Genomic DNA, 72,089 nt, shown 5'->3' on the forward strand with positions numbered 1-72,089 from the left:
GTTATTACTCCACCAGATTAGAGACAATGTCTTCAGTAGTGGAACATGTTATTACTCCAAACTAGATTAGAGACAATGTCTTCAGTAGTGGAACATCTTATTACTCCACTAGATTAGAGACAATGTCTTCAGTAGTGGAACATGTTATTACTCCAAACTAGATTAGAGACAATGTCTTCAGTGATGGAACATGTTATTACTCCACTAGATTAGAGACAATGACTTCAGTAGTGGAACATGTTATTACTCCACCAGAATAGAGACAATGTCTTCAGTATTAGAACATGTTATTACTCCACTAGATTAGAGACAATGTCTTCAGTAGTGGAACATGTTTATAGTCTACTAGATTAGAGACAATGTCTTCAGTAGTGGAACATGTTATTACTCCACTAGATTAGATACAATGTCTTCAGTAGTGGAACATGTTATTACTTCGGTAGATTAGAGACAATGTCTTCAGTAGTGGAACATGTTATTACTTCACTAGATTAGAGACCATGTCTTCAGTAGTGGAACATGTTGTTACTCCACTAGATTTGAGACAATGTCTTCAGTAGCGGGAAATCTTATTACTCCAACCTGGATTAGAGACAATGTCTTCAGTAGTGGAACATGTTATTGCTCCACTAGATTAGATACACTGTCTTCAGTGATGGAACATGTTATTACTCCACTAGATTAGAGACAATGACTTCAGTGGTGGAACATGTTTATAGTCTACTAGATTAGAGACAATGTCTTCAGTAGTGGAACATGTTATTACTCCACAAGATTAGATACAATGTCTTCAGTAGTGGAATATGTTATTAATCCAACCTAGATTAGAGACAATGTCTTCAGTAGAGGAACATGTTATTACTCCACTAGGTTAGAGAAAATGTCTACAATAGTGTAACATGCTATTTCTCCACTAGATTAGAGACAATATTGATATTATATATAATAGATAATAACATTGGATATTTTAATGATATATTGATATTATATATAATAGATAATAACAGTGGATATTTTAATGATATATTGATATATATAATAGATAATAACATTGGATATTGTAATGATATATTGAACTCCGAACTGGAAATGTCCCCGGTTTTAATTTCAGAAATCTGGTCACCTTAACTTTAAATCCCATGACTAATGTACTGATGTAGCTCCATGGGAGGAGAGAAACCCGCAGACACTTGGCTCACCGTGGAATGAGTTGGACACATGCTAGTGAATGTTTACATTTACTTTGTTTACAAACATTGGAGTAGAACAAAAACATATATTTTGGGATCTGACGGGGTACGGCAGTTGAACTATACTCATGAGGCATTTATAAATGATATTCTTCAAGCATCCATAAGTGGATGTATCAACTGCAGATTGGCCATTTAAAGGGGTCGGACCTGGTCATGTGACCTGGTCATGTGATCGGGCAAAAGCAGTAACAGACGAGCGCCCTTCTCAAATCTGTACCATGTGATCACATTGTCAACAAGGAAGAAACATAAACCTTTAGTTTCCATAAAATGTTCAAACTATTTTTCCTTAGGAAGGCAGATAAAGCACATCTACAAAACAAATGGAATCACTTTCCACCCAATGCAAACTGCACGCACCCAAACGAACACCGTCAGTCTGGGACAGATTCCTCGTCATCAGAGCTGTAGTGGATGCTGTCATCTAGGTCCTCTTCCAGGAGGTCATCTATGAAGTTATCTTCTAGGAGGGAGGTGTCTTGGCCCATAGCTTTGCTGTATATCAGTTTGACAGAGTCCTGGTGTCTTCTGAGGCTGCTGACTCTCCTCTGAAGCATGGAGAAGAGACCTCTGCTCCCAGCTTCCGACTGATTAAATTGTCAGCCTAACACCAACAATCGTAATGTGTCGGGTAAATACAATGAAGTATTCCTTAAATACAATATCAATTACAGGGTGCCAACATAAAATGTACATATCAATGAACGTTCCCTACTTTGCCTGCTTAGGTTAAGTGTCACATGTGAAGCAAGGTCTTGCACATTCTCCGATTCCCTCTTTAGGCTTTCCCAGTGCTACTGGACTTCCTTTAGGACAATTAACTCTTCCTCCTTCAGCCGTCTCAGGAGCATCACCCGGTCAAAGGGTATTGTCTTTGTGAGTAGGTCAGCTGTAAATTCATAATAATGCAATGTGGATTTGTAACTTTAATGGCAGTGCGGTCTGTGTTTGAGCAACTGAACAAACACAAATAACAAAACAGAAACATAGTTATTGTGACACACAAACATACTACTTACTTTGTCCGTGCAGCTCCCGAGGCCGCGCAGCTCCCGAGGCCACTCAGCTCCCGAGGCCACTCAGCTCCCGAGGCCGTGCAGCTCCCGAGGCCACTCAGCTCCCGAGGCCACTCAGCTCCCGAGGCCACTCAGCTCCCGAGGCCACTCAGCTCCCGAGGCCACTCAGCTCCCGAGGCCACTCAGCTCCCGAGGCCACTCAGCTCCCAAGGACACTCAGCTCCCAAGGCCATACAGCTCCCGAGACCGTGCAGCTCCCGAGGGGTCATTGGAGTACACCCTCTAAGGGGTAGCGCTCAGGGTCATTGGAGTACACCCTCTCAGGGTCATTGGAGTACACCCTCTAAGGGTTAGCGCTCAGGGTCATTGGAGTACACCCTCTCAGGGTCATTGGAGTACGCCCTCTAAGGGTTAGAGCTCAGGGTCATTAGACTACCCAAGCCTCTCCACTGCGTCAAGGTGACAGTCCAGGAGAGTTACATTCAGGATTATTTATTTTATGTATTCATTTACCTGTATTAGCCCATTGCTGAACTTCCGTTGTCCAGTTGTACAGAGTCTCATCTCCTTCACCCAAATCACTCTTAAACTTTTCGAGAGTCTGGGTCTCCTCCTTGATTTTTGCTGTTGTCTGAGTTTTATGACAAAAACAAAAACAGAATAATTAATTGTTTTAAAATAAATTAAATGCATAGATATAATACTTATAAAATAAATGTATTGATCCTCACAATACACCTTCAAATATCTTCTGGACAAAACTCTGTTCCCCCCCTACGGCTTGGATGGTTAACATGTCTGTTCCCCCCCTACGGCTTGGATGGTTAACATGTCTGATCCCCCCCTACGGCCTGGATGCTAGAACAGCCAAATAGAACTCCTTATTCCAGATAAGTACTAACATAGCTGAATAGAACTCCTTATTCCAGATAAGTACTAACATAGCTGAATATAACTCCTTATTCCAGATAAGTATGAACATAGCTGAATAGAACTCCTTATTCCAGATAAGTATAAACAGCTGAATAGAACAAACAAATTGTTTTCCTCCTTTGGACATTTGCTTGGAACAGATTGCAGCCCTCGACAAGAAGCTGTTCCACTTCCTCCCCCAGAGTTGTGCCAGCTCCTTCCTGATCCCGTCCTCCCCACTTAATCTTAATTTACATTAAAAAACAGACTTAATATTGTAATTCTGTGAATAACAAACATCTAAATGGGAAGCCTGGTAAAGAACTGAAGCTGGAAATTCTCTTTGACCAGTTTAATAAAGAACAACTTACCTGGCATTTCAAACGATGTGCCTTCGCATGCATGACGGAAAGCAGTGGCTTCATGTCTAGAAGAGTGGTGAGCTCTGGACAATGAAGGGCAACTTTGGTCAGGTGTGGCCAGAATGTGCAGATCACATCCGTACACATGAATTGTGTGTTCCTGCTGCCAGACAATTCCTTCTGCAAGAACAGTGTTGTACGCAAAATCTCTCCAGCATCATTTTGAGGGGTGGGTATAATTTGAGGAACGTAAATATCTCTCCAGCATCATGTTGAGGGGTGGGTATAATTTGAGGAACGTAAATATCTCTCCAGCATCATGTTGAGGGGTGGGTATAATTTGAGGAACGTAAATATCTCTCCAGCATCATGTTGAGGGGTGGGTATAATTTGAGGAAGGTAAATATCTCTCCAGCATCATGTTGAGGGGTGGGTATAATTTGAGGAACGTAAATATCTCTCCAGCATCATGTTGAGGGGTGGGTATAATTTGAGGAACGTAAATATCTCTCCAGCATCATGTTGATGGATGGGTATAATTTGAGGAACGTAAATATCTCTCCAGCATCATGTTGAGGGGTGGGTATAATTTGAGGAACGTAAATATCTCTCCAGCATCATGTTGAGGGGTGGGTATAATTTGAGGAACGTAAATACCTCTCCAGCATCATGTTGAGGGGTGGGTATAATTTGAGGAACGTAAATATCTCTCCAGGCATCATGTTGAGGGGTGGGTATAATTTGAGGAACGTAAATATCTCTCCAGCATCATGTTGAGGGGTGGGTATAATTTGAGGAACGTAAATATCTCTCCAGCATCATGTTGAGGGGTGGGTATAATTTAGGAACGTAAATATCTCTCCAGCATCATGTTGAGGGGTGGGTATAATTTGAGGAACGTAAATATCTCTCCAGCATCATGTTGAGGGGTGGGTATAATTTGAGGAACGTAAATATCTCTCCAGGCATCATGTTGAGGGGTGGGTATAATTTGAGGAACGTAAATATCTCTCCAGCATCATGTTGAGGGGTGGGTATAATTTGAGGAACGTAAATATCTCTCCAGCATCATGTTGAGGGGTGGGTATAATTTAGGAACGTAAATATCTCTCCAGCATCATGTTGAGGGGTGGGTATAATTTGAGGAACGTAAATATCTCTCCAGCATCATGTTGAGGGGTGGGTATAATTTGAGGAACGTAAATATCTCTCCAGCATCATGTTGAGGGGTGGGTATAATTTGAGGAACGTAAATATCTCTCCAGCATCATGTTGAGGGGTGGGTATAATTTGAGGAACGTAAATATCTCTCCAGCATCATGTTGAGGGGTGGGTATAATTTGAGGAACGTAAATATCTCTCCAGCATCATGTTGAGGGGTGGGTATAATTTGAGGAACGTAAATATCTCTCCAGCATCATGTTGAGGGGTGGGTATAATTTGAGGAACGTAAATATCTCTCCAGCATCATGTTGAGGGGTGGGTATAATTTGAGGAACGTAAATATCTCTCCAGCATCATGTTGAGGGGTGGGTATAATTTGAGGAACGTAAATATCTCTCCAGCATCATGTTGAGGGGTGGGTTTAAGTTGAGGAACGTTCCAACAGGAATCCAGTCTCCAAATTGACTCTGTACCGGTACCCCCTGTATATAGCCTCCACATTGACTCTGTACTGGTACCCCCTGTATATAGCCTCCACATTGACTCTGTACCGGTACCCCCTGTATATAGCCTCCACATTGACTCTGTACTGGTACCCCCTGTATATAACCTCCACATTGACTCTGTACCAGTACCCCCTGTATATAGCCTCCACATTGACTCTATACCGGTACCCCCTGTATATAGCCTCCACATTGACTCTGTACCGTAATAACCTGTATATAGTCTCCAAATTGACTCTGTACCGGTACCCCCTGTATATAGCCTCCACATTGACTCTGTACCGGTACCCCCTGTATATAGCCTCCACATTGACTCTGTACTGGTACCCCCTGTATATAGCCTCCACATTGACTCTGTACCGGTACCCCCTGTATATAGCCTCCACATTGACTCTGTACTGGTACCCCCTGTATATAACCTCCACATTGACTCTGTACCAGTACCCCCTGTATATAGCCTCCACATTGACTCTATACCGGTACCCCCTGTATATAGCCTCCACATTGACTCTGTACCGGTATCCCCTGTATATAGCCTCCACATTGACTCTGTACCGGTACCCCCTGTATATAGCCTCCACATTGACTCTGTACCAGTACCCCCTGTATATAGCCTCCACATTGACTCTGTACCGGTATCCCCTGTATATAGCCTCCACATTGACTTTGTACCGTAACACCCTGTATATAGCCTCCACATTGACTCTGTACCGGTACCCCCTGTATATAGCCTCCACATTGACTGTACCGTAATAACCTGTATATAGCCTCCACATTGTCTCTGTACTGGTACCCCCTGTATATAGCCTCCACATTGACTCTGTACCGTAATAACCTGTATATAGCCTCCACATTGACTCTGTACCGGTACCCCCTGTATATAGCCTCCACATTGACTCTGTACCGTAATAACCTGTATATAGCCTCCACATTGACTCTGTACCGTAATAACCTGTATATAGCCTCCACATTGACTTTATACCGTAATAACCTGTATATAGCCTCCACATTGACTCTGTACTGGTACCCCCTGTATATAGCCTCCACATTGACTTTGTACCGTAATAACCTGTATATAGCCTCCACATTGACTCTGTACTGGTACCCCCTGTATATAGCCTCCACATTGACTCTGTACCGTAATAACCTATATATAGCCTCCACATTGACTCTGTACCGTAATACCCTGTATATAGTCTCCACATTGACTCTGTACCGGTACCCCCTGTATATAGCCTCCACATTGACTCTGTACCGTAATACCCTGTATATAGCCTCCACATTGACTTTGTACCGTAATACCCTGTATATAGCCTCCACATTGACTCTGTACCGTAATAACCTGTATATAGCCTCCACATTGACTTTGTACCGTAATACCCTGTATATAGTCTTTTATTTCTTATTATTTTTAGTAATTTATTTAAATGCAGTGAGGTCTCCACCTGTTGGTTAAGGGCTGGTCAATCAGCATTTCACTGTGAGGTCTCCACCTGTTGGTTAAGGGCTGGTCAGTCAGCATTTCACTGTGAGGTCTACACCTGTTGGTTAAGGGCTGGTCAGTCAGCGTTTCACTGTGAGGTCTACACCTGTTGGTTAAGGGCTGGTCAGTCAGCATTTCCCTGTGAGGTCTACACCTGTTGGTTAAGGGATGACAACACTACATAAAGATAGACCTAAGACAACAACATAGCAAGGCAGCATCACATTACAACACAGCATGGTAGCAACACAACATGACAACATCTCTGATAAAAATTAGTGTATTTTCTGCCATATTGCTCACACCAGCTAGACTAGAACTGACAGTGAAAGTCACATTTTAATGATCAACGTTCATGGGAAAATTTCACATCGTAAGTTGTTACTAATTTAAATATGCTCTACAGCCTACTTGTTGTCACATTTATTTCACCATTCCTATTTGTGCACATATCTGTTTTTAGGACATTTGACAAAGTTAATGTCCGTATCAGGGCTCCCTATTAGTCACTATTGTTCCAATATGATGTTCCAATATGTCCCGAGAGGCGCAGCGGTCTAAGGCAGTGCTTGAGGCGTCACTATAGACACAGCCTGGAATCAAACCAGGGTATCACAGCCTGCCGTGATTGGGAGTCCCATAGGGCTGCCTACAATTGGCGTCGTCCGGGTTTGGCCGGAGTAGGTCATCTTAATTGTTATTAACTGACTTGCCTAGTTGAAATAAAGGTTACATTAAAAAAAAAATCTGAACAGAAGACGGAGATGGATATCGCGAGATGACATGAAGTTAATGTCCATATCAGAACACTAGATGGAGCTAGATATCGCGAGATGATATTCAACTAGAAGTACTTCATGTGAAAGTAAAGTGTGAAACTCCACCAACCTTTTCCTCCGTTATTTCTGGAACAGACGCAGTGTTACATTATGTTCGTTGACAAATTAGCCTTTCAACTGTTTTGGTTTATTTTTCTAAACTCCTAATAGTTTTATTGACCAGTTACAAAGAGCTTTACCTTGGAGTCAGACTGGTTTTGTTAGTGAAATGAAGACCTTTCCGACCTCGGCGGTCTGGTGTTTTGGGATTCTGTTCATCAGTGTTTCATTGATAACGACAGGTAGGACACAACATTATTCCTTCATTATTTAGCCTGTAGGCTATTTTATTATCTGAACATAATATTAACAAGAAAGAAACGGGGAGAATTCAAGTGCAAGATCAAAACCGAGTGCAGGAATTGTAGATGTCTTTTCGTCTGATCAGACAGGACAGTTTGGGTGTGGTGGTGGTGCTGTAGGGTAGAAACACTTTTCACGATACTTCGATACAACAGTGACTTTTTCGTGCAGGTTAGGCGAATTTACGATGTAGGTTAGGAGAATTAGTTAAGTTTAGGTAAAGTGTTCGTTACGAAAATCGTAACTTTATATCGAAGTGGCTCATGAAGTAGAGGGTGTTAAATTGTTATACTAAAGGAAGTGTAGCCATGTTTATGACTAAAAAGAGGAGACGTTTTACACCGAAGATGGAGAGAACACATTACACCGGTTTTAACGTCTCTACCGGTTGCCAACAGAAGTAAAGACGGATTCAGTTTGGATATTCGCCTGTAGTTTTCCTTCCTCCACCAACAGCAGTTAGGGACCGTCAACATAGTGACAAATCACATTTTTCTAATTTCAACAGCTCTTTAACCATTACTCCTAAAACTTTCAATACTGGTTCTAGCTAACGCGATGGCATAGACACACAATGCAAACACTTTTTGTCGATTTACATATCGCACATTTAAGTTATTTACATTTTTGAATTTCAATAGTTCCTTGTTTGTGACCTACTGACTTCAAACAAGGTTCAGAATGTCTACTGACTACCCTTCTATATTGCACACCCTATATTGCCACCCAGGAGGCCCATAATCACCCCTTTCAATCATTTGCTTGCCCTTGTTTGAAGTCAGTAGGTCACATGACCAAGGAGCTATTGAAATGTCAAAGTATGTCAAAAGTGTGTAAAATCGTGTGAGATGAAAATCTGCATTGCAGTGCTAGCTGTGCCACCAGAGATTCTGGGTTCGAGCCCAGGCTCTGTCGCAGCCGGCCGTGACCGCGAGGCTCATCGGGCCAGTGTCGTCCATGTTAGGATTTTGTCCAATGGGACAAATGAAATTGGGGAGAAAAAAAGGGGTAAAAAAAGAAAGGGGTTATTATTTTCTGTTGTTGTTCCGACACCCGGTTGATACTACGATTTTTGGTTCTCAAGCCTATAAATATTGTGCACTTGATGGTGTAAAAACCAGTTAAAGTCCACTAAAGGTTAGCAGTCTGTAAGACAGAAAAGCCTCTGATGCCACCGGGCGTGACTCAGGGTTGGGGGCAGCACTCAGGCTGTGGAGGGTTGGGGACTTAGTCTCTGAGTGGATAAAAGCGGGCGGGTCACCAGGTGCACAAGGAGGCCTCCATCAGGCGCCCACTAAGTGCACATTGTTTGAGGTCAGTAGGTCACATGAACAAGGAGCTATTGAAATTAAAATGTAAAAAAAAAAAAGTTTGTAATTTGTTTTACGCTCCCTAACTAATTCAACCATGAATACAAAATGCTGCTCACATTTCCACATGTTTATTAGCTTTGCAAAGTGAATGTCCAAAGCGTGAAAATAAGACCTGTCCAATGTTGTGTGCAATTTTTCCAACAGCATGACACTTATTTTGGAGTCTGTGGCTCAAGTGATTTAAAAGCGCGAATATCCATCGAAAATCCAACCTGAAACTGATTTTTACCTTGGTGCGTTTTACGATTTGCCTTGAAGAGAGACAAATAATTCAGATGGCAAAATGTTTTCTCTTTGGTCATAAATATGGCTGAATCTAAGGAAGAGTAGACTCACCAGGTTGAAATAATGAAGGTTAGATTTGGGATCAAAGGGTTATGTTATGGTTAAGTATAATTTAGTGAGTGTTAAGATCATGGTAATGACTATAGAGATAGAGGATTCATCTTCATATCAGTACCATTATAGATTAGGGTAATGACTATAGAGGTAGAGGATTCATCTTCATATCAGAACCATTATAGATTAGGGTAATGACTATAGAGGTTGGTCTTTATATCAGTACCATTATAGATTATGGTAATGACTATAGAGATAGGTCTTTATACCAGTACCATTATAGATTAGGGTAATGACTATAGAGGTAGAGGATTCATCTTCATATCAGTACCATTATAGATTAGGGTAATGACTATAGAGGTAGAGGATTCATCTTCATATCAGTACCATTATAGATTAGGGTAATGACTATAGAGGTAGAGGATTCATCTTCATATCAGTACCATTATAGATTAGGGTAATGACTATAGAGATAGGTCTTTATATCAGTGCCATTATAGATTAGGGTAATGACTATAGAGATAGGTCTTTATATCAGTACCATTATAGATTAGGGTAATGACTATAGAGGTAGGTCTTTATATCAGTACCATTATAGATTAGGGTAATGACTATAGAGGTAGAGGATTCATCTTCATATCAGTACCATTATAGATTAGGGTAATGACTATAGAGATAGGTCTTTATATCAGTACCATTATAGATTAGGGTAATGACTATTGAGGGAGAGGATTCATCTTTATATCAGTACCATTATAGATTAGGGTAATGACTATAGAGATAGGACTTTATATCAGTACCATTATAGATTAGGGTAATGACTATAGAGGTTAGTCTTTATATCAGTACCATTATAGATTAGGGTAATGACTATAGAGATAGGTCTTTATATCAGTACCATTATAGATTAGGGTAATGACTATAGAGATAGGTCTTTATACCAGTACCATTATATATTAGGGTAATGACTATAGAGGTAGAGGATTCATCTTCATATCAGTACCATTATAGATTAGGGTAATGACTATAGAGATAGGTCTTTATATCAGTACCATTATAGATTAGGGTAATGACTATAGAGGTTGGTCTTTATATCAGTACCATTATATATTAGGGTAATGACTATAGAGGTAGAGGATTCATCTTCATATCAGTACCATTATAGATTAGGGTAATGACTATAGAGATAGGTCTTTATATCAGTGCCATTATAGATTAGGGTAATGACTATAGAGGTTGGTCTTTATATCAGTACCATAATAGATTAGGGTAATGACTATAGAGGGAGAGGATGCATCTTTATATCAGTACCATTATAGATTAGGGTATTGACTATAGAGATAGGTCTTTATACCAGTACCATTATAGATTAGGGTAATGACTATAGAGATAGGTCTTTATATCAGTACCATTATAGATTATGGTAATGACTATAGAGATAGGTCTTTATACCAGTACCATTATAGATTAGGGTAATGACTATAGAGATAGAGGATTCATCTTCATATCAGTACCATTATAGATTATGGTAATGACTATAGAGATAGGTATTTATATCAGTACCATTATAGATTAGGGTAATGACTATAGAGATAGGTCTTTATATCAGTACCATTATAGATTAGGGTAATGACTATAGAGATAGGTCTTTATATCAGTACCATTATAGATTAGGGTAATGACTATAGAGATAGGTCTTTATATCAGTACCATTATAGATTAGGGTAATGACTATAGAGATAGGTCTTATATCAGTACCATTATAGATTAGGGTAATGACTATAGAGGTAGGTCTTTATATCAGTACCATTATAGATTAGGGTAATGACTATAGAGGTAGGTCTTTATATAAGTACCATTATAGATAGGTCTTTATATCAATACCATTATAGATTAGGGTAATGACTATAGAGATAGGTCTTTATATCAGTACCATTATAGATTAGGGTAATGACTATAGAGATAGGTCTTTATATCAGTACCATTATAGATTAGGGTAATGACTATAGAGATAGGTCTTTATATCAGTACCATTATAGATTAGGGTAATGACTATAGAGATAGGTCTTTATATCAGTACCATTATAGATTAGGGTAATGACTACAGAGATAGGTCTTTATACATGTGGTGCTGTAGGGTGGTGGTGCTGTAGGGTGGTGGTGCTGTAGGGTGGTGGTGCTGTAGGGTGGTGGTGCTGTAGGGTGGTGGTGCTGTAGGGTGGTGGTGCTGTAGGGTGGTGGTGCTGTAGGGTGGTGGTGCTGTAGGGTGGTGGTGCTGTAGGGTGGTGGTGCTGTAGGGTGGTGGTGCTGTATGGTGGTGGTGCTGTAGGGTGGTGGTGCTGTAGGGTGGTGGTGCTGTAGGGTGGTGGTGCTGTAGGGTGGTGCTGTAGGGTGGTGGTGCTGTAGGGTGGTGGTACTGTAGGGTGGTGGTGCTGTAGGGTGGTGGTGCAGTAGGGTGGTGGTGCTGTAGGGTGGTGGTGCTGTAGGGTGGTGGTGCTGTAGGGTGGTGGTGCTGTAGGGTGGTGGTGCTGTAGGGTGGTGGTGCTGTAGGGTGGTGGTGCTGTAGGGTGGTGGTGCAGTAGGGTGGTGGTGCTGTAGGGTGGTGGTGCTGTAGGGTGGTGGTGCTGTAGGGTGGTGGTGCTGTAGGGTGGTGGTGCTGTAGGGTGGTGGTGCTGTAGGGTGGTGTCCGTGAGAGAACAACACTGTTTTCACGATACTTCGATACAACAGTGACTTTTTCCTAGCATGTTAGGAGAATTTACGATGTAGGTTAGGAGAATTAGTTAAGTTTAGGTAAAGTGTTAGCGAAAATGCTCTCCTAACTTGTTACGAAAATCGTAGCTGTATTGACGTGGCGCACAAAGTAGAGGGTGTTAAATTGTTGGGCTGAAGGAAGTGTAGCCATGTTTATGACTAAAAAGAGGAGACGTTTTACACCGAAGATGGAGAGAACACATTACACCGGTTTTAACGTCTCTACCGGAGTAAAGACCGATTCAGGTTGGATATTCGCCTGTAGTTTTCCTTCCTCCACCAACAGCAGTTAGGGACCGTCAACATAGTGACAAATCACATTTTTCTAATTTCAATAGTTAAAGGACACCAGAGGACAAAAATCAGTTAACCACCTAACTGAGGAACTCAATTTAACCTTGCGCAATACCCTAGATGCAGTTGCACCCCTAAAAACTAAAAACATTTCTCATAAGAAAGTAGCTCCCTGGTACACAGAAAATACCCGAGCTCTGAAGCAAGCTTCCAGAAAATTGGAACGGAAATGGCGCCACACCAAACTGGAAGTCTTCCGACTAGCTTGGAAAGACAGTACCGTGCAGTACCGAAGAGCCCTTACTGCTGCTCGATCATCCTATTTTTCTAACTTAATTGAGGAAAATAAGAACAATCCGAAATTCCTTTTTGATACTGTCGCAAAGCTAACTAAAAAGCAGCATTCCCCAAGAGAGGATGGCTTTCACATTAGCAGTGATAAATTCATGAACTTCTTTGAGGAAAAGATCATGATTATTAGAAAGCAAATGACGGACTCCTCTTTAAATCTGCGTATTCCTTCAAAGCTCAGTTGTCCTGAGTCTGCACAACTCTGCCAGGACCTAGGATCAAGAGAGTGTTTCAAGTGTTTTAGTACTATATCTCTTGACACAATGATGAAAATAATCATGGCCTCTAAACCTTCAAGCTGCATACTGGACCCTATTCCAACTAAACTACTGAAAGAGCTGCTTCCTGTGCTTGGCCCTCCTATGTTGAACATAATAAACGGCTCTCTATCCACCGGATGTGTACCAAACTCACTAAAAGTGGCAGTAATAAAGCCTCTCTTGAAAAAGCCAAACCTTGACCCAGTAAATATAAAAAACTATCGGCCTATATCGAATCTTCCATTCCTCTCAAAACTTTTAGAAAAAGCTGTTGCGCAGCAACTCACTGCCTTCCTGAAGACCAACAATGTATACGAAATGCTTCAGTCTGGTTTTAGACCCCATCATAGCACTGAGATGATACAGCACACTAACTGGCTCTTTCTGGGTCTGGGACAATGTGCTGTCTGGGATGAGGGGTCTGAGACAATGTACTGTCTGGGATGAGGGGTCTGAGACAATGTACTGTCTGGGATGAGGGGTCTGAGACAATGTACTGTCTGGGACAATGTACTGTCTGGGATGAGGTGTCTGAGGCAATTGCTGTCTGGGATGAGGTGTCTGAGGCAATTGCTGTCTGGGAGGAGAGGTGTGGGACAATGTGCTGTCTGGGAGGAGAGGTGTGGGACAATGTGCTGTCTGGGATGAGGGGTCTTGGACAATGTGCTGTCTGGGATGAGGAGTCTGGGACAATGTGCTGTCTGGTATGAGGGGTCTGGGATGAGGTGTGATGAGGTGTCTGGGATGAGGGGTCTGGGACAATGTACTGTCTGGGATGAGTTGTCTGGGACAATGTACTGTCTGGGATGAGGGGTCTGGGACAATGTGCTGTCTGGGATGAGGAGTCTGGGACAATGTACTGTCTGGTATGAGGGGTCTGGGATAAGGTGTCTGGAATGAGGAGTCTGGGACAATGTACTGTCTGGTATGAGGGGTCTGGGATGAGGAGTCTGGGATGAGGAGTCTGGGATGAGGTGTCTGGGACAATGTACTGTCTGGGATGAGGGGTCTGGGATAAGGTGTCTGGGATGAGGAGTCTGGGATGAGGAGTCTGGGATGAGGAGTCTGGGACAATGTACTGTCTGGGATGAGGAGTCTGGGACAATGTACTGTCTGGGATGAGGGGTCTGGGATAAGGTGTCTGGGATGAGGAGTCTGGGATGAGGAGTCTGGGATGAGGAGTCTGGGATGAGGAGTCTGGGATGAGGGGTCTGGGATAAGGTGTCTGGGATGAGGAGTCTGGGATGAGGAGTCTGGGATGAGGAGTCTGGGACAATGTACTGTCTGGGATGAGGGGTCTGGGATAAGGTGTCTGGGATGAGGAGTCTGGGATGAGGAGTCTGGGACAATGTACTGTCTGGGATGAGGGGTCTGGGATAAGGTGTCTGGGATGAGGAGTCTGGGATGAGGAGTCTGGGATGAGGAGTCTGGGATGAGGAGTCTGGGATGAGGAGTCTGGGATGAGGGGTCTGGGATGAGGAGTCTGGGATGAGGAGTCTGGGATGAGGAGTCTGGGATGAGGAGTCTGGGATGAGGGGTCTGGGATGAGGGGTCTGGGATGAGGGGTCTGGGATGAGGAGTCTGGGATGAGGAGTCTGGGATGAGGAGTCTGGGCCAAAGTTCTGTCTGGGATGAGGAGTCTGGGACAATGTACTGTCTGGGATGAGGAGTCTGGGATGAGGAGTCTGGGATGAGGAGTCTGGGATGAGGGGTCTGGGATGAGGGGTCTGGGATGAGGAGTCTGGGATGAGGAGTCTGGGATGAGGAGTCTGGGACAATGTTCTGTCTGGGATGAGGAGTCTGGGACAATGTACTGTCTGGGATGAGGAGTCTGGGATGAGGAGTCTGGGATGAGGAGTCTGGGATGAGGAGTCTGGGACAATGTTCTGTCTGGGATGAGGAGTCTGGGACAATGTGCTGTCTGGGATGAGGAGTCTGGGATGAGGAGTCTGGGATGAGGAGTCTGGGACAATGTTCTGTCTGGGATGAGGAGTCTGGGACAATGTGCTGTCTGGGATGAGGAGTCTGGGACAATGTGCTGTCTGGGATGAGGAGTCTGGGATGAGGAGTCTGGGATGAGGAGTCTGGGATGAGGAGTCTGGGATGAGGGGTCTGGGATGAGGAGTCTGGGATGAGGGGTCTGGGATGAGGGGTCTGGGATGAGGAGTCTGGGATGAGGGGTCTGGGATGAGGGGTCTGGGATGAGGGGTCTGGGATGAGGGGTCTGGGATGAGGAGTCTGGGATGAGGAGTCTGGGATGAGGAGTCTGGGATGAGGAGTCTGGGACAATGTACCGTCTGGGATGAGGAGTCTGGGATGAGGGGTCTGGGATGAGGAGTCTGGGATGAGGAGTCTGGGATGAGGAGTCTGGGACAATGTACTGTCTGGGATGAGGAGTCTGGGATTAGGAGTCTGGGATGAGGGGTCTAGGATGAGGAGTCTGGGATGAGGAGTCTGGGATGAGGAGTCTGGGATGAGGGGTCTGGGATGAGGAGTCTGGGATTAGGAGTCTGGGATGAGGGGTCTAGGATGAGGAGTCTGGGATGAGGAGTCTGGGATGAGGAGTCTGGGATGAGGGGTCTAGGATGAGGAGTCTGGGATGAGGAGTCTGGGATGAGGAGTCTGGGATGAGGAGTCTGGGATGAGGGGTCTAGGATGAGGAGTCTGGGATGAGGAGTCTGGGATGAGGAGTCTGGGATGAGGAGTCTGGGATGAGGAGTCTGGGATGAGGGGTCTGGGATGAGGAGTCTGGGATGAGGAGTCTGGGATGAGGAGTCTGGGATGAGGAGTCTGGGATGAGGAATAATACAGAATAATAAAACAAACACAAAAATAAATGTTATAAAAACAATCACATTCAACTTCATTCCTCAATCAATCATCTAACTGGCACATCTTATCTGTTATCCTGAGAATGGGGGGTTGGTAACTTATGATTATTTTCTTAATGAATGAAGTTACATATCGAGGGAGTTTCTGTCATATTGATTTGTAAATAAATAAGAGAATGCATCTCTCTTCTTTCAGACAGAGAGGTCCATCCCACATTAAGTACAGACTACAGTGATGAGTCCTAACATTGTCCCCTGTGATAAAACATATTGGTAGACAGTGGCCAAGGGTTTTTAAACAGAGGTTGCAACAATAAGGGATCATATCTTTCGCCTGGATTCACCTGGTCCGTCTGTCATGGAAAGAGCAGGTGTTCATAATGTTTTGTTAACTCAGTGTATAGTTTCTCATGGAAGCCTGCAGTACCCCGGTTGGCCTTCAACTTGAGTTACTTAATGAGAGGGGGCAGCACTGAGCTAGCCTGCATGTTATGTCTAATGTCAGCCTGCAGTACCCCGGTTGGCCTTCCACTTGAGTTCCTTAATGAGAGGGGGCAGCACTGAGCTAGCCTGCATGTTATGTCTAATGGCAGCCTGCAGTACCCCTGTTGGCCTTCAACTTGAGTTACTTAATGAGAGGGGGCAGCACTGAGCTAGCCTGCAACGTCACTTCCTGGAGTAGCTCAAACTGTCTACATAAATCTCCCACATGAGATGCCATCTTAACCACCTTCATTTAGCTTCAATGCTGTTGAGTCTTCACATAGGAATGAATGATGTCATAATGGGCCAGAATCCATGGAGCAACAGGAAGTTGTCTTTAACTGTGTGATTGGTGGCTTTGTTCATTCATATGGCCAAAGTCCAGTTATCTCTGACTGTGTCCTTTGTTTTTCTCCAGGGTCGTCTGAGGTTCAGGTTGTTGGACCGGCTGACCGAGTCGTTGCCTTAGCTGGTGATGACATCATTCTACCATGTTTCCTGAAACCCAATGTCAGTGCTAAGAACATGACAGTGAACTGGACAAGATTGAACGCAAAAGCAGAAAACGTCCATCTTTACGATGAAAGTCGAGACTCCTATGTGGACCAGTTTCCATCCTACAAGGGAAGGACATCAATGTTTCATGAAGAACTGAAGAACGGCAACGTCTCCTTAAAGCTGAACAGAGTTAATCTCTCTGATGCTGGAAACTACAGCTGCCTCATTCCAACACTGACCAGCCAGGTGAAGAACACCACTGTTCAACTCCTTGTTGGTGAGTCATGAATACTGGAGATGTGATCAGAGGTTGTATTGGTAAATCTGGCTAAATGATTGGCTGCTAAAATATCAACATGTCTTCCTCCCTCATCATTCCTTCCTCTGTTATAGATCATGTATTCAGCTGGTCTTCCTCCCTCATCAGTCCTTCCTCTGTTATAGATCATGTATTCAGCTGGTCTTCCTCCCTCATCATTCCTTCCTCTGTTATAGATCATGTATTCAGCTGGTCTTCCTCCCTCATCATTCCTTCCTCTGTTATAGATCATGTATTCAGCTGGTCTTCCTCCCTCATCATTCCTTCCTCTGTTATAGATCATGTATTCAGCTAGTCTTCCTCCCTCATCATTCCTTCCTCTGTTATAGATCATGTATTCAGCTAGTCTTCCTCCCTCATCATGTATTCAGCTGGTCTTCCTCCCTCATCATTCCTTCCTCTGTTATAGATCATGTATTCAGCTGGTCTTCCTCCCTAATGATGTATTCAGCTGGTCTTCCTCCCTCATCATTCCTTCCTCTGTTATAGATCATGCATTCAGCTGGTCTTCCTCCCTCATCATTCCTTCCTCTGTTAGAGATATGTATTCAGCTGGTCTTTGTTAAGAGTGTTTAATTTTAATTGGGTGTTAAAACATAGAGGAATTTAATTCCTGCAACAATTGGTCCTTCGAACCGGGATCTAAATATCCGTCCCTGCCATCTGGAGGTCCGCCGAAAAAATCGTGCACAAGCGGGTCTGGTCCCGTCATTTAAGACCTGGCCTCTGAATTGAGGGAAAAGACCAGGCCGATGTACACCCCAGACCGACAGGGACGGTGACTAGATCCAACGAACAGTGCTCTTCCCAGTCGGCAGCAAGGTCAGTAGCCTTTATTCTCGAATTTGGGAGGGATTATTTTGGATATTTTTGATTGAATTGAATGGTGCTTGAACATTCTGAACAAATACAATGGGTTTCTACTTTGTGTTTTAACCAAAATCGATAGGAAGGAAACAGGTCTGAAATTGACCTGTGGTAAGGTGCGCTACCATTAAATAAACTAGAGCTTAATACATCCTGGTTTTGCAAGCCGGAAGGTTATTAAGGAGAGATATAGTACGTATTGTGTGATAGGACGGTCGTTCTGTACAAATAGGATAGCCATGAATTCAAAAGACAAACCTAAATAAAGTTTTAACCTGAGTAGTCTTATCTGTATATGGGAAGTAGTCTGACTATGAAGAAGTAGCAGATAGATATATTAAAACAGGTGAGGATAAATTAGGCTTGGTGAGAAGGCAGGGTAATTCTAGGCAAACAGAAAAATTGAACCTGTACAATGCTGAAAGAAATTAATATCTAAAGAAGAGGAGAGGGAAACTTAGTCTAGAGTAGTGAGATATGAGATATTAACGTTGAAAGTCCCAAGGAGAATATCCTACGGGTGAAATGTAATGTCTGATCAAAAGTCATCTATAGATGAGGTTTCCAGGAAGGAGAAATACATACTGATTATCATTAAAGAGACACACGCATAGTCAGACAGAAAAGCAACTAAGTAACGGCAGATTCATAGAAATACACGCACATAGAAGGTCAAATTAAATATAGAAAGGCATAGATAAGTGATTATATACCATAGCTACTAGTAACGGTAAGGATTTATTAATCATGGGTAGTAAATCCTCCAAGGAGGTCCCGGAATGGACGGGAGATTACCGTTATATGGAGCAGAAAGACCGAAGGAATATTGATTTCTGTTTAAAATGGGAAAAAAGGTATGGTTTTGATGGGCATCTAGATGTTGAAAAGTTAGAAGTTCTTATAAAACAGATGCATAAGGAATGTGGCTGGGATGGAGGGCAACGAACCCACTGTTCGGGTCTAACGACCTTGGACACAGAGGGACATAGAACAGGCAGTAGAAGGAATCCCACACCCTAAAACAGGAATGGCAGGGTTTGAGAGAGATCTAAACGGACTAGTGTCCAGTTTCAGCCTAAACACAGGGGAGGGGGAAAGAGCAGTTAGAACCATAGTGGGAAAGGATTGGTTTGCTGTGCACGGAGCCTGGGTGCCAACGGGGAATAATGGGGACATTATACAGTGGAGCCCGGGACCTGGGTGCCAACGGGGAATGATGGGGACATTATACAGTGGAGCCCGGGACCTGGGTGCCAACGGGGAATAATGGGGACATTATACAGTGGAGCCCGGGACCTGGGTGCCAACGGGGAATGATGGGGACATTATACAGTGGAGCCCGGGACCTGGGTGCCAACGGGTAATAATGGGGACATTATACAGTGGAGCCCGGGACCTGGGTGCCAACGGGGAATGATGGGGACATTATACAGTGGAGCCCGGGACGTGGGTGCCAACGGGGAATAATGGGTACATTATACAGTGGAGCCCGGGACCTGGGTGCCAACGGGGAATGATGGGGACATTATACAGTGGAGCGCGGGACTTGGGGAGCCATTTAGAGCAAAAATTACAGAACTCTGCGCTAACCTAACTGAACATTACCACCGACACGCCGACTTCTCTAAGGTAACTGAATGTAGACAGGGAGAAAATGAGACAGTCAGTCAGTACCTAGAACGTTTAAAATATGTATTTAATGCCAACAGTGGTACTCCAGAACCAGCTCTGGGGGGGGGGGGGGGGGGGGGGGGGGGGGGGGGGGGGGGGGATCAAAATACCCCTTATCATCAGCAACTAAAAATAGCCTTATTAACTGGAATGCGCGTTGAAAACAGTAGGGAGGTGAAAAATAACTTAGTGGGGTGGGGGTTGGTAACTGACACAGAGGTTAAAATAACTTAGTGGGGTGGGGGTTGGCAACTGACACAGAGGTTAAAATAACTTAGTGGGGTGGGGGTTGGCAACTGACACAGAGGTTAAAATAACTTAGTTACGTAAGAACAGAGAGAGCAGGACGGGAGGTAAGAACAGAGAGAGCAGGACGGGAGGTAAGAACAGAGAGAGCAGGACGGGAGGTAAGAACAGAGGGAGCAGGACGGGAGGTAAGAACAGAGAGAGCAGGACGGGAGGTAAGAACAGAGAGAGCAGGACGGGAGGTAAGAACAGAGAGAGCAGGACGGGAGGTAAGAACAGAGAGAGCAGGACGGGAGGTAAGAACAGAGAGAGCAGGACGGGGGCAGATAGAAAGGGAAGGTCAGGTAAAGGGGGGAAAGGGGAGCTAAAATGTTATAATTGTAATCAAAACGGACATTTCGCCAGGGAATGCGAGGCTCCATGTGGATATTGTAAAAAAAAAAAGGACATCAGAGCCGCTATTGTAAACAAAAACCACAGAGACAGGGGGGCAAAAAGGAAAAGGGAGAGAGACGCCCAAAAACCTGACTCAGACAGCGACGAGGACAAATCCTGACTAGAAACGGATACTGCTAAAATAGTCAGGAAAGAAGTAGTGGACTGGTACGACGAAAAGGACGGCGACTGTAGTAATGGCACTTCCGACCTTAACAATCTAGACGAGATTGACGCAGAGACTGAGGTATTTGAATTGGCAACAGTAGACCTTGCACTTGCTCAGGAAGAGAAACCTTTCTTGACACTTGCAGTTATGGGAAAGAGAATTACATTTGTGTGTGATACGGGGGCATGCAGGACAGCCATATGCAGTGAGGATGCACCACAAGGGATTCATCCCTCAGGGGATAAGATAATTGTTCGTTCTGCATCTGGCCACCATTGTGTAGAGACTCTCGACTCCCATCACTGTGTAGAGACTCTCGACTCCCACCATTATGTAGAGACTCTCGACTCCCACCATTATGTAGAGACTCTCGACTCCCACCATTATGTAGAGACTCTCGACTCCCATCACTGTGTAGAGACTCTCGACTCCCACCATTATGTAGAGACTCTCGACTCCCATCACTGTGTAGAGACTCTCGACTCCCATCACTGTGTAGAGACTCTCGACTCCCACCATTATGTAGAGACTCTCGACTCCCATCACTGTGTAGAGACTCTCGACTCCCACCATTATGTAGAGACTCTCGACTCCCATCACTGTGTAGAGACTCTCGACTCCCATCACTGTGTAGAGACTCTCGACTCCCATCACTGTGTAGAGACTCTCGACTCCCACCATTATGTAGAGACTCTCGACTCCCATCACTGTGTAGAGACTCTCGACTCCCATCACTGTGTAGAGACTCTCGACTCCCATCACTGTGTAGAGACTCTCGACTCCCATCACTGTGTAGAGACTCTCGACTCCCATCACTGTGTAGAGACTCTCGACTCCCATCACTGTGTAGAGACTCTCGACTCCCACCATTATGTAGAGACTCTCGACTCCCACCACTGTGTAGAGACTCTCGACTCCCATCACTGTGTAGAGACTCTCGACTCCCATCACTGTGTAGAGACTCTCGACTCCCATCACTGTGTAGAGACTCTCGACTCCCATCACTGTGTAGAGACTCTCGACTCCCATCACTGTGTAGAGACTCTCGACTCCCATCACTGTGTAGAGACTCTCGACTCCCATCACTGTGTAGAGACTCTCGACTCCCATCACTGTGTAGAGACTCTCGACTCCCATCACTGTGTAGAGAGACTCTCGACTCCCATCACTGTGTAGAGACTCTCGACTCCCATCACTGTGTAGAGACTCTCGACTCCCATCACTGTGTAGAGACTCTCGACTCCCATCACTGTGTAGAGACTCTCGACTCCCATCACTGTGTAGAGACTCTCGACTCCCATCACTGTGTAGAGACTCTCGACTCCCATCACTGTGTAGAGACTCTCGACTCCCATCACTGTGTAGAGACTCTCGACTCCCATCACTGTGTGTAGAGACTCTCGACTCCCATCACTGTGTGTAGAGACTCTCGACTCCCATCACTCTCAGACATGAAATGACTGAGGGGGAGACGACGGTCCCAGTACTCATATCGAAGTTGTGTCCTGTGAATCTATTGGGGAGAGACGTCATGAAACTCTTGAATATTACCATAACACCTACAGACTGAGGGGGAGGCGACGGTCCCAGTACTCATATCAAAGTTGTGTCCTGTGAATCTATTGGGGAGAGACGTCATGAAACTCTTGAATATTACCATAACACCTACAGACAGAGGTATGAAAGCCCAGGTTGTTAAGAATAACATGGTAATCTGTGGGGAAGGAGATCCGCATTATTGGTATAGTCAAGATCTATTGAGGGGAGGTTTAACAGACATACCCAAAGCATTGATGGAACTAACAGATTATGTAATATCAGGACCCACTAAAATGTCTCCAGATGACTTGCACTGTACACTGTGGACAGACACCCTGGCCCCGACCTGGTATATGAGAGGGCACTTCTGAGAACCACTGAGCGAACCATTGGTCTGAAATGGCTTTACTATGATTCAACTCATGCAGCTGTGGAACTGCCTACTCATATCCAGGCCCTGTACAGAGAAAAATGGAGCCCCCATGTGGCCCTAGCTAAAGAACCCTCTGGGCAGTGGAAGGATATGGGATATTGGGCGACAAAGTGGCCCTAGGTAAAGAACCCACTGGGCAGTGGAAGGATATGGGATATTGGGTGACAAAGTGGCCCTAGCTAAAGAACCCCCTGGGCAGTGGAAGGATATGGGATATTGGGTGACAAAGTGGCCCTAGCTAAAGAACCCTCTGGGCAGTGGAAGGATATGGGATATTAGGTGACAAAGTGGCCCTAGCTAAAGAACCCTCTGGGCAGTGGAAGGATATGGGATATTAGGTGACAGTGGCCCTAGCTAAAGAACCCTCTGGGCAGTGGAAGGATATGGGATATTGGGTGACAAAGTGGCCCTAGCTAAAGAACCCTCTGGGCAGTGGAAGGATATGGGATATTGGGTGACAAAGTGGCCCTAGCTAAAGAACCCTCTGGGCAGTGGAAGGATATGGGATATTGGGCGACAAAGTGGCCCTAGCTAAAGAACCCTCTGGGCAGTGGAAGGATATGGGATATTGGGTGACAAAGTGGCCCTAGCTAAAGAACCCTCTGGGCAGTGGAAGGATATGGGATATTGGGTGACAAAGGGGAAAAGTCTAACAGACTGGGTAACGGGAGGGATATGGACAGCGTTAGCATTGAGGCACATGCTAAGGGCATGGATAGCATTAGCATTGAGGCACATACTAAGGGCATGGACAGCGTTAGCATTGAGGCACATACCCCTGGCATGGATAGCATTAGCATTGAGGCACATACTAAGGGCATGGATAGCGTCAGTATTGGGAATAGACGGGCAGATGAGGAAGCGAAGAGAGCGGTGGGGAAACCACACTCACACTCACACTTAAAGGAGGAAGTTTATATCAACACCGAAATACTGAGGGAAAGTCAGCTTGGAGCCCCCATTAAGGACGTTATTAGATGGGTCAAAATGGGAGCCGTAGATAGAGGAGGTATCTGGCACAAAGGGAATCTACCAATTTGACCAAAGTCACTGTTTAAATATGCTGCTATATTGTTACATGGGCAAAGCCATGTATCAACAGGGGGTGTGGTAGGGTTATTTAAACAACACTTTGTAGCATATGGAATAACTAACTATTTTAAAAACTTTTGCTCACAGTGCACTATATGCGCACAAAGTAACCACCAAGGTAAAGTGAGGGCACCACCCGGCGGCTAAGTATCCATTCCAACAATTGGAAATTGAATTATTATTATTATTGAATTAACTAAAAGTGAAAATAAGAAATGGTGTTTAACAATTATTGACAAATATACTAAATGGATAGAGGCGTTTCCTACATCTTCAGCAGACGCAGAAACAGTAGCTAGAGCATTATGTCAAGAGATTATCCCGCGATTTGGACTGCCAGAAACTATTTATAGCGACAATGGTTCCCATTTTTCTAATCAAGTAATTGATAATATAGGTCAGAAATTGAATATAAACATGAAGAAACATTGTTCTTATCACCCCCAGAGCGCTGGTCTTATCGAGCGCATGAATCAATCGGTAAAAAGTAGATTAAGGAAAACACACCCAAGCACCGGAATGAACTGGGTAAAATGCCTGCCCATAGTGTTAATGACTATTAGAATAATCCCTGATAGGGAGGGGCTATCTCCATTTGAGAAGGTTTTTGGTAGACCCTATAGAATGCCCCAATTAGGACGATTGGAGGAAGCAGATATAGAAGTGGAAAGCAGTATGGTGGAACACATGAGGAGGTTGTTCGTATGTCAAAAGTTTTATGCCCAACAGGAGAACTACAGAAGGAGGTGGCACACGAGATTCAACCAGGAGACTGGGTCTGGAGAGAAGAAACTGGAAGCAGCCACGGTGGGAGGGGCCATTCCAAGTACTCCTGGTGACTGCCTTCGCGGTGAGATTAGCCGAAAGAGCTACCTGGGTGCATATCACACATTGTAAGAGTGTAAGACACAGTGACACTGTCAAGCAATCACAGGAGTAGGAGAGGAACCGTGACCCATATGGAACGGGGGTCAAACTCCTTCTGAAGATTCCCTATACCCGACCTTTCCCCAGCTGGGAGCGTTCATAGAAGTGAAGTGATGGCTTGGCCTCTGGCTGTTGGTATGTTCTCGGGGAGAGGGTGGGGCTTCACATGTGCGCTGACCGTCCTGAGCTGTTTTATTGTGGGGGCCATATTCCTGATCCACCATGACCCCCCGGAGAATGCCAAAGAGAGTAACTTAACTCATGTGCTAGATGAGGGAACTTTGATGTTACCAAAGCATCTCAAAAGGTCACTGAAACAAAACAGTAAGGAAGTGAGAGTGGAATTGGGTAAGGATATCTCAGTCGAATTCTATGTAGACCAAATGGGGTCATTCACTCCTTGGTGGTCAAGGACCATGGGTCTCTATGGGAAGTATTTGTGTAAATCACAGTGTAATTCATGGAGCCAGGTCATAGCTCACACTGAAAGGGATGGCTACGTAAACCCATACACCCAATTTGGGACCAGATGGAGTATAGTAAGGGTTGGTGTTTTGGACTGTGTTCCCGAGCAGAGGAAGTATTGTACAAAGGTGCGAATTAACATTAAAGCGGTCAAGACCCAGGATCTCTGGTTATGGTATGTAGGCTTCGACCAGTTTTCAACTGATACTATGGTACCGTTCCAGGTGGCAGAGGTTAGAGTTGATAAGGAGAATGTGATCGGCCGGAGTTCAACCAATCTCTCTAACACAACGGATATTCCTAGTGTAATCATCCAGGGTAAAGGACTAGTACGAATAGTTCAGACCAAAGACCTTAAAGAAGTTATAGAGGTGGAGACTGGGTTTGGGGATTCCAACTAATGGTTGGAATGGATTCCATATACGGACAGATCAGTAGCTAAAGAAGAATGTTATGCCTGTGCCACAGCTAAACCTCAGTAAACAACTATCCCTTTTCCACTTAACGGAATTAATTCCCCTAAGGGAATGGCCTGTATGGTAAAGCTGTTCATGAAAGCAGGAATGCCAGATAATGACAGTTGTATTGATTTGCACTATTTATATCCACAGGTTCCCCTTAAATCAAGACTTCCTCCCTTCACAGTGACCAGAGGAGAATATTACTGTTTGGCCCGGTACAGTACACATGGGAAAAATGTGGGGGAAGTTAGTACCTGCAATAGGACAGAGAATATTACCACTGACGAGACCATGTCTGATTTGACAGGCTGGTTGAACTCTGGGGATTTCAATAAGGTAAAGTGGGCCAGGGCCGACATCTGGTGGTTGTGTGGGGGAATGATGTTATGGCCAGTATTACCGGCAGATTGGACAGGATTATGTGCCCTTGTACATTTGGGAATGCCTTTCACACTCATTCAACACCAAGACATGAAGTTAGCCAAACGGGAGAAAAGAGGTACTCCATCTGGGTCTTTTGATGACAGAGTATATATTGATAACATTGGGGTTCCACGGGAGGTGCCAGATGAGTTCAAAGCAAGAAATCCGATCCTAGCAGGATTAGAGTCAAGCATTTTCTGGTGGTCTACTCTCAATAAGAACGTGGACTGGATTAATTAAATTTATTATAATCAACAGCGCTTTATCAATTATATCAGAGATGCTATTAAAAGTTTGGCAGAACAGACTGAAGCAACCAGCCTAATGGCTTGGCAGAATAGAATTGCATTAGATATGTTATTGGCTGAAAAGGGAGGAGTATGCGTGACCTTCGGGAACATGTGTTGTACTTTCATCCCAAATAACACAGCTCCGGACAGATCAGTGACCAAAGCCTCAGCTGGTTTGACCACCCTGGCTCACGGTTTGGCAGAAAACTCTGGGGTGGATATCTCTTTGACTAACTGGTTTGATAGTATGTTTGGAAAATGGAAAAATGTTATGATCACTGTGTTATGGGCTACATTCACCTGTGTGACTGTTTTAGTTTTATGTGGCTGTTGTCTAATTTCCTGTGTACGAGACCTTATTTCCAGGACTCTGGAGAAATCGATGACACAACAGATGGAAATAGGCTTTTTAATATTACAATATAACTACAATGTGTGATTGGATGTAGAATATTTAATCAAATGGTGGATATGTTAAGGGGATTTTATCAATAATGACTAATTATGTATACATTTCAATCAGGACTGACTAATCAGAATACTATTATGTTACTGTATATGTACTAATCAGAATACTATTATGTTACTGTATATGTACTAATCAGAATACTATTATGTTACTGTATATGTACTAATCAGAATACTATTATGTTACTGTATATGTACTAATCAGAATACTATTATGTTACTGTATATGTACTAATCAGAATACTATTATGTTACTGTATATGTATGAATTTTCTTTTTAATCCTAGTACTGAATATAATGTGTGTAAATATAATCAAGAATTAGAACAATGACTGTCTGTTCCTTGGTAGAAATGAATGAACTATATCGCCAGACTGGCTAGAATGCTAATCTACACTGGCTGACCTTGGCTCTAGGTGAGGAGGGAAGGCTTGAGAACTATAGAGCCTTTCTACCAGTGTCAAGAAGAGACAGAACATTTATAATCAAGAATTAGAACAATGACTGTCTGTTCCTTGGTAGAAATGAATGAACTATATCGCCAGACTGGCTAGAATGCTAATCTACACTGGCTGACCTTGGCTCTAGGTGAGGAGGGAAGGCTTGAGAACTATAGAGCCTTTCCACCAGTGTCAAGAAGAGATGTCAGCGTTTTCTAAATGTTCCGTCATTTTCAGTTTATAACCTGTGGTAAAATGTGGAAGGAGCAGTATTCTTGTGAATAAAAGCTGCTGTTTGACTTTAAGACTGGGCTCTGTCCATTTTTATAAAATAAGGGTCATACAAATCCTTATGAATTGACAGAGTGTTTAATTTTAATTGGGTGTTAAAACATAGAGGAATTTAATTCCTGCAACAGTCTTCCTCCCTCATCATGTATTCAGCTGGTCTTCCTCCCTCATCAGTCCTTCCTCTGTTATAGATCATGTATTCAGCTGGTCTTCCTCCCTCATCATTCCTTCCTCTGTTATAGATCATGTATTCAGCTGGTCTTCCTCCCTCATCATGTATTCAGCTGGTCTTCCTCCCTCATCATTCCTTCCTCTGTTAGTGGTCATGTATTCAGCTGGTCTTCCTCCCTCATCATGTATTCAGCTGGTCTTCCTCCCTCATCATTCCTTCCTCTGTATAGATCATGTATTCAGCTGGTCTTCCTCCCTCATCATGTATTCAGCTGGTCATCCTCCCTCATCATGTATTCAGCTGGTCTTCCTCCCTCATCATGTATTCAGCTGGTCTTCCTCCCTCATCATGTATTCAGCTGGTCATCCTCCCTCATCATGTATTCAGCTGGTCTTCCTCCCTCATCATGTATTCAGCTGGTCTTCCTCCCTCATCATGTATTCAGCTGGTCTTCCTCCCTCATCATGTATTCAGCTGGTCATCCTCCCTCATCATGTATTCAGCTGGTCTTCCTCCCTCATCATGTATTCAGCTGGTCTTCCTCCCTCATCATTCCTTCCTCTGTTATAGATCATGTATTCAGCTGGTCTTCCTCCCTCATCATGTATTCAGCTGGTCTTCCTCCCTCATCATTCCTTCCTCTGTTAGTGGTCATGTATTCAGCTGGTCTTCCTCCCTCATCATGTATTCAGCTGGTCTTCCTCCCTCATCATTCCTTCCTCTGTATAGATCATGTATTCAGCTGGTCTTCCTCCCTCATCATGTATTCAGCTGGTCTTCCTCCCTCATCATGTATTCAGCTGGTCATCCTCCCTCATCATGTATTCAGCTGGTCTTCCTCCCTCATCATGTATTCAGCTGGTCTTCCTCCCTCATCATGTATTCAGCTGGTCTTCCTCCCTCATCATGTATTCAGCTGGTCTTCCTCCCTCATCATGTATTCAGCTGGTCATCCTCCCTCATCATGTATTCAGCTGGTCTTCCTCCCTCATCATTCCTTCCTCTGTTATAGATCATGTATTCTGCTGGTCTGTCACACTGTCTGTGTCCCAATATTCCTACTGTTGACTCACTGTCCGTGTCCCAATATTCCTACTACCTACTGTTGACTCACTGTCTGTGTCCCAATATTCCTACTACCTACTGTTGACTCACAGTAGTTACTATGTACTGATAGTAATACATACTATAGAGAATGTATTGTATAGTCAACAGCATTGTGCTGCTTTGCTCATTGATTTGTCCAAGGCTTTTGACACAGTGAATTATTGATGTCATTCAAGTAAAGCTGTTATGGTTTAATGATTATCTCAGTGTTACATCACAATGTATTCAGGTTGATGACATGTTAATACTGGAGTGCTGCAGGGTTCTGTTAATACTGGAGTGCTGCAGGGTTCTGTTAATACTGGAGTGCTGCAGGGTTCTGTTAATACTGGAGTGCTGCAGGGTTCTGTTAATACTGGAGTGCTGCAGGGTTCTGTTAATACTGGAGTGCTGCAGGGTTCTGTTAATACTGGAGTGCTGCAGGGTTCTGTTAATACTGGAGTGCTGCAGGGTTCTGTTAATACTGGAGTGCTGCAGGGTTCTGTTAATACTGGAGTGCTGCAGGGTTCTGTTAATACTGGAGTGCTGCAGGGTTCTGTTAATACTGGAGTGCTGCAGGGTTCTGTTAATACTGGAGTGCTGCAGGGTTCTGTTAATACTGGAGTGCTGCAGGGTTCTGTTAATACTGGAGTGCTGCAGGGTTCTGTTAATACTGGAGTGCTGCAGAGTTCTGTTAATACTGGAGTGCTGCAGGGTTCTGTTAATACTGGAGTGCTGCAGGGTTCTGTTAATACTGGAGTGCTGCAGGGTTCTGTTAATACTGAAGTGCTGCAGGGTTCTGTTAATACTGGAGTGCTGCAGGGTTCTGTTAATACTGGAGTGCTGCAGAGTTCTGTTAATACTGGAGTGCTGCAGGGTTCTGTTAATACTGGAGTGCTGCAGGGTTCTGTTAATACTGGAGTGCTGCAGGGTTCTGTTAATACTGGAGTGCTGCAGGGTTCTGTTAATACTGGAGTGCTGCAGGGTTCTGTTAATACTGGAGTGCTGCAGGGTTCTGTTAATACTGGAAGTGCTACAGGGTTCTGTTAATACTGGAGTGCTGCAGGGTTCTGTTAATACTGGAGTGCTGCAGGGTTCTGTTAATACTGGAGTGCTGCAGGGTTCTGTTAATACTGGAGTGCTGCAGAGTTCTGTTAATACTGGAGTGCTGCAGGGTTCTGTTAATACTGGAGTGCTGCAGGGTTCTGTTAATACTGGAGTGTTGCAGGGTTCTGTTAATACTGGAGTGTTGCAGGGTTCTGTTAATACTGGAGTGTTGCAGGGTTCTGTTAATACTGGAGTGTTGCAGGGTTCTGTTAATACTGGAGTGCTGCAGGGTTCTGTTAATACTGGAGTGTTGCAGGGTTATGTTAATATTGTTGGGGTGCTGCAGGGTTCTGTTAATATTGGAGTGTTGCAGGGTTCTGTTAATATTGGAGTGCTGCAGGGTTCTGTTAATGTTTAATGTTGTTGATTAGGTATTTCTCAAATAGCAGGAAGTGTTTAATGTTGTTGACTAGGTATTTCTCAAATAGCAGGAAGTGTTTAATGTTGTTGATTAGGTATTTCTCAAATAGCAGGAAGTGTTTAATGTTGTTGACTAGGTATTTCTCAAATAGCAGGAAGTGTTTAATGTTGTTGATTAGGTATGTCTCAGATAGCAGGAAGTGTTTAATGTTGTTGATTAGGTATTTCTCAAATAGCAGGAAGTGTTTAATGATGTTGACTAGGCATTTCTTAAATAGCAGGAAGTGTTTAGTGTTGTTGACTAGGCATTTCTCAAATAGCAGGAAGTGTTTAATGTTGTTGATTAGGTATGTCTCAGATAGCAGGAAGTGTTTAATGTTGTTGATTAGGTATTTCTCAAATAGCAGGAAGTGTTTAATGATGTTGACTAGGCATTTCTTAAATAGCAGGAAGTGTTTAGTAGTGTTGACTAGGCATTTCTCAAATAGCAGGAAGTCTTTAATGTTGTTGTTTAGGTATGTCTCAGATAGCAGGAAGTGTAATGTTGTTGATTAGGTATTTCTCAGATAGCAGGAAGTGTTTAATGTTGTTGATTAGGCATTTAGGCAAAGGTCCATCTAGGGTCGGAAACCTTCTGGTAAATGTCTGGACATTTTCTATGGGAAGTTAAGGGAATTTTGCTTTAATTCACCAAAAAACTTAGCTTATATCAGTGAACCTTTTTTGTGGGAAACACATAAGGCAATTCTAGGTCTTGTGGCATATTTTGGTTAAACTATCCCCAATTCAATGGAAATGCAACCCTCTGCATTAGAGGTCGACCGATTTAATCGGCATGGTTAATTAGGGCCGATTTCAAGTTTCCAGAACAATCGGTAATCGGCATTTTTGGACGCCGATTACATTGCATTCCACGAGGAGACTTCGTGGCAGGCTAACCACCTGTTACGCGAGTGAAGGAAGGTGCAAAAGTAAGTTGCTAGCTAGCATTAAACTTATCTTATAAAAAACAATCAATCTTTACATAATCACTAGTTAACTACACATGGTTGATGATATTACGAGGTTAACTAGCTTGTCCTGAGTTGCATATAATCAATGCAGTGCCTGTTAATATATCATCGAATCACATTCTACTTCAACTTCGCCAAACTCTGCTTGCAGATGTAAGAGAAGAAATCCCTACTGCCCACGTCACTGTTGCTCCAAGCTCCAAGCTCCAAATACATCAAAGTACTATAATTTTACATGTGTATGTTGAAAACGTTTTTGGGAGATGTGATGGATCATTCAATATTCCCTTTCTTTTGTTGTTTGGTGAAATCATCCCATGTGAAGAGTCAACTCATTGAATTAAAGTTCAATTCATAACTAAATAGTTTTTATATTTAAAATGGAAGGATTTAATCATGTGCAATTTTTTTTTTAAATGTCTACTTATGATTAAGGTTAAAGGTTTATGTTTCTGTCTCCATATGATATGGTAAATATATCCAATGCAAAACACATCTACATTTAAATGGTATTAATATTAATTCCCATATATTCCCGTTAATTCCCATATATTCCTGTTAATTCCCATATATTCCCGTTAATTCCCATATATTCCCGTTAATTCCCATATATTCCCGTTAATTCCCACGGAAAGTTTCCACCTCTGAATATTCCCCAAAATGTGCAACCCTACATGGATGTAGTACTGTAGATATGTGGTAGTGGTGGACTAGGGGCCTGAGGGCACACAGTGGGTTGTGAAATCTGTGAATGTATTGTAATGGTTTAAAATTGTGTCAACTGCCTTAATGTTGCTGGACCCCAGGAAGAGTAGCTGCTGCCTTGGCAGGAACTAATGGGGACCCATGATAAACCCCAGGAAGAGTAGCTGCTGCCTTTGCAGGAACTAATGGGGACCCATAATAAACCCCAGGAAGAGTAGCTGCTGCCTTGGCAGGAACTAATGGGGATCCATAATAAACCCCAGGAAGAGTAGCTGCTGCCTTGGCAGGAACTAATGGGGATCCATAATAAACCACAGGAAGAGTAGCTGCTGCCTTGGCAGGAACTAATGGGGATCCATAATAAACCCCAGGAAGAGTAGCTGCTGCCTTGGCAGGAACTAATGGGGATCCATAATAAATACAAATGCAAACTACAAATCTTGTATCTGTGTAGGTGTTGTATCTCAGCCAGTGATCTCTGGTTTATCTTGTATCTGTGTAGGTGTTGTATCTCAGCCAGTGTTCTCTGTTTTATCTTGCCTAGTGGTTAGAGCGTTGGACTAGTAACCGGAAGGTTGCGAGTTCAAACCCCCGAGCTGACAAGGTACAAATCTGTCGTTCTGCCCCTGAACAGGCAGTTAACCCACTGTTCCCAGGCCGTCATTGAAAATAAGAATTTGTTCTTAACTGACTTGCCTGGTTAAATAAAGGTAAAATAAAATAAAAAAAATCTTGTATCTGTAGGTGTTGTATCTCAGCCAGTGATCTCTGTTTTATCTTGTATCTGTATCTCAGCCAGTGATCTCTGTTTTATCTTGTATCTGTGTAGGTGCTGTATCTCAACCAGTGATGTCTGTTTTATCTTGTATCTGTGTAGGTGCTGTATCTCAGCCAGTGATCTCTGTTTTATCTTGTATCTGTATCTCAGCCAGTGATCTCTGTTTTATATTGTATCTGTATCTCAGCCAGTGATCTCTGTTTTATATTGTATCTGTATCTCAGCCAGTGATCTCTGTTTTATATTGTATCTGTAGGTGCTGTATCTCAGCCAGTGATCTCTGTTTTATATTGTATCTGTATCTCAGCCAGTGATCTCTGTTTTATCTTGTATCTGTGTAGGTGTTGTATCTCAGCCAGTGATCTCTGTTTTATATTGTATCTGTATCTCAGCCAGTGATCTCTGTTTTATATTGTATCTGTAGGTGCTGTATCTCAGCCAGTGATCTCTGTTTTATCTTGTATCTGTGTAGGTGCTGTATCTCAGCCAGTGATCTCTGTTTTATCTTGTATCTGTGTAGGTGCTGTATCTCAACCAGTGATGTCTGTTTTATCTTGTATCTGTGTAGGTGCTGTATCTCAGCCAGTGATCTCTGTTTTATCTTGTATCTGTATCTCAGCCAGTGATCTCTGTTTTATATTGTATCTGTATCTCAGCCAGTGATCTCTGTTTTATATTGTATCTGTATCTCAGCCAGTGATCTCTGTTTTATATTGTATCTGTAGGTGCTGTATCTCAGCCAGTGATCTCTGTTTTATATTGTATCTGTATCTCAGCCAGTGATCTCTGTTTTATCTTGTATCTGTGTAGGTGTTGTATCTCAGCCAGTGATCTCTGTTTTATATTGTATCTGTATCTCAGCCAGTGATCTCTGTTTTATATTGTATCTGTAGGTGCTGTATCTCAGCCAGTGATCTCTGTTTTATCTTGTATCTGTGTAGGTGCTGTATCTCAGCCAGTGATCTCTGTTTTATCTTGTATCTGTGTAGGTGCTGTATCTCAACCAGTGATGTCTGTTTTATCTTGTATCTGTGTAGGTGCTGTATCTCAACCAGTGATGTCTGTTTTATCTTGTATCTGTGTAGGTACTATATCTCAGCCAGTGATCTCTATTGTTGGAACTAAAGACTGGGGGGTGGTCCTGAAGTGTGAGTCTGGAGGCTGGTTTCTTGAACCTGAGATGGAGTGGCTGGACAGTTCTGGAACCATCCTCCCTGCTGATGGACCTCCAGAGAGACACAAAGACTCAGAGGGCCGCTACGCTGTGAGACGACATGTCACCGTGAACCAGACTGACACCAACAGGTTCACCTGTAGAGTTCACCTGCAGGAGATCAACCACCTGAAGGAGACAGAGATTCATGTCCCAGGTGAGGTCTTCATTGGTTAACCCAAATACCTGAGACCTCTTGTTAGTTAGACTAGTTAGTGGAGGACGGTTTCCTAGGGGATGACCTTATTGGTCTGTTCAGTAGTATGTATAAATGATGCTTTACTTCCTGTACAGTATATATGTAGTGTTGTAATGGTTTGACATGGCTTCTCTGTTTCAGATGACGTGTTTCCTCAATCACAAGTAGGGTTGATTATTGGTCTAATAGCAGCAGCTGTTGTAGTTCTCACAGCTTCAGCTGGTGTCTACATGTGGAGAAAACATACAGGTGAGTTTAACCTTGATGTCTGACTGGTCCTTGATGTCTCATCATTAAACAATTACATTTTTAAAATATATTTTTAGACATTTAAAAACATTTCTAAACCTGTTTTTGTCAATGTTTGGTATTGATTGATGGGGAAAAATACAATTTCATCCATTTTAGAGTAACGTAACAATGTGGAAAAAGACAATGAACCATATACTGTCCATTAGACTCTATTCATTTATACCAGGTTACCTTCAGACCAGTCCTGTATTAGATCAGGATATAACTAGGAATGACCCATATACTGTCCATTAGACTCTATTCATTTATACCAGGTTACCTTCAGACCAGTCCTGTATTAGATCAGGATATAACTAGGAATGACCCATATACTGTCCATTAGACTCTATTCATTTATACCAGGTTACCTTCAGACCAGTCCTGTATTAGATCAGGATATAACTAGGAATGACCCATATACTGTCCATTAGACTCTATTCATTTATACCAGGTTACCTTCAGACCAGTCCTGTATTAGATCAGGATATAACTAGGAATGACCCATATACTGTCCATTAGACTCTATTCATTTATACCAGGTTACCTTCAGACCAGTCCTGTATTAGATCAGGATATAACTAGGAATGACCCATATACTGTCCATTAGACTCTATTCATTTATACCAGGTTACCTTCAGACCAGTCCTGTATTAGATCAGGATATAACTAGGAATGACCCATATACTGTCCATTAGACTCTATTCATTTATACCAGGTTACCTTCAGACCAGTCCTGTATTAGATCAGTATATAACTAGGAATGACCCATATACTGTCCATTAGACTCTATTCATTTATACCAGGTTACCTTCAGACCAGTCCTGTATTAGATCAGGATATAACTAGGAATGACCCATATACTGTCCATTAGACTCTATTCATTTATACCAGGTTACCTTCAGACCAGTCCTGTATTAGATCAGGATATAACTAGGAATGACCCATATACTGTCCATTAGACTCTATTCATTTATACCAGGTTACCTTCAGACCAGTCCTGTATTAGATCAGGATATAACTAGGAATGACCCATATACTGTCCATTAGACTCTATTCATTTATACCAGGTTACCTTCAGACCAGTCCTGTATTAGATCAGGATATAACTAGGAATGACCCATATACTGTCCATTAGACTCTATTCATTTATACCAGGTTACCTTCAGACCAGTCCTGTATTAGATCAGGATATGACTAGGAATGACCCATATACTGTCCATTAGACTCTATTCATTTATACCAGGTTACCTTCAGACCAGTCCTGTATTAGATCAGGATATAACTAGGAATGACCCATATACTGTCCATTAGACTCTATTCATTTATACCAGGTTACCTTCAGACCAGTCCTGTATTAGATCAGGATATAACTAGGAATGACCCATATACTGTCCATTAGACTCTATTCATTTATACCAGGTTACCTTCAGACCAGTCCTGTATTAGATCAGGATATAACTAGGAATGACCCATATACTGTCCATTAGACTCTATTCATTTATACCAGGTTACCTTCAGACCAGTCCTGTATTAGATCAGGATATAACTAGGAATGACCCATATACTCTCCATTAGACTCTATTCATTTATACCAGGTTACCTTCAGACCAGTCCTGTATTAGATCAGGATATAACTAGGAATGACCCATATACTGTCCATTAGACTCTATTCATTTATACCAGGTTACCTTCAGACCAGTCCTGTATTAGATCAGGATATAACTAGGAATGACCCATATACTGTCCATTAGACTCTATTCATTTATACCAGGTTACCTTCAGACCAGTCCTGTATTAGATCAGGATATAACTAGGAATGACCCATATACTGTCCATTAGACTCTATTCATTTATACCAGGTTACCTTCAGACCAGTCCTGTATTAGATCAGGATATAACTAGGAATGACCCATATACTGTCCATTAGACTCTATTCATTTATACCAGGTTACCTTCAGACCAGTCCTGTATTAGATCAGGATATAACTAGGAATGACCCATATACTGTCCATTAGACTCTATTCATTTATACCAGGTTACCTTCAGACCAGTCCTGTATTAGATCAGGATATAACTAGGAATGACCCATATACTGTCCATTAGACTCTATTCATTTATACCAGGTTACCTTCAGACCAGTCCTGTATTAGATCAGGATATAACTAGGAATGACCCATATACTGTCCATTAGACTCTATTCATTTATACCAGGTTACCTTCAGACCAGTCCTGTATTAGATCAGGATATGACTAGGAATGACCCATATACTGTCCATTAGACTCTATTCATTTATACCAGGTTACCTTCAGACCAGTCCTGTATTAGATCAGGATATGACTAGGAATGACCCATATACTGTCCATTAGACTCTATTCATTTATACCAGGTTACCTTCAGACCAGTCCTGTATTAGATCAGGATATAACTAGGAATGACCCATATACTGTCCATTAGACTCTATTCATTTATACCAGGTTACCTTCAGACCAGTCCTGTATTAGATCAGGATATAACTAGGAATGACCCATATACTGTCCATTAGACTCTATTCATTTATACCAGGTTACCTTCAGACCAGTCCTGTATTAGATCAGGATATAACTAGGAATGACCCATATACTGTCCATTAGACTCTATTCATTTATACCAGGTTACCTTCAGACCAGTCCTGTATTAGATCAGGATATAACTAGGAATGACCCATATACTGTCCATTAGACTCTATTCATTTATACCAGGTTACCTTCAGACCAGTCCTGTATTAGATCAGGATATAACTAGGAATGACCCATATACTGTCCATTAGACTCTATTCATTTATACCAGGTTACCTTCAGACCAGTCCTGTATTAGATCAGGATATAACTAGGAATGACCCATATACTGTCCATTAGACTCTATTCATTTATACCAGGTTACCTTCAGACCAGTCCTGTATTAGATCAGGATATAACTAGGAATGACCCATATACTGTCCATTAGACTCTATTCATTTATACCAGGTTACCTTCAGACCAGTCCTGTATTAGATCAGGATATAACTAGGAATGACCCATATACTGTCCATTAGACTCTATTCATTTATACCAGGTTACCTTCAGACCAGTCCTGTATTAGATCAGGATATAACTAGGAATGACCCATATACTGTCCATTAGACTCTATTCATTTATACCAGGTTACCTTCAGACCAGTCCTGTATTAGATCAGGATATAACTAGGAATGACCCATATACTGTCCATTAGACTCTATTCATTTATACCAGGTTACCTTCAGACCAGTCCTGTATTAGATCAGGATATAACTAGGAATGACCCATATACTGTCCATTAGACTCTATTCATTTATACCAGGTTACCTTCAGACCAGTCCTGTATTAGATCAGGATATAACTAGGAATGACCCATATACTGTCCATTAGACTCTATTCATTTATACCAGGTTACCTTCAGACCAGTCCTGTATTAGATCAGGATATAACTAGGAATGACCCATATACTGTCCATTAGACTCTATTCATTTATACCAGGTTACCTTCAGACCAGTCCTGTATTAGATCAGGATATAACTAGGAATGACCCATATACTGTCCATTAGACTCTATTCATTTATACCAGGTTACCTTCAGACCAGTCCTGTATTAGATCAGGATATAACTAGGAATGACCCATATACTGTCCATTAGACTCTATTCATTTATACCAGGTTACCTTCAGACCAGTCCTGTATTAGATCAGGATATAACTAGGAATGACCCATATACTGTCCATTAGACTCTATTCATTTATACCAGGTTACCTTCTGACCAGTCCTGTATTAGATCAGGATATAACTAGGAATGACCCATATACTGTCCATTAGACTCTATTCATTTATACCAGGTTACCTTCAGACCAGTCCTGTATTAGATCAGGATATAACTAGGAATGACCCATATACTGTCCATTAGACTCTATTCATTTATACCAGGTTACCTTCAGACCAGTCCTGTATTAGATCAGGATATAACTAGGAATGACCCATATACTGTCCATTAGACTCTATTCATTTATACCAGGTTACCTTCAGACCAGTCCTGTATTAGATCAGGATATAACTAGGAATGACCCATATACTGTCCATTAGACTCTATTCATTTATACCAGGTTACCTTCAGACCAGTCCTGTATTAGATCAGGATATGACTAGGAATGACCCATATACTGTCCATTAGACTCTATTCATTTATACCAGGTTACCTTCAGACCAGTCCTGTATTAGATCAGGATATGACTAGGAATGACCCATATACTGTCCATTAGACTCTATTCATTTATACCAGGTTACCTTCAGACCAGTCCTGTATTAGATCAGGATATAACTAGGAATGACCCATATACTGTCCATTAGACTCTATTCATTTATACCAGGTTACTTTCAGACCAGTCCTGCATTAGATCAGGATATAACTAGGAATGACCCATATACTGTCCATTAGACTCTATTCATTTATACCAGGTTACCTTCAGACCAGTCCTGTATTAGATCAGGATATAACTAGGAATGACCCATATACTGTCCATTAGACTCTATTCATTTATACCAGGTTACCTTCAGACCAGTCCTGTATTAGATCAGGATATAACTAGGAATGACCCATATACTGTCCATTTGACTCTATTCATTTATACCAGGTTACCTTCAGACCAGTCCTGTATTAGATCAGGATATAACTAGGAATGACCCATATACTGTCCATTAGACTATATTAATTTATACCAGGTCACCTTCTATAACACTGATGGGTCAACTGTTAATCACAGACCTCATGGTTTATTACTATAATACTGATGGGTCAACTGTTAATCACAGACCTCATGGTTTATTACTAGAATACTGATGGGTCAACTGTTAATCACAGACCTCATGGTTTATTACTATAATACTGATGGGTCAACTGTTAATCACATACCTCATGGTTTATTACTATAATACTGATGGGTCAACTGTTAATCACAGACCTCTTGGTTTATTACTATAATACTGATGGGTCAACTGTTAATCACAGACCTCGTGGTTTATTACTATAATACTGATGGGTCAACTGTTAATCACAGACCTCATGGTTTATTACTATAATACTGATGGGTCAACTGTTAATCACAGACCTCATGGTTTAATACTATAATACTGATGGGTCAACTGTTAATCACAGACCTCATGGTTTATTACTATAATACTGATGGGTCAACTGTTAATCACAGACCTCATGGTTTATTACTATAATACTGATGGGTCAACTGTTAATCACAGACCTCATGGTTTATTACTATAATACTGATGGGTCAACTGTTAATCACAGACCTCATGGTTTATTACTATAACACTGATGGGTCAACTGTTAATCACAGACCTCATGGTTTATTACTATAATACTGATGGGTCAACTGTTAATCACAGACCTCGTGGTTTATTACTATAATACTGATGGGTCAATTGTTAATCACAGACCTCATGGTTTATTACTATAATACTGATGGGTCAACTGTTAATCACAGACCTCATGGTTTATTACTATAATACTGATGGGTCAACTGTTAATCACAGACCTCATGGTTTATTACTATAGTACTGATGGGTCAACTGTTAATCACAGACCTCATGGTTTATTACTATAATACTGATGGGTCAACTGTTAATCACAGACCTCATGGTTTATTACTAGAATACTGATGGGTCAACTGTTAATCACAGACCTCGTGGTTTATTACTATAATACTGATGGGTCAACTGTTAATCACAGACCTCATGGTTTATTACTATAATACTGATGGGTCAACTGTTAATCACAGACCTCGTGGTTTATTACTATAATACTGATGGGTCAACTGTTAATCACAGACCTCATGGTTTATTACTATAATACTGATGGGTCAACTGTTAATCACAGACCTCATGGTTTATTACTATAATACTGATGGGTCAACTGTTAATCACAGACCTCATGGTTTATTACTATAATACTGATGGGTCAACTGTTAATCACAGACCTCATGGTTTATTACTATAATACTGATGGGTCAACTGTTAATCACAGACCTCATGGTTTATTACTATAGTACTGATGGGTCAACTGTTAATCACAGACCTCATGGTTTATTACTATAACACTGATGGGTCAACTGTTTCTCACAGACCTCATGGTTTTAATGGTTATACTGTATATTAATTTGTGTTTTAAAATACTTTGTGTTTAAGCTTTTTAATTATTATTATTGTAATGCTTTTATACATTTGTTTTCTTTTGTCTACAGAGTGTAGAAAACTACTGGAGGAACAAGGTAAGTTGTCTGTTGTCTTGTTAGAGTTTCACTGGGTAGAGAGGAACCAGGCTCTGAGGGGTGGCCAGTCCTCTACTGGCTCTACTGGGTAGACCAGAGGAACCAGGCTCTGAGGGGTGACCAGTCCTCTACTGGCTGTACTGGGTAGACCAGAGGAACCAGGCTCTGAAGGGCGACCAGTCCTCTACTGGCTGTACTGGGTAGAGAGGAACCAGGCTCTGAGGGGTGACAAGTCCTCTACTGGCTGTACTGGCTAGACCAGAGGAACCAGGCTCTGAGGGGTGACCAGTCCTCTACTGGCTCTACTGGGTAGAGAGGAACCAGGCTCTGAGGGGTAACCAGTCCTCTACTGTCTGTACTGGGTAGACCAGAGGAACCAGGCTCTGAGGGGTGACCAGTCCTCTACTGGGTAGACCAGAGGAACCAGGCTCTGAGAGGTGACCAGTCCTTTACTGGCTGTACTGGGTAGACCAGAGGAACCAGGCTCTGAGGGGTGACCAGTCCTCTACTGGCTCTACTGGGTAGAGAGGAACCAGGCTCTGAGGGGTGACCAGTCCTCTACTGGCTGTACTGGGTAGAGAGGAACCAGGCTCTGAGGGGTGACCAGTCCTCTACTGGCTGTACTGGGTAGACCAGAGGAACCAGGCTCTGAGGGGTGACCAGTCCTCTACTGGCTGTACTGGGTAGACCAGAGGAGCCAGGCTCTTAGGGGTGGCCAGTCCTCTACTGGCTGTATACCTTATATATATATATCTCAACATATGTAAATAACATATGTAAATATTTGTATGAACATAACAAGATTCAACAACTGAGACATAAACTGAACAAGTTCCACAGACGAACAGAAATGGAATAATGAACAAAGGGGCGTTCAAAATCAAACGAATTAGCATAACGGAGCGGACAGAAACGTTTCATGAAAATCGCAAAATAAATAATAAATATATTCAAACAAGCTTAGCCTTTTTTTAACAACACTGTCATCTCAGATTTTCAAAATATGCGTTACAGCCAACGCTAGACAAGCATTTGTGTAAGTTTATTATGGCATAATGCTATGCTAGGCTCTGCTGGCAGCAGGCAACATTTTCACGAAAATAAGAAAAGCAACCAAATTAAATCATTGACCTTTGAAGAACTTCGGATGCTTTCACTCAGGAGACTCCCAGTTAGATAGAAAATGTTCATTTTTTCCAAAAATATTAGTTTTGTAGGCGAAATAGCTCCCGTTTGTTCATCATGCTTGGCTGAGAAATCGACCGGAAAATGCAACCATTACAACGCCGAACTTTTTTCAAAATTAACTCCATAATATCGACAGAAACACGGCAAACGTTGTTTAGGATCCATCCTCAAGGTGTTTTTAACATATATATTCGATAATATATCCGTCGAGGCAATGGGTTTCTCATAAGAAGCGATTGGAAAAATGGCTACCTCAGTACTTTACACAAGATTTTCTGCGAGAGACACCATGTGACCACTTGCTATCTATGGTCCCTTACGGCTATTCTTCAATGGAAATGCGTAAAAAGACGTCACAATGCTGTAGACACCTTGGGGAATGCGTGAAAAACGTAAGCTTATTCGTAGCTCATTCACAGCCATATAAGGAGTCATTGGCATGAGGCGGTTTCAAAAAATGCGGCACTTCCTGGTTGGATTTTTATCTGGGTTTCGCCTGTAACATCAGTTCTGTGGCACTCACAGACAATATCTTTGCAGTTTTGGAAACGTCAGAGGGTTTTCTTTCCAAAGCTGTCAATTATATGCATAGTCGAGCATCTTTTCTTGACAAAATATCTTGTTTAAAACGGGAACGTTTTTCATCCAAAAATTAAAATATCGCCCCCTAGTCGCAAGAAGTTTGTACTGCAGTGCATCTCCTCCTCATGGACTGTACCAGTTCTTGCTGTGAGATGTTACCCCACTCTTCACCAAGGCACCCGCAAGTTCCCGGACATTTCTAGGGGGAATGGCCCTAGCCCTCCCCCTCCGATCCAACAGGTCCCAGACGTGCTCAATGGGATTGAGATCCGGGCTCTCCGCTGGCCATGGCAGAACACTGACATTCCTGTCTTGCTGGAAATCACACACAGAACGAGCAGTATGGCTGAGGGCATTGTCATGCTGGAGGGTCATGTCAGGATGAGCCTGCAGGAAGGGTACCACGAGGGAGGAGGATGTCTTCCCTGTAACGCACAGCGTTGAGATTGCCTACAATGACAACAAGCTCAGTCCATCACCCCTGTTGAGACAAAACCATGACTTGTCAGTGAAGAGCACTTTTTGCCAGTCCTGTCTGGTCCAGCGTTGGTGGGTTTGTGCTCATAGGCGACATTGTTGCAGGTGATGTCTGGTGAGGACCTGCCTACAGGCCTACAAGCCCTCAGTCCAGCCTCTCTGTCTATTGCGGACAGTCTGAGCACTGATGGAGGGATTGTGCGTTCCTGGTGTAACTCGGGCAGTTGTTGTTGCCATCCTGTACCTGTCCCACAGGTGTGATGTTTGGATGTACCGATCCTGTGCTGGTGTTGTTACACGTGGTCTGCCACTGCGAGGACAATCAGCTGTCCGTCCTGTATCCCTGTAGTGCTGTCTTAGGCGTCTCACAGTACGGACATTGCAATTTATTGCCCTGGCCACATCTGCAGTCCTCATGCCTTCTTGCAACATGTCTAAGGCACGTTCACGCAGATGAGCAGGGACCCCGGGCATCTTTCTTTTGGTGTTTTTCAGAGTCAGTAGAAAGGTCTCTTTAGTGTCCTAAGTTTTCATAACTGTGACCTTAATTGCCTACTGTCTGTAAGCTGTTAGTGTCTTACCGACCGTTCCTCAGGTGCATATTCATTAATTGTTTATGGTTCATTGAACAATGCATGAGAAACAGTGTTTAAACCCTTTACAATGAAGATCTGTGTTAGGTATGAACAGGTATGGGTTAGGGATGAGCAGGTATGGGTTAGGGGTGAACAGGTATGGGTTAGGGAGGGATGAACAGGTATGGGTTAGGGATGAACAGGTATGGGTTAGGGATGAACAGTTATGGGTTAGGGATGAGCAGGTATGGGTTAGGGGTGAACAGGTATGGGTTAGGGGTGAACAGGTATGGGTTAGGTATGAACAGGTATGGGTTAGGGAGGGATGAACAGGTATGGGTTAGGGAGGGATGAACAGGTATGGGTTAGGGGTGAACAGGTATGGGTTAGGGAGGGATGAACAGTTATGGGTTAGGGATGAACAGTTATGGGTTAGGGATGAACAGTTATGGGTTAGGGATGAGCAGGTATGGGTTAGGGGTGAACAGGTATGGGTTAGGGGTGAACAGGTATGGGTTAGGTATGAACAGGTATGGGTTAGGGAGGGATGAACAGGTATGGGTTAGGGAGGGATGAACAGGTATGGGTTAGGGGTGAACAGGTATGGGTTACGGAGGGATGAACAGGTATGGGTTAGGGAGGGATGAACAGGTATGGGTTAGGGAGGGATGAACAGGTATGGGTTAGGGGTGAACAGGTATGGGTTAGGGAGGGATGAACAGGTATGGGTTAGGGATGGATGAACAGGTATGGGTTAGGGATGAACAGGTATGGGTTAGGGGTGAACAGGTATGGGTTAGGGAGGGATGAACAGGTATGGGTTAGGGAGGAATGAACAGGTATGGGTTAGGGAGGGATGAACCGGTATGGGTTAGGGGTGAACGGGTATGGGTTAGGGAGGGATGAACAGGTATGGGTTAGGTGTGAACAGGTATGGGTTAGGGAGGGGTGAACAGGTATGGGTTAGGAAAGGATGAGCAGGTATGGGTTAGGGAGGGATGAACAGGTATGGGTTAGGGATGAACAGGTATGGGTTAGGGAGGGATGAACAGGTATGGTTTAGGGGTGAACAGGTATGGGTTAGGGAGGGATGAACAGGTATGGGTTACGGATGAACAGGTATGTGTTAGGGGTGAACAGGTATGGGTTAGAGAGGGATGAACAGGTATGGGTTAGGGAGGGATGAACAGGTATGGGTTACGGAGGGATGAACAGGTATGGGTTAGGGAGGGATGAACAGGTATGGGTTAGGGAGGGATGAACAGGTATGGGTTAGGGGTGAACAGGTATGGGTTAGGGAGGGATGAACAGGTATGGGTTAGGGAGGGATGAACAGGTATGGGTTAGGGATGAACAGGTATGGGTTAGGGATGAACAGGTATGGGTTAGGGTGCAATGAACAGGTATGGGTTAGGGGTTAACAGGTATGGGTTAAGGAGGGATGTACAGGTATGGGTTAGAGAGGGATGTACAGGTATGGGTTAGGGAGGGATGAACAGGTATGGGTTAGGGAGGGATGAACAGGTATGGGTTAGGGAGGGATTAACAGGTATGGGTTAGGGAGGGATTAACAGGTATGGGTTAGGGAGGGATGAACAGGTATGGGTTAGGGAGGGATGCACAGGTATTGGTTAGGGGGGGATGAACAAGTATGGGTTAGGGAGGGATGAACAGGTATGGGTTAGGGAGGGATGAACAGGTATGGGTTAGGGAGGGATGAACAGGTATGGGTTAGGGAGGGATGAACAGGTATGGGTTAGAGAGGGATGAACAGGTATGGGTTAGAGAGGGATGAACAGGTGTAGGTTAGGGATGAATAGGTATGGGTTAGGGATGAACAGGTATGGGTTAGGGGTGAACAGGTATGGGTTAGGGAGTGATGAACAGGTATGGGTTAGGGAGTGATGAACAGGTATGGGTTAGGGAGGGATGAACAGGTATGGGTTAGGGGTGAACAGGTATGGGTTAGGGAGGGATGAACAGGTATGGGTTACGGAGGGATGAACAGATATGGGTTAGGGAGGGATGAACAGGTATGGGCTAGGGAGGGATGAACAGGTATGGGTTAGGGGTGAACAGGTATGGGTTAGGGAGGGATGAACAGGTATGGGTTAGGGAGGGATGAACAGGTATGGGTTAGGGGTGAACAGGTATGGGTTAGGGAGGGATGAACAGGTATGGGTTAGGGGTGAACAGGTATGGGTTAGGGAGGGATGAACAGGTATGGGTTAGGCGTGAACAGGTATGGGTTAGGGAGGGATGAACAGGTATGGGTTAGGGAGGGATGAACAGGTATGGGTTAGGGAGGGATGAACAGGTATGGGTTAGGGATGAACAGGTATGGGTTAGGGGTGAACAGGTATGGGTTAGGGATGAACAGGTATCGGTTAGGGATGAACAGACAAGTCCCAAATCCCTGTGATTCGCATAAACATGACTAGTAATGTCCTCTACATCTAACCTGACTAGTAATGTCCTCTAGTTCTACAGTATATAACTCTACATCTAACCTGACTAGTAATGTCCTCTTGTTCTACAGTATATAACTCTACATCTGACCTGACTAGTAATGTCCTCTACATCTAACCTGACTAGTAATGTCCTCTTGTTCTACAGTATATAACTCTACATCTAACCTGACTAGTAATGTCCTCTAGTTCTACAGTATATAACTCTACATCTAACCTGACTAGTAATGTCCTCTTGTTCTACAGTATATAACTCTATATCTAACCTGACTAGTAATGTCCTCTACATCTAACCTGACTAGTAATGTCCTCTTGTTCTACAGTATATAACTCTACATCTAACCTGACTAGTAATGTCCTCTTGTTCTACAGTATATAACTCTACATCTGACCTGACTAGTAATGTCCTCTACATCTAACCTGACTAGTAATGTCCTCTTGTTCTACAGTATATAACTCTACATCTAACCTGACTAGTAATGTCCTCTAGTTCTACAGTATATAACTCTACATCTAACCTGACTAGTAATGTCCTCTTGTTCTACAGTATATAACTCTACATCTAACCTGACTAGTAATGTCCTCTACATCTAACCTGACTAGTAATGTCCTCTACATCTAACCTGACTAGTAATGTCCTCTACATCTAACCTGACTAGTAATGTCCTCTTGTTCTACAGTATATAACTCTACATCTCTTTTCAGGTGCCATATTTGTGGACGACCATAAGGATCAAGTCATTCAGAGGGTTACCAAGGTGATGCCCATCATGTATGAGCTGTTCTATGACTTGTACTGTAACACCAGGATCAACCAGATGACCAGACAGGACCAGATGAGACAGTTGTACAAGGCCCTAGAAGAAGCAGAAGACACAAGAAAGGTGAAATCAGACTTTTACAGGATTCTACTGGATCTGGAACCTGACATTGTCAAAGACCTGGGTAAGAATCTCTCTACCTTTGGTTACATATCACTGGAATATAAACCTTATCTAGTCTATCACCTGGGTAAGAACCTCTCTACCTCTGGTTACATATCACTGGAATATAAACCTTATCTAGTCTATCACCTGGGTAAGAACCTCTCTACCTCAGTCCTCTACTGTCTGTACTGGGTAGACCAGAGGAACCAGGCTCTGAGGGGTGACCAGTCCTCTACTGGCTGTACTGGGGAGAGTGGAACCAGGCTCTGAGGGGTGACCAGTCCTCTACTGGCTGTACTGGGTAGAGAGGAACCAGGCTCTGAGGGGTGGCCAGTCCTCTACTGGCTATACTGGGTAGACCAGAGGAACCAGGCTCTGAGGGGTGGCCAGTCCTCTACTGGCTGTACTGGGTAGAGAGGAACCAGGCTCTGAGGGGTGACCAGTCCTCTACTGGCTGTACTGGGTAGACCAGAGGAACCAGGCTCTGAGGGGTGACCAGTCCTCTACTGGCTGTACTGGGTAGACCAGAGGAACCAGGCTCTGAGGGGTGACCAGTCCTCTACTGGCTGTACTGGGTAGACCAGAGGAACCAGGCTCTGAGGGGTGACCAGTCCTCTACTGACTGTATTGGGTAGAGAGGAATCAGGCTCTGAGGAGGTACCAGCAGGGTCTGATAATAACATGATGGTTCTGTTCTGTTTTTTAGGACCAGATTCAAATGAGACGGAATTCCTTGACCTTTGTAAGTGTGTGTGTGTGTTCCTGTCTGTCTGTCTATGTACCCGTCTGTCTCTCTCCGTGTTCCTGTCTGTGTGTTCCTGTATGTCTCTCTGTGTTCCTGTCTGTCTGTGTTCCTGTCTGTCTGTCTATGTTCCTGTCTGTCTGTCTTTGTCCCTGTCAGTCTATGTCTGTCTATGTTCCTGTCTCTCTGTCTATGTTCCTGTCTGTCTATGTTCCTGTCTGCCTGTCTATGTTCCTGTCTGTCTGTCTGTCTGTCTGTGTTCCTGTCTGTGTGTCTGTCTGTCTGTCTATGTTCCTGTCTGTCTGTATGTGTTCCTGTCTATGTTCCTGTCTGTCTATGTTCCTGTCAGTCTGTCTGTCTGTCTGTCTGTCTGTCTGTCTGTCTGTCTGTCTGTCTGTCTGTCTGTCTATGTCCCTGTCTGTCTGTCTATGTTCCTGTCTGTCTGTCTGTCTATGTCCCTGTCTATGTCCCTGTCTATGTTCCTGTCTATGTTCCTGTCTATGTTCCTGTCTGTCTATGTCCCTGTCTGTCTGTCTGTCAGTCTGTCTATGTTCCTGTCTGTCTATGTTCCTGTCTGTCTGTCTATGTTCCTGTCTGTCTGTCTGTCTATGTCCCTGTCTGTCTGTCAGTCTGTCTATGTTCCTGTCTGTCTGTGTTCCTGTCTGTCTGTCTGTCTATGTCCCTGTCTGTCTGTCTATATTTCTTTTTGACAAGTTGAGTCAATATATTTCTCTCCCCTAGATGAACTCAATAAAAACCTGACTGGACAGTGTCGTGGAAAATCGGTTCAAATACGACGCTTTCAAGAACTTTGTGAAATCAATAGGCTTTTAATAAAAAGGTATCGCAAGCCGGAGTGGTCCGCGGAACACACACACTTTTTCAGAGTTTCTGGCTCTGATTTATACACATACAACATGAGTCCATCCCACATGCAAATGACGTCACTTCCCTCAGTCCATCTGCCACCATTATAACCCAATTTGTGCATCCTGCTTGTTCAGCTCGATAACATCCACATCTGCTTTCCGTTAAATTATAATGGTGACAAGACCCTTGCTTTGACCTAAAGATAATATACGTCCCTCTATCCTATAGGCCTATGCTTTGACCCTGTAATTAACTCCATGTGTTCCTTTGTATGTGTGTTTTTTATCTCGGATCAGCGGACTGTGTGTCTCCTCTAGTTTTAGTGTGTCCAGCTGTCCTGGTGCCTATGTGTTGCCTTCTCTTCATGTGGTTGTCTAATATCAGCAGACTATGTGTCTACAGTTTTAGTGTTTCCAGCTGTCCCATACTCTCATGGCCTTAATCTGGCTTCCTGTCCTATACAATAGACAATGCATTTTACCAGAATGGCAAATGCACTCTATAAGTATATCTCTCTCTTGTGTTACAGTATTTATGTTCCTCCATATATGTACATCATTCTCCCAAAGTCCCTGTCTGTCTGTCTGTCTGTGTGCCTGTCTGTCTGTCTATGTCCCTGTCTGTCTATGTTCCTGTCTGTCTGTCTCTCTATCTATGTTCCTGTCTGTCTTTCTATGTTCCTGTCTGTCTATGTTCCTGTCTGTCTGTCTGTCTGTCTGTCTGTCTGTCTGTCTGTCTGTCTGTCTGTCTGTCTGTCTGTCTGTCTGTCTGTCTGTCTCTCTGTCTGTCTGTCTATGTTCCTGTCTGTCTGTATTCCTGTCTGTCTATGTTCCTGTCTGTCTATGTTCCTGTCTGTATTCCTGTCTGTCTGTCTGTCTGTCTATGTATCTTTCTGTGTTCCTGTCTGTCTGTTTTGGTGGCAAGATGAGTGAATATGTTCCCCTCCCCCCAGGTCGACTTAATAAAAACCTGTGTGTACTGCTGGGTAAGTGTCTCTGTGTTTACTACAAAAACAGTAAGTAAGTAGTGTTATCCACATGATCAACATCATCAAAGGAATTAGTCATAATACATCATGTTTTATCTACTGTCTACAGAGGAGGTCAGAATAGAGAGGATGTAGTCTGTCTTCATGTTCTAGTACCCATAATACATCATGTTTTATCTACTGTCTACAGAGGAGGTCAGAATAGAGAGGATGTAGTCTGTCTTCATGTTCTAGTACCCATAATACATCATGTTTTATCTACTGTCTACAGAGGAGGTCAGAATAGAGAGGATGTAGTCTGTCTTCATGTTCTAGTACCCATAATACATCATGTTTTATCTACTGTCTACAGAGGAGGTCAGAATAGAGAGGATGTAGTCTGTCTTCATGTTCTAGTACCCATAATACATCATGTTTTATCTACTGTCTACAGAGGAGGTCAGAATAGAGAGGATGTAGCCTGTCTTTATGTTCTAGTACCCATAATACATCATGTTTTATCTACTGTCTACAGAGGAGGTCAGAATAGAGAGGATGTAGTCTGTCTTCATGTTCTAGTACCCATAATACATCATGTTTTATCTACTGTCTACAGAGGAGGTCAGAATAGAGAGGATGTAGTCTGTCTTCATGTTCTAGTACCCATAATACATCATGTTTTATCTACTGTCTACAGAGGAGGTCAGAATAGAGAGGATGTAGTCTGTCTTCATGTTCTAGTACCCATAATACATCATGTTTTATCTACTGTCTACAGAGGAGGTCAGAATAGAGAGGATGTAGTCTGTCTTCATGTTCTAGTACCCATAATGCATCATGTTTTATCTTCTGTCTACAGACAAGGTCACAAGAGAGAGGGGTGAGTTGCACAACTGCATGTATTTCATTGATTTAAGTGGAAACACACATCTGATGTTTTTATCTTCTCTCTCTTTTGTCTACAGAGAAGGTTAGAAAACAGAGGGGTGAGTTGTGTGTCTTTCTCCAACTTCATGTTCTAGTACCCATAATACACATCTGATGTTTTTATCTTCTCCGTCTACAGATGATGCCTTAAGAGAGGTCAGAATAGAGAGGGGTGAGTTGCACAACTGATTCATTGATTTAAGTGAAGACACTTTCCTTAAAAAACATATACACTGATTAACTAGACTATATATATTACACTGATTAACTATACTATATATTAACTACACTATATATTACACTGGTTAACTACACTATATATTACACTGATTAACTACACTCTATATTACACTGGTTAACTACACTATATATTACACTGACTAACTACACTATATATTACACTGATTAACTACACTATATATTACACTGGTTAACTACACTATATATTACACTGATTAACTACACTATATATTACACTGGTTAACTACACTATATATTACACTGATTAACTACACTATATATTACACTGGTTAACTACACTATATATTACACAGGTTAACTATGCAATATATTTCACTGGTTAACTACACTATATATTAACTACACTATATATTAACTACACTATATATTACACTGGTTAACTACACTATATATTAACTACACTATATATTACACTGATTAACTACACTATATATTACACTGATTAACTACACTATATATTACACTGATTAACTACACTATATATTACACTGATTAACTACACTATACATTACACTGATTAACTACACTATATATTACACTGGTTAACTACACTATATAATAACTGCACTATATATTACACTGGTTAACTACACTATATATTACACTGATTAACTACACTATATATTACAATGGTTAACTACACTATATATTAACTACAGTATATATTACACTGGTTAACTACACTATATATTAACTACACTATATATTAACTACACTATATATTACACTGGTTAACTACACTATATATTAACTACACTATATATTAACTACACTATATATTACACTGGTTAACTACACTATATATTAACTACACTATATATTAACTACACTATATATTACACTGGTTAACTACACTATATAATAACTACACTATATATTACAATGATTAACTATACTATACATTACACGGATTAACTACACTATATATTACACGGGTTAACTACACTATATAATAACTACACTATATATTACAATGATTAACTATACTATACATTACACGGGTTAACTACACTATATATTACACTGATTAACTACACGATATATTAAACTGGTTAACAACACTGGTTAACTACACTATACACACTGCTCAAAAAAATAAAGGGAACACTTAAACAACACAATGTAACCCCAAGTCAATCACACTTCTGTGAAATCAAACTGTCCACTTAGGAAGCAACACTAATTGACAATAAATTTCACATGCTGTTGTGCCAATGGAATAGACAACAGGTGGAAATTATAGGCAATTAGCAAGACACCCCAAATAAAGGAGTGGTTCTGCAGGGGGTGACCACAGACCACTTTTCAGTTCCTATGCTTCCTGGCTGATGTTTTGGTCACTTTTGAATGCTGGCAGTGCTTTCACTCTAGTGGTAGCATGAGACGGAGTCTACAACCCACACAAGTGGCTCAGGTAGTGCAGCTCATCCAGGATGGCACATCAATGCGAGCTGTGGCAAGAAGGCTTGCTGTGTCTGTCAGCGTAGTGTCCAGAGCATGGAGGCGCTACCAGGAGACAGGCCAGTACATCAGGAGACGTGGAGGAGGCCGTAGGAGGGCAACAACCCAGCAGCAGGACTGCTACCTCCGCCTTTGTGCAAGGAGGAGCAGGAGGAGCACTGCCAGAGCCCTGCAAAATGACCTCCAGCAGGCCACATGTGCATGTGTCTGCTCAAACAGTCAGAAACAGACTCCATCAGGGTGGTATGAGGGCCCGACGTCCACAGGTGGGGGTTGTGCTTACAGCCCAACACCATGCAGGACGTTTGGCATTTGCCAGAGAACACCAAGATTTGCAAATTCGCCACTGGCGCCCTGTGCTCTTCACAGATGAAAGCAGGATCACACTGAGCACGTGACAGACGTGACAGAGTCTGGAGACGCCGTGGAGAACGTTCTGCTGCCTGCAACATCCTCCAGCATGACCGGTTTGGCGGTGGGTCAGTCATGGTGTGGGGTGGCATTTCTTTGGGGGGCCGCACAGGCCTCCATGTGCTCGCCAGAGGTAGCCTGACTGCCATTAGGTACCGAGATGAGATCATCAGACCCCTTGTGAGACCATATGCTGGTGCGGTTGGCCCTGGGTTCCTCCTAATGCAAGACAATGCTAGACCTCATGTGGTTGGAGTGTGTCAGCAGTTCCTGCAAGAGGAAGGCATTGATGCTATGGACTGGCCCGCCCGTTCCCCAGACCTGAATCCAATTGAGCACATCTGAGACATCATGTCTCGCTCCATCCACCAACAGTTGCACCACAGACTGTCCAGGAGTTGGCGGATGCTTTAGTCCAGGTCTGGGAGGAGATCCCTCAGGAGACCATCCACTACCTCATCAGGAGCATGCCCAGGCATTGTAGGGAGGTCACACAGGCACGTGGAGGCCACACACACTACTGAGCCTCATTTTGACTTGTTTTAAGGACATTACATCAAAGTTGGATCAGCTTGTAGTGTGGTTTTCCACTTTAATTTTGAGTGTGACTCCAAATCCAGACTCTATATAGTTATAGTATCTCTATGGTTATAGTCTCTCTATAGTAACTCAGCTCTATAGTTATAGTCTCTCTATAGTAACCCAGCTCTATAGTTATAGTCTCTCTATAGAAACTCAGCTCTATAGTTATAGTCTCTCTATAGTTATAGTCTCTCTATAGTAACTCAGCTCTATAGTTATCATATAACAGTCCATAGCATATCATGGGTTGATACATTTGATTTCCATTGATCATTTTTGTGTGATTTTGTTGTCAGCACTTTCAACTATGTAAAGAAAAAAGTATTTAATAAGAATATTTCATTCATTCAGATCTAGGATGTCTTAATTTTTTTGAGCAGTGTATATAGTGCCAACTGATCAAGAACTCGACTGGCCTGCACCCCATCGAACACCTTTGGGATGAATTGGAACACGAGATCGGTATGGAAGAACTGAGCCCTGACCTCAGGCCTAATCGCCCAGCATCAATCGATCAATCTAAAACCCCAAACAGCAAGCAATGCAGATGTAGAAGCACGGTGGCTAGGAAAAACTCCCTAGATAGGCAGGAACCTATGATAAAACCTAGAGAGGAACCAGGCTATGAGGGGTGATCAGTCCTCTACTGGCTGGACTGGGTAGACCAGAGGAACCAGGCTCTGAGGGGTGATCAGTCCTCTACTGGCTGTACTGGGTAGAGAGGAACCAGGCTCTGAGGGGTGACCAGTCCTCTACTGGCTGTATTGGGTAGACCAGAGGAACCAGGCTCTGAGGGGTGACCAGTCCTATACTGGCTGTACTGGGTAGACCAGAGGAACCAGGCTCTGAGGGGTGATCAGTCCTCTTCTGGCTATACTGGGTAGAGAGGAACCAGGCTCTGAGGGGTGACCAGTCCTATACTGGCTGTACTGGGTAGACCAGAGGAACCAGGCTCTGAGGGGTGACCAGTCCTCTTCTGGCTGTACTGGATGGAGATTTTAACAGAACATGGCCAAGATGCTCAAATGTTCATAGATGACCAGCAGGGTCAAATAATAATAATCACAGTGGTTGTCGAGGGTGCAACAGGTCAGCTGGCTTTTCATGGCTTTTCATAGCCGATCATTCAGAGTATCTCTACCGCTCCTGCTGTCTCTAGAGAGTTGAAACCAGCAGGTCTGGGACAGGTAGTTTAACTTTCCACCTTCTCCACTACTGTCCCGTCGATGTGGATAGCGGGGTGCACCCTCTGCTGTTACCTGAAGTCCACGATCACCTCCTTTGTTTTGTTGACGTTGAGTGTGAGGTTATTTTCCTGACACCACACTCCGAGTGCCCTCATCTTCTCCCTGTAGGCCGTCTCGTCGTTGTTGGTAATCAAGCCTACCAATGTAGTGTCGTCTGCAAACTTGATGATTGAGTTGGAAGCAAATTGTAGGTCTAGGTGATACAATCCTTGACTAGTCTCTCAAAGCACTTCATTATGAAGTGCTACGCGGCGATAGTAATTTAGCTCAGTTACCTTAGCTTTCTTGGGAACAGGAACAATGGTGGCCCTCTTGAAGCATGTGTGAACAGCAGACTGGGATAGGGATTGATTGAATATGTCCGTAAACACACCAGCCAGCTGGTCTGCGCATGCTCTGAGGGCGCGGCTGGGGATGCCGTCTGGGCCTGCAGCCTTGCGAGGGTTAACACGGAGAGAGAGAGAGAGAGAGAGAGAGAGCTAGCCCTCACTAATGCTTTTGTGGCTGAATGGAAGCAAGTCCCCACAGCAATGTTCCAACATCTAGTGGAAAGCCCTCCCAGAAGAGTGGAGGCTGCTATAGCACCAAAGGGGGACCAACGCCATATTAATGCCCATGATTCTGGAATGAGATGTTCAATGAGCAGGTGTCCACATACTTTTGGTCATGTAGTGTATACATCTCATCATTCAATGATTATTTAATTATCACTATCTCACTATCTTTGTTTTATTTTTACACCAGATGGACTCAAAGAAGAACTGAGTAAGTTGTTTGTCTGTCTGCATTGTCATGTTAAGGTTTACTCACCAACATGTGTGTTCTGACTATCTGTTCTTGTCCTCAGGGAAAGCTAAAGAGACCATCCAATCCCTCTCCACCTCTCCAGGAGGTCAACGGGAAACACAGAATCCTTCCCAAAGTAATCGCAGTCTTTATGATTCTAATGTTTCTACAATTACTGGTCAGTTTATTATATATATCTATCTGTCTCTCTGTCTGGTCAGTTTATTCTGATGTTGTTCCTTTCTCTCTTTAATAGAGTCTGAGAGGATAGAAGGGATGGAGTCTTTACCTGGGAGGAAGTCTGTTCCTGAGAAGGAGATGGAGTCTTTACCTGGTTCAGGGAGGAAGTCTGTTCCTGAGATGGAGATGGAGTCTTTACCTGGTTCAGGGAGGAAGTCTGTTCCTGAGAAGGAGATGGAGACTTTACCTGGTTCAGGGAGGAAGTCTGTTCCTGAGAGGGAGATGGAGTCTTTACCTGGTTCAGGGAGGAAGTCTGTTCCTGAGAAGGAGATGGAGTCTTTACCTGGTTCAGGGAGGAAGTCTGTTCCTGAGAAGGAGATGGAGTCTTTACCTGGTTCAGGGAGGAAGTGTGCTCCTGGTTCAGGGAGGAAGTCTGCTCCTGAGATGGAGTCTTTACCTGGTTCAGGGAGGAAGTCTGTTCCTGAGAAGGAGATGGAGTCTTTACCTGGTTCAGGGAGGAAGTCTGCTCCTGGTTCAGGGAGGAAGTCTGCTCCTGGTTCAGGGAGGAAGTCTGCTCCTGAGATGGAGTCTTTACCTAGTTCAGGGAGGAAGTCTGTTCCTGAGAAGGAGATGGAGTCTTTACCTGGTTCAGGGAGGAAGTCTGTTCCTGAGAAGGAGATGGAGTCTTTACCTGGTTCAGGGAGGAAGTCTGCTCCTGGTTCAGGGAGGAAGTCTGCTCCTGGTTCAGGGAGGAAGTCTGCTCCTGAGATGGAGATGGAGTCTTTACCTGGTTCAGGGAGGAAGTCAGCTCCTGGTTCAGGGAGGAAGTCTGTTCCTGAGAAGGAGATGGAGTCTTTACCTGGTTCAGGGAGGAAGTCTGTTCCTGAGATGGAGATGGAGTCTTTACCTGGTTCAGGGAGGAAGTCTGCTCCTGAGATGGAGATGGAGTCTTTACCTGGTTCAGGGAGGAAGTCTGCTCCTGGTTCAGGGAGGAATTCTGCTCCTGGTTCAGGGAGGAAGTCTGCTCCTGGTTCAGGGAGGAAGTCTGCTCCTGAGATGGAGTCTTTACCTGGTTCAGGGAGGAAGTCTGTTCCTGAGAGGGAGATGGAGTCTTTACCTGGTTCAGGGAGGAAGTCTGCTCCTGAGATGGAGTCTTTACCTGGTTCAGGGAGGAAGTCTGTTCCTGAGATGGAGATGGAGTCTTTACCTGGTTCAGGGTCTTTACCTGAGAAGAAACCTTTACTGGGTCCTCGACCACAGAATGATAATCTGGATGAGCTGGAGAGGGGAGGAAGAGTTACTATAGACAATAACTATATGCTATAGGGTTACTATAGAGAGACTATAACTATAGAGCTGAGTTACTATAGAGAGACTATAACTATAGAGAGACTATAACTATATGCTATAGGGTTACTATAGAGAGACTATAACTATATGCTATAGGGTTACTATAGAGACTATAACTATAGAGATACTATAACTATAGAGCTGAGTTACTATAGAGAGACTATAACTATATAGAGACTACAACTATAGAGCTGAGTTACTATAGAGAGACTATAACTAAAGGGCTGGGTTACTATAGAGAGACTATAACTATATGCTATAAGGTTATTATAGAGAGACTATAACTATATAGAGACTATAACTATAGAGAGACTACAACTATAGAGCTGAGTTACTATAGAGAGACTATAACTATAGAGCTGGGTTACTATAGAGAGACTATAACTATAGAGCTGAGTTACTATAGAGAGACTATAACTATAGAGAGACTATAACTATAGAGCTGAGTTTCTATAGAGAGACGATAACTATAGAGCTGGGTTACTATAGAGAGACTATAACTATAGAGCTGAGTTACTATAGAGAGACTAAAACTATAGAGAGACTATAACCATAGAGATACTATAACTATATAGAGACTATAACTATAGAGCTGAGTTACTATAGAGAGACTATAACTATAGAGCTGAGTTACTATAGAGAGGCTACAACTATAGAGAGACTATAACTATAGAGAGACTACAACTATAGAGCTGAGTTACTATAGAGAGACTATAACTATAGAGCTGAGTTACTATAGAGAGACTATAACTATAACTATAGAGCTGAGTTACTATAGAGAGACTATAACTATATAGAGACTATAACTATATAGAGACTATAACTATATAGAGACTATAACTATATAGAGACTATAACTATAGAGAGACTATAACTATAGAGCTGTGTTACTGTAGAGAGACTATAACTATAGAGAGACTATAACTATAGAGAGACTACAACTATAGAGCTGAGTTACTATAGAGAGACTATAACTATAGAGCTGAGTTACTATAGAGAGACTATAACTATAACTATAGAGCTGAGTTACTATAGAGAGACTATAACTGTATAGAGACTATAACTATAGAGAGACTACAACTATAGATCTGAGTTACTATAGAGAGACTATAACTATAGAGCTGAGTTACTATAGAGATACTAACTATAGAGCTGAGTTACTATAGAGAGACTATAACTATAGAGCTGAGTTACTATAGAGAGACTATAACTAAAGAGCTGGGTTACTATAGAGAGACTATAACTATAGAGAGACTATAACTATAGAGCTGAGTTACTATAGAGAGACTATAAATATAGAGAGACTATAACTATAGAGCTGAGTTACTATAGAGAGACTATAACTATAGAGAGACTATAACTATAGAGCTGAGTTACTATAGAGAGACTATAACTATAGAGAGACTATAACTATAGAGCTGAGTTTCTATAGAGAGACGATAACTATAGAGCTGGGTTACTATAGAGAGACTATAACTATAGAGCTGAGTTACTATAGAGAGACTATAACTATAGAGAGACTATAACTATAGAGATACTATATACTCTATAACTCTATAACTATATACTCTATAACTATATAGAGACTATAACTATAGAGAGACTATAACTATAGAGCTGTGTTACTGTAGAGAGACTATAACTATAGAGAGACTATAACTATAGAGCTGAGTTACTATAGAGAGACTATAACTATAGAGCTGAGTTACTATAGAGAGGCTATAACTATATAGAGACTATAACTATATAGAGACTATAACTATAGAGAGACTATAACTATAGAGCTGTGTTACTGTAGAGAGACTATAACTATAGAGAGACTATAACTATAGAGCTGAGTTACTATAGAGAGACTATAACTATAGAGCTGAGTTACTATAGAGAGGCTATAACTATAGAGAGACTATAACTATAGAGCTGAGTTACTATAGAGACTATAACTATAGAGAGACTATAACTATAGAACTGAGTTACTATAGAGAGACTATAACTATAGAGAGACTATAACTATAGAGCTGAGTTACTATAGAGAGACTATAACTATAGAGAGACTATAACTATAGAGCTGAGTTTCTATAGAGAGACGATAACTATAGAGCTGGGTTACTATAGAGAGACTATAACTATAGAGCTGAGTTACTATAGAGAGACTATAACTATAGAGAGACTATAACTATAGAGATACTATATACTCTATAACTCTATAACTATATACTCTATAACTATATAGAGACTATAACTATAGAGAGACTATAACTATAGAGCTGTGTTACTGTAGAGAGACTATAACTATAGAGAGACTATAACTATAGAGCTGAGTTACTATAGAGAGACTATAACTATAGAGCTGAGTTACTATAGAGAGGCTATAACTATATAGAGACTATAACTATATAGAGACTATAACTATAGAGAGACTATAACTATAGAGCTGTGTTACTGTAGAGAGACTATAACTATAGAGAGACTATAACTATAGAGCTGAGTTACTATAGAGAGACTATAACTATAGAGCTGAGTTACTATAGAGAGACTATAACTATAGAGCTGAGTTACTATAGAGAGGCTATAACTATAGAGAGACTATAACTATAGAGCTGAGTTACTATAGAGACTATAACTATAGAGAGACTATAACTATAGAGCTGAGTTACTATAGAGAGACTATAACTATAGAGAGACTATAACTATAGAGCTGAGTTACTATAGAGAGACTATAACTATAGAGAGACTATAACTATAGAGAGACTATAACTATAGAGCTGAGTTACTATAGTGAGACTATAACTATAGAGCTGAGTTACTATAGAGAGACTATAACTATAGAGAGACTATAACTATAGAGCTGAGTTACTACAGAGAGACTATAACTATAGAGAGACTATAACTATAGAGAGACTATAACTATAGAGAGACTATAACTATAGAGAGACTATAACTATAGAGAGACTATAACTATAGAGAGACTATAACTATAGAGAGACAATAACTATAGAGCTGAGTTACTATAGAGAGGCTATAACTATAGAGAGACTATAACTATAGAGCTGAGTTACTATAGAGAGACTATAACTATAGAGCTGTGTTACTGTAGAGAGACTACAACTATAGAGCTGAGTTACTATAGAGACTATAACTATAGAGAGTGTGTGTTACTAAGTTTCACTACCCATGTCTGTTATGGGTTTATATCCATTTCTTGGTTATTCTATATATGTTTTCCCCATAAACAATGTCTTTCTCATCCCCCTCAGGAAACTGAGTTGAATTGAATGGAATGATGGTCTAATGTCTCCCGTTACAGACTCTCTTATGTCCAGTACCTGATCATCAGGTATATCAACCAGACCACAGGACTAATGTCTCCTGTTACAGACTCTCTTATGTCCAGTACCTGATCATCAGGTATATCAACCAGACCACAGGACTGATGTCTCCTGTTACAGACTCTCTTATGTCCAGTACCTGATAATCAGGTATATCAACCAGACCACAGGACTAATGTCTCCTGTTACAGACTCTCTTATGTCCAGTACCTGATAATCAGGTATATCAACCAGACCACAGGACTAATGTCTCCTGTTACAGACTCTCTTATGTCCAGTACCTGATCATCAGGTATATCAACCAGACCACAGGACTAATGTCTCCTGTTACAGACTCTCTTATGTCCAGTACCTGATCATCAGGTATATCAACCAGACCACAGGACTAATGTCTCCTGTTACAGACTCTCTTATGTCCAGTACCTGATCATCAGGTATATCCAACCAGACCACAGGACTAATGTCTCCTGTTACAGACTCTCTTATGTCCAGTACCTGATCATCAGGTATATCCACCAGACCACAGGACTAATGTCTCCTGTTACAGACTCTCTTATGTCCAGTACCTGATCATCAGGTATATCAACCAGACCACAGGACTAATGTCTCCTGTTACAGACTCTCTTATGTCCAGTACCTGATCATCAGGTATATCCACCAGACCACAGGACTAATGTCTCCTGGTAGAATCTGTTACAGACTCTCTTATGTCCAGTACCTGATCATCAGGTATATCCACCAGACCACAGGACTAATGTCTCCTGGTAGAATCTGTTACAGACTCTCTTATGTCCAGTACCTGATCATCAGGTATATCAACCAGACCACAGGACTAATGTCTCCTGTTACAGACTCTCTTATGTCCAGTACCTGATCATCAGGTATATCCACCAGACCACAGGACTAATGTCTCCTGGTAGAATCTGTTACAGACTCTCTTATGTCCAGTACCTGATCATCAGGTATATCCACCAGACCACAGGACTAATGTCTCCTGGTAGAATCTGTTACAGACTCTCTTATGTCCAGTACCTGATCATCAGGTATATCAACCAGACCACAGGACTAATGTCTCCTGTTACAGACTCTCTTATGTCCAGTACCTGATCATCAGGTATATCAACCAGACCACCGGACTAATGTCTCCTGTTACAGACTCTCTTATGTCCAGTACCTGATCATCAGGTATATCAACCAGACCACAGGACTAATGTCTCCTGTTACAGACTCTCTTATGTCCAGTACCTGATCATCAGGTATATCAACCAGACCACCGGACTAATGTCTGTCAGCTTCTATTGTAGCTTCAACCTGTCAGCTTCTATTGTAGCTTCAACCTGTCAGCTTCTATTATAGCTTCAACCTGTCAGCTTCTATTGTAGCTTCAACCAGTCAGCTTCTATTGTAGCTTCAACCTGTCAGCTTCTATTGTAGCTTCAACCTGTCAGCTTCTATTGTAGCTTCAACCTGTCAGCTTCTATTGTAGCTTCAACCTGTCAGCTTCTGTTGTAGCTTCAACCTGTCAGCTTCAACCTGTCAGCTTCTATTGTAGCTTCACCCTGTCAGCTTCTATTGTAGCTTCACCCTGTCAGCTTTTATTGTAGCTTCACCCTGTCAGCTTCTATTGTAGCTTCAACCTGTCAGCTTCTGTTTTAAATCTTCAGGAGTTTGGTGTTGTATTTACTATGAATTCCTGAATCTTTAGGGTTGTCAATAATTTAGACCTCTACCCCTTTTGAGAAAATAAATATTTTAATCAGATCAAGAGCTCAGTATTTAATTTATTTATTTAATACAGTCATTATTATCTTTATCAGGGGTGTCTATAATTCCAGACCCCACTGTATATTATATATTGATGTATTTATACAGTCATTATTATCTTTATCAGGGGTGTCTATAATTCCAGACCCCACTGTATATTATATATTGAACATGTATATACAGTCATTATTATCTTTATCAGGGGTGTCTATAATTACAGACCCACTGTATATTATATATTGATCATGTATATACAGTAATTATTATCTTTATCAGGGGTGTCTATAATTCCAGACCCCACTGTATATTATATATTGATGTATTTTATACAGTCATTATTATCCTTATCAAGGGTGTCTATAATTCCAGACCCACTGTATATTATATATTGATCATGTATATACAGTTGAATGGTATTTTCCATGTATTGATGATTTCTTGTTTTACTAAACTATGACATCATTGTGTGAGAATGTGACTCCAGTGTAATATTTTAACATTATTGAATGTTACTAGGTAGTGTCACTGCTTCCTTGGTAACCTGTGGTAGAGACATTGTAGGTAGTGTCACTGTTTCCTTGGTAACCTGTGGTAGAGACATTGTAGGTAGTGTCACTGTTTCCTTGGTGACCTGTGGTAGAGACATTATAGGTAGTGTTACTGTTTCCTTGGTGACCTGTGGTAGAGACATTGTAGGTAGTGTTACTGTTTCCTTGGTGACCTGTGGTAGAGACATTATAGGTAGTGTTACTGTTTCCTTGGTGACCTGTGGTAGAGACATTGTAGGTAGTGTTACTGTTTCCTTGGTGACCTGTGGTAGAGACATTGTAGGTAGTGTTACTGTTTCCTTGGTGACCTGTGGTAGAGACATTATAGGTAGTGTTACTGTTTCCTTGGTGACCTGTGGTAGAGACATTGTAGGTAGTGTTACTGTTTCCTTGGTGACCTGTGGTAGAGACATTATAGGTAGTGGCACTGTTTGTTTCCTTGGTGACCTGTGGTAGAGACATTATAGGTAGTGTTACTGTTTCCTTGGTGACCTGTGGTAGAGACATTATAGGTAGTGGCACTGTTTGTTTCCTTGGTAACCTGTGTTAGAGACATTATAGGTAGTGTTACTGTTTCCTTGGTGACCTGTGGTAGAGACATTATAGGTAGTGTTACTGTTTCCTTGGTAACCTGTGGTAGAGACATTATAGGTAGTGTTACTGTTTCCTTGGTGACCTGTGGTACAGACATTATAGGTAGTGGCACTGTTTCCTTGGTGACCTGTGGTAGAGACATTATAGGTAGTGGCACTGTTTGTTTCCTTGGTGACCTGTGGTAGAGACATTATAGGTAGTGTTACTGTTTCCTTGGTGACCTGTGGTAGAGACATTATAGGTAGTGTTACTGTTTCCTTGGTGACCTGTGGTAGAGACATTATAGGTAGTGGCACTGTTTCCTTGGTGACCTGTGGTAGAGACATTATAGGTAGTGTTACTGTTTCCTTGGTGACCTGTGTTAGAGACATAGGTAGTGTTACTGTTTCCTTGGTAACCTGTGGTAGAGACATTATAGGTAGTGTTACTGTTTCCTTGGTGACCTGTGGTAGAGACATTATAGGTAGTGTTACTGTTTCCTTGGTAACCTGTGGTAGAGACATTATAGGTAGTGTTACTGTTTCCTTGGTAACCTGTGGTAGAGACATTATAGGTAGTGTCACTGTTTCCTTGGTGACCTGTGGTAGAGACATTATAGGTAGTGTTACTGTTTCCTTGGTGACCTGTGGTAGAGACATTATAGGTAGTGGCACTGTTTCCTTGGTGACCTGTGGTAGAGACATTATAGGTAGTGTTACTGTTTCCTAGGTGACCTGTGGTAGAGACATTATAGGTAGTGTTACTGTTTCCTTGGTGACCTGTGGTAGAGACATTATAGGTAGTGTTACTGTTTCCTTGGTAACCTGTGGTAGAGACATTATAGGTAGTGTTACTGTTTCCTTGGTGACCTGTGGTAGAGACATTATAGGTAGTGTTACTGTTTCCTTGGTGACCTGTGGTAGAGACATTATAGGTAGTGTCACTGTTTCCTTGGTGACCTGTGGTAGAGACATTATAGGTAGTGTTACTGTTTCCTTGGTGACCTGTGGTAGAGACATTGTCCTCCAGGTATCAGGTTTTGTTCTTAGACTCACTGGTGTTCAACAAACAGGTTACTATCTACACTGTGTTGAACTACTGTAGGTCTCCTTGATAATGGGTTCCAACATATCATCGGCAGAACAAGAACAGTTCAGTATTGTTGAAGTTAACAGAACGTCTTATTGAACATGTGACTAGTGGCCCTGTCATTAACCGGTCTTGTTATGTCATCATTATTGAACATGTGACTAGTGGCCCTGTCATTAACCGGTCTTGTTATGTCATCATTATTGAACATGTGACTAGTGGCCCTGTCATTAACCGGTCTTGTTATGATGTCATCATTATTGAACATGTGACTAGTGGCCCTGTCATTAACCGGTCTTGTTATGATGTCATCATTATTGAACATGTGACTAGTGGCCCTGTCATTAACCGGTCTTGTGATGTCATCATTATTGAACATGTGACTAGTGGCCCTGTCATTAACCGGTCTTGTTATGATGTCATCATTATTGAACATGTGACTGGTGGGAACAAAGTGTCTCTGTCATTCTGACTGAACACTTCAAGCTGTTCAGGGACAATGGAGACGTCTCTTCCTCATCAGGACACTTATTAGTAGTGTCATTGGGGAGGATATTCCTTCTGTTTCTATCAGCTATGGAGACAATCATCAGGAGACAGGTCATCAGTCTGTTATATAGAGCTATGGAGACAGGTCATCAGTCTGTTATAGAGAGCTATGGAGACAGGTCATCAGTCTGTTATATAGAGCTATGGAGACAGGTCATCAGTCTGTTATATAGAGCTATGGAGACAGGTCATCAGTCTGTTATATAGAGCTATGGAGACAGGTCATCGATCTGTTATATAGAGCTATGGAGACAGATCATCAGTCTGTAATATAGAGCTATGGAGACAGGTCATCAGTCTGTTATATAGAGTTATGGAGACAGGTCATCAGTCTGTTATATAGAGCTATGGAGACAGGTCATCAGGAGACAGGTCATCAGTCTGTTATATAGAGCTATGGAGACAGGTCATTAGTCTGTTATATAGAGTTATGGAGACAGGTCATCAGTCTGTTATATAGAGCTATGGAGACAGGTCATTAGTCTGTTATATAGAGCTATGGAGACAGGTCATCAGTCTGTTATATAGAGTTATGGAGACAGGTCATCAGTCTGTAATATAGAGCTATGGAGACAGGTCATCAGTCTGTTTATATAGAGCTATGGAGACAGGTCATTAGTCTGTTATATAGAGCTATGGAGACAGGTCATCAGGAGACAGGTCATCAGTCTGTTATATAGAGTTATGGAGACAGGTCATCAGTCTGTTTATATAGAGCTATGGAGACAGGTCATTAGTCTGTTATATAGAGCTATGGAGACAGGTCATCAGTCTGTAATATAGAGCTATGGAGACAGGTCATCAGTCTGTTTATATAGAGCTATGGAGACAGGTCATTAGTCTGTTATATAGAGCTATGGAGACAGGTCATCAGTCTGTTATATAGAGCTATGGAGACAGGTCATCAGTCTGTTATATAGAGCTATGGAGACAGGTCATCAGTCTGTTATATAGAGCTATAGAGACAGGTCATCAGTCTGTTATATAGATCTATGGAGACAGGTCATCAGTCTGTTATATAGATCTATGGAGACAGGTCATCAGTCTGTTATATAGAGCTATGGAGACAGGTCATCAGGAGACAGGTCATCAGTCTGTAATATAGAGCTATGGAGACAGGTCATCAGGAGACAGGTCATCAGTCTGTTATATAGATCTATGGAGACAGGTCATCAGTCTGTTATATAGATCTATGGAGACAGGTCATCAGGAGACAGGTCATCAGTCTGTTATATAGATCTATAGAGACAGGTCATCAGTCTGTTATATAGATCTATGGAGACAGGTCATCAGTCTGTAATATAGATCTATGGAGACAGGTCATCAGTCTGTAATATAGATCTATAGAGACAGGTCATCAGTCTGTTATATAGATCTATAGAGACAGGTCATCAGTCTGTTATATAGATCTATGGAGACAGGTCATCAGCAGGTAATGACATGCTGACCCATTTAAAGATATTACACAAGGTCTATAAGCAGCAAGTCAACCTCAGGTACAGTGGATTGATGATGATAGGCCAACCTCAGGTACAGTGGATTAATGATGATTGGCCAACCTCAGGTTCAGTGGATTGATGATGATAGGCCAACCTCAGGTTCAGTGGATTGATGATGATTGGCCAACCTCAGGTTCAGTGGATTGATGATGATTGGCCAACCTCAGGTTCAGTGGATTGATGATGATAGGCCAACCTCAAGTGCAGTATATTGATGATGATTGGTCAACAGTTGCAGTGGATTGATGATGATTGGTCAACAGGTGCAGTGGATTGATGATGATTGGTCAACAGGGTCAGTGGATTAATGATGATTGGTCAACAGGTTCAGTGGATTAATGATGATTGGTCAACAGGTGCAGGGGATTGATGCTGATTGGTCAACAGGTTCAGTGGATTAATGATGATTGGTCAACAGGTTCAGTGGATTAATGATGATTGGTCAACAGGTGCAGGGGATCGATGAGGATTGGTCAACAGGTTCAGTGGATTGATGCTGATTGGTCAACAGGTGCAGTGGATTGATGCTGATTGGTCAACAGGTGCAGTGGATTGATGCTGATTGGTCAACAGGTGCAGTGGATTGATGCATGTTGAATGTATTACTATTGGATAACTGACTGGTTTTAAATCAACAGGGTCTAAAATAACCTGTCAGTATGTACAGTTACAAGCAGAAGGCCTTGATGTATTTAATCCACTAATACTGACCATGTTCATTTAACGTAAAAACATCTCTACATTTAGTATGTTGATCATCAACAAGGTTTATTTGAGCTATGGTCAGCGCCATTTTAAATTGCCATAGTAACGACTGACGGCTGGAATCAGCAAAGTGTCTGGTGTTGAGTTTTCACCCGGAGAGTCGAAGATAGAGGGTGATGCCTCCTCTACACTAGATAGAGGGTGATGGCTCCTCTACACTAGATAGAGGGTGATGGCTCCTCTACACTAGATAGAGGGTGATGCCTCCTCTACACTAGATAGAGGGTGATGGCGCCTCTACACTAGATAGAGGGTGATGGCTCCTCTACACTAGATAGAGGGTGATGGCTCCTCTACACTAGATAGAGGGTGATGCCTGTCAGGATGGGACCTTGCATTGAGAGCTGTTTGTCCAGCTGAACGTCTCGCCATTTGTCGAAGGTAAATATTGTCAAGCAGTTTTAGAATCCTGACGTTATTATCGATCGATAAATATATCATGTATATCAATACATATCGATTGCATCTATTAGTAGATCAGATCAATAACAAATAGCATTGTAACACAATGTTCCATAGGCTACACTAGAAAACATTCTTTATGGGATTAATTCACATGAAATGTGTATTGATGACATCTTTGAGGTTACTGATGGTTATAGTATTTACATATTCATTAGTGATGCTATGATGCTGTCCTTCATAATGGTTACTGATGCTACTGTTATTTACATATTCATTAGTGATGCTGTCCTTCATAATGGTTACTGATGCTACTGTTATTTACATATTCATTAGTGATGCTATCCTTCATAATGGTTACTGATGCTACTGTTATTTACATATTCATTAGTGATGCTGTTCTTCATAATGGTTACTGATGCTACTGTTATTTACATATTCATTAGTGATGCTGTCCTTCATAATGGTTACTGATGCTACTGTTATTTACATATTCATTAGTGATGCTATCCTTCATAATGGTTACTGATGCTACTGTTATTTACATATTCATTAGTGATGCTATCCTTCATAATGGTTACTGATGCTACTGTTATTTACATATTCATTAGTGATGCTGTCCTTCATAATGGTTACTGATGCTACTGTTATTTACATATTCATTAGTGATGCTGTCCTTCATAATGGTTACTGATGCTACTGTTATTTACATATTCATTAGTGATGCTATCCTTCATAATGGTTACTGGTGCTACTGTTATTTACATATTCATTAGTGATGCTATCCTTCATAATGGTTACTGATGCTACTGTTATTTACATATTCATTAGTGATGCTATCCTTCATAATGGTTACTGATGGTTATAGTATTTACATATTCATTAGTGATGCTGTCCTTCATAATGGTTACTGATGGTTATAGTATTTACATATTCATTAGTGATGCTGTCCTTCATAATGGTTACTGATGCTACTGTTATTTACATATTCATTAGTGATGCTATCCTTCATAATGGTTACTGATGCTACTGTTATTTACATATTCATTAGTGATGCTATCCTTCATAATGGTTACTGATGCTACTGTTATTTACATATTCATTAGTGATGCTATCCTTCATAATGGTTACTGATGCTACTGTTATTTACATATTCATTAGTGATGCTGTCCTTCATAATGGTTACTGATGCTACTGTTATTTACATATTCATTAGTGATGCTATCCTTCATAATGCTATCCTCTACTAACACAGAGGACCAGGGGTCCACCCTGCTAACACAGAGGACCAGGGGTCCACCCTGCTAACACAGAGGACCAGGGGTCCACCCTGCTAACACAGAGGACCAGGGATCCACCCTGCTAACACAGAGGACCAGGGATCCACCCTGCTAACACAGAGGACCAGGGATCCACCTTGCTAACACAGAGGAGCAGGGATCCACCTTGCTAACACAGAGGACCAGGGGTCCACCCTGCTAACACAGAGGACCAGGGGTCCACCCTGCTAACACAGAGGACCAGGGGTCCACCCTGCTAACACAGAGGACCAGGGGTCCACCCTGCTAACACAGAGGACCAGGGGCCCACCCTGCTAACACAGAGGACCAGGGGTCCACCCTGCTAACACAGAGGACCAGGGGTACACCTTGCTAACACAGAGGACCAGGGGTCCACCCTGCTAACACAGAGAACCAGGGATCCACCTTGCTAACACAGAGGACCAGGGGTCCACCCTGCTAACACAGAGGACCAGGGGTCCACCCTGCTAACACAGAGGCATGTGTGAAGGCTACCTGTGTCCTCCATAACTTCATGAGGATAGACACATGGACCAGGAGGGGACCAGCAGCTCGCCGCCACGAGGAAAGGTCTGCTGCTCTACAGGATGTTGCCAGGATGGGGGCCAACAGCATTGCCCGGGAGACCATCTGTGCGCGGGACACCTTCCTCTCCTACTCCCTGGCAACACCTCATAGACTACACTATGCACAAACAAAGGCTATTTTAAGAGCCACCAACATTGTAATAAAACTGTTTTTTTTTAACCATTCTACTTCAGTGAGGGTGCTGTTCAGGTGTTTGTGGGTGTGTTTCTGTGTTCAGGTAAGGGGGATGGATGTCTGCACAAAACCCAAACAGGCTATTTTAAGAGGGTCAGGTGTATTACTGTGAGCTGTACACCTTTCACCTTCAAAGAAAAGGCAAGAGGAGCAACCATGGAGAATAGTAAGACACTACATTATTATGGATATAGTGTGTGTGTGCATGTTCAGGTTAGGGTGATGTCTGCACAACACCAAAACAGGCTCTTTTATAGACCGGCACAGAAAAGACCCGGTTAGTTTTCCACCGGTTGGTTTGTATTTCTGAATATCCCTTATGCTTGTTCTGGTCTAATGTTCTAAACACGCTTCCTACCGGTGTGGTGATTTCCGGTCAGTCTAGTTGTTATCGACGATATAACGCTACTACCACGATGTCACAGTTTTTACTAGGTGTCTTCAGGACTCTAATTAATATTAATGATGTACATAGAATTGTTTAATCAGCCTCCGAGATTCCAGCTAGCGAGAATGAAAAGGGGTTGAAGATGTATACAGGAAGATACATAGACAACTATGAAGGTGAGTACCAAGACAGATGTATATAGGAAGATACATAGACAACTGTGAAGGTGAGTACCAAGTCAGTGACGGATGTAACGTTAGCTAGCTACAATCATATTAACTAATTTAACTATTAACTGTAGCTAGATGTTGACAGAATCTACCTGAGAAGGTGTGTATTTTCATTAGCTTGGTTAAGTTATGCTTGCTAGCTAAAAATAATTGTTATCCATGTCTTCTACACAGTATCTAACAAAGATACATTGACAGGGGACAGGGGAGTATCTGATAGGGTAGTATCTGATAGGGGAGTGTCTGACAGGAGTATCTGACAGGGGACAGGGGAGTATCTGATAGGGTAGTATCTGATAGGGGAGTGTCTGACAGGGGAGTGTCTGATAGGGTAGTATCTGACAGGGGAGTATCTGATAGGGGAGTGTCTGACAGGGGAGTGTCTGATAGGGTAGTATCTGACAGGGGAGTATCTGACAGGAGTATCTGACAGGGGACAGGGGAGTATCTGATAGGGTAGTATCTGATAGGGGAGTGTCTGACAGGGGAGTGTCTGACAGGAGTATCTGACAGGGGACAGGGGAGTATCTGATAGGGTAGTATCTGATAGGGGAGTGTCTGACAGGGGAGTATCTGATAGGGGAGTGTCTGACAGGGGAGTGTCTGATAGGGTAGTATCTGACAGGGGAGTATCTGACAGGAGTATCTGACAGGGGACAGGGGAGTATCTGATAGGGTAGTATCTGATAGGGGAGTGTCTGACAGGGGAGTGTCTGACAGGAGTATCTGACAGGGGACAGGGGAGTATCTGATAGGGTAGTATCTGATAGGGGAGTGTCTGACAGGGGAGTGTCTGACAGCGGAGTATCTGATAGGGGAGTGTCTGACAGGGGAGTGTCTGACAGGAGTATCTGACAGGGGACAGGGGAGTATCTGATAGGGTAGTATCTGATAGGGGAGTGTCTGACAGGGGAGTGTCTGACAGGGGAGTATCTGATAGGGGAGATCACCATGAGGGCTGACTGTTACAGGTCCATGATGAAGAGTGAAAAGCCCCACAGCATGAGAGTAGGGAAAGGTTATAGATCGCTACTAGGGACCTAAACTAGGGACCATGTTAATCTGATCAATAGATATGTTATATGATATATCAATAGATAGTTGATGTCCTTACCTGTAGATACAGAATGGAGAGCTGATGTCCTTACCTGAAGATACAGAATGGAGAGCTGATGTCCTTACCTGTAGATACAGAATGGAGAGCTGATGCCCTTACCTGTAGATACAGAATGGAGAGCTGATGTCCTTACCTGAAGATACAGAATGGAGAGCTGATGTCCTTACCTGTAGATACAGAATGGAGAGCTGATGTCCTTACCTGTAGATACAGAATGGAGAGCTGATGTCCTTACCTGTAGATACTGAATGGAGAGCTGATGTCCTTACCTGTAGATACAGAATGGAGAGCTGATGTCCTTACCTGTAGATACAGAATGGAGAGTTGATGCCCTTACCTGTAGATACAGAATGGAGAGCTGATGTCCTTACCTGTAGAAACAGAATGGAGAGCTGATGTCCTTACCTGTAGATACAGAATGGAGAGTTGATGCCCTTACCTGTAGATACAGAATGGAGAGCTGATGTCCTTACCTGTAGATACAGAATGGAGAGTTGATGCCCTTACCTGTAGATACAGAATGGAGAGCTGATGTCCTTACCTGTAGATACAGAATGGAGAGCTGATGTCCTTACCTGTAGATACAGAATGGAGAGCTGATGTCCTTACCTGTAGATACAGAATGGAGAGCTGATGTCCTTACCTGTAGATACAGAATGGAGAGCTGATGTCCTTACCTGAAGATACAGAATGGAGAGCTGATGTCCTTACCTGAAGATACAGAATGGAGAGCTGATGTCCTTACCTGTAGATACAGAATGGAGAGCTGATGTCCTTACCTGAAGATACAGAATGGAGAGCTGATGTCCTTACCTGTAGATACAGAATGGAGAGCTGAAGTTGAAGAGATCTCATGCTTACTCCTGGCAGGTGTAAGGTCAAATCCTTCTCACAGGTTGTAGCTGGTGTGACTTTGTCATCTGTGCACAAGGGGAC

At 42.6% G+C, this 72,089-nt stretch overlaps 1 protein-coding gene and 1 long non-coding RNA gene across 2 annotated transcripts; both read left to right on the forward strand.

Annotated features, from left to right (window-relative positions):
- Positions 1-7,582: 7,582 nt before the first annotated feature.
- LOC139417004 (uncharacterized) lies at positions 7,583-56,816 on the forward strand. Its single transcript, XM_071166237.1, has 14 exons — positions 7,583-7,813; positions 16,978-17,334; positions 33,901-34,185; positions 34,369-34,476; positions 40,814-40,840; positions 46,836-47,075; positions 47,763-47,798; positions 49,621-49,653; positions 50,495-50,515; positions 50,601-50,621; positions 50,702-50,734; positions 55,269-55,289; positions 55,372-55,446; positions 55,567-56,816. Exons 1-14 carry the CDS (start codon positions 7,741-7,743, stop codon positions 56,814-56,816), a joined length of 2,580 nt encoding a protein of 859 aa, XP_071022338.1. The 5' UTR covers positions 7,583-7,740.
- Positions 22,352-27,189, forward strand: LOC139415768 (uncharacterized). The gene is made up of 2 exons (XR_011635012.1): positions 22,352-24,678; positions 25,832-27,189. It is a non-coding gene; the product is annotated as an uncharacterized lncRNA (long non-coding RNA).
- Positions 56,817-72,089: the final 15,273 nt, after the last annotated feature.

This window comes from Oncorhynchus clarkii, chromosome 9, assembly GCF_045791955.1.
Source record: "Oncorhynchus clarkii lewisi isolate Uvic-CL-2024 chromosome 9, UVic_Ocla_1.0, whole genome shotgun sequence".
Lineage (NCBI taxonomy): Eukaryota > Metazoa > Chordata > Actinopteri > Salmoniformes > Salmonidae > Oncorhynchus > Oncorhynchus clarkii.

What these genes read in the sequence shown, in the direction of transcription:
- LOC139417004 (XM_071166237.1), top strand. Translation starts at nt 7,741, where the DNA reads ATGAAGACCTTTCCGACCTCGGCGGTCTGGTGTTTTGGGATTCTGTTC. An exon ending in CAAGGTCACAAGAGAGAGGG is followed by an intron (nt 50,516 to 50,600) that starts GTGAGTTGCACA and finishes TTTTGTCTACAG; the next exon opens with AGAAGGTTAGAAAACAGAGG. An exon ending in AACACAGAATCCTTCCCAAA is followed by an intron (nt 55,447 to 55,566) that starts GTAATCGCAGTC and finishes TCTCTTTAATAG; the next exon opens with AGTCTGAGAGGATAGAAGGG.